Here is a 71,048-nt window from a genome sequence, read left to right on the forward strand (position 1 = left end):
GATCCTTTGTACTATTCCACATGACTTATCGCACCAACATATATTTGTACATAAATCATACAACATACACAATAACATGTCACCATATCTACCCATGCACACATAGGAACCATAACAAATACATATTTCTATCTATGAATTCATGTATTTTACTATCGGAAATAGACTTGTCACAAGTCTTATTTCCATTAAACATCATATATTACAGTAATATGCACTCACCTGGCCTCACTAGTTAATTTGATCTCTTATCTTTCCCTTGATCGTTCTTACTTGCCAAATGTTCCGGAACTTGTTTAGGCTCAATATCTACATAAATATAATTTCCAAGAAGATTATCAGAAGCCTAAACCTTATAATTTGATGCTAATAACTTAAACTAATTTATTGAACTATAATTCACTTCTTTCTTTAGGGGGTATCGATACCTTCCTTAGGGTATCGGTACCCTCATTGCATTCTGTAATTTTTTGTTTGAGAGGGTATCGATACCTGTTGAATGGGTACCGATACCCCTAACCCAAAAATCACATTTTCATTCCGAAAATTACTTCATTTCAGCTCAATTACTGCATATATCATCCCCTTTCTTATTCTTAACTTACAAATACATGCTTAAACTCATTACTACTCATTCAATACCTCTTTAACTTGAAAATCCATTCCACCACATAGCATTCAAGAATCATACCAAATTTTCTATATGTTCTAAATCCAATTCTATCATTCCAAATCTCTTAATTCAACTATTGACAAGTCAAATTTAACTTCAAATTCTACTTATCAACTCTTTTCCAAAATTTCATTCAAAAACTCCAAATCTTTAATCTCTCATAACTCTCTCATTCTTTGTTTAAAAGCTAACTTAAGCCTTCCTTAAACTTTTCTATCATCTAAACATCATAACCAAATCTTAAATTCAGCTAAATATCAACCAACAAGAAATCTTACCTTTGCTCTTAGCTTCCATACGTGAAGAAGAAAGGAGAAGAAGAGAACTCTGGAAATCTCTCTTTATTTCCAGGTGTTATATCCTATATAAAGGAGGAAAAAAAATTCTTTCTTATCAAATTACCATTATACCCATTCAAACTTTCCATAAATACCATCTAATCTAATACTGAAATATTCCTATTTAAGTCATTAAACTTTTAACTTGTTTCAAAATTGAGCACATAATTTTCAAAATTTGCAATTTAGTTACTGACCCTGATTTTGGGACTTTTTCGATCTCGAATTTCCTTTTTCGATCTCGAATTTCCTTTTTCGATTCTCTCTTCTTATTTTTTGCGTAACTTTTCAGTCGGGATACATGGGAAATTCTAATCTAACTTTGAATTATGTAGAGGTGTTGACTTGAATAAGGGTTCATTTAGAGAAGATCCGACCAAGGGACTATCGGGACCATCAACGATTCAAGGTGTTAGATACATGTCATCTCAAGTGAAGCATAGATGTTCGATGAAATGCTTGTGAGAAAAAGAGGGGTTAGAAATACAAAGTTGACAAATACTACTAAGATGAACTAAGTATCATTGTTGAAAGTCACCAACAAAGCTGGAATTATTTTGTATAAATGGCATATAAAATTTTCTTCGTTTAATCCTTATGCTTAAAGATTTTCCAACAGATGATCAAATATAATGAAATCTCAAACAACGCATTCACCTCTCGTTTGGTTTTTGTTCTTCAATTTTCCGCCATGTAAAATTGTAAACCCAAGCAGTGCTCTATCTTTCAGCTTTTTATTTACAAAGAAAAAATGGAGGAAGAATTGTTGGAACACAACATTGTTTGCGTTTATTTCTTAGCCTCTCCCCTCACTTACACGAAGATATTTATTTTCTTTTTTGGGCTATCCGGAAGTGAGCTTTTCCTCTTTCGTACTTTCTCATTTTCAGCTCGCATTGTGTGTTTTTTTGTTGAAATTTTTATGTTTTTGGAACTGTATGTCAATGATCTGGATATTCAGTGTTAGTTTTGAACCAAAACCATCTAATTTTCTTTCTTTCTTCTTAATCAAAAATTTTAGTATTCCTTATAAAAGATATTTAGTCCATCAGAATAGAAGTGAAATAGGGTCCTAGCCTAATTTTTTTTTATCTTCTTGTTTGGTTTTTCTTTAAATCATGGAATTGGTTGTGAGAGTTTTGAACCAAAACCATCTAATTTTCTTTCTTTCTTCTTAATCAAAAATTTTAGTATTCCTTATAAAAGATATTTAGTCCATCAGAATAGAAGTGAAATAGGGTCCTAGCCTAATTTTTTTTTATCTTCTTGTTTGGTTTTTCTTTAAATCATGGAATTGGTTGTGAGTGTCGACATAGTGAAATCGCCAGGCTCAATCCGAGAGACTGCTGGTACTAGTTTACTGGAATTGTATTGATCTGACTTGTGGTTTTCGGCGTCCTGTGAACTCATATTCTTTTTAATAAGTTTATGTTGATTATGAGACTGATATATCGTGAACAAATTAAATTTTTTTACATGTTTTGAAAATTTTACAGTTGAATTGTATTGAATTATAGCTTTAGAAGACAATTCTGTATGCACACAACTCGAAAGGCATTATGACAGGGTAATATATTTGGAGCAGCTACTTGACCCTGTCATGATGCCTTTCGAGTTGTGAAAGAGACTAAGAAGTGAATGTGTTGCTTGGAATTTCATTATATTTGATTATCGGTTGGAAAATCTTTAAGCACAAGGATTAAACGAAAAAATTATTATATGCCATTTATACAAAATAATTCCAGCTTTTTTGGTGACTTTCAACAATGATACTTAGTTCATCTTAATAGTATTTGTCAACTCTGCATTTCTAACCCCATTTTTTTCTCACAAGCATTTCATCGAACATCTATGTTTCACCTGAGATGACATGTATCTAACATTACACCTTGAATCGTTGATGGTCCCGATGGTCTTCTCTCAATAGACACTTATTCAAGTCAACACCTACACATAGTTCAAAGTTAGATTAGAATTTCTCATGCATCCCCGACTAAAAAGTTTTGCTGGAAATGAGAAGAGAGAAGCGAAAAAGTAAATTCGAGATCGAAAAGGAATTTAGGGTTTAAAATGAAATTTAGGATTGTGTTGCAAGTTTTAAAAGTTGGGGGACCTAAATGCAAGCGCCTGAAAAGTTTAGTGACCATATTGCAAACGTACTAACAGCAGTGTAACGGTGTCAAACGGTCGGGGACCATATTGCAAACAGAATAAATGTTGGGAGACCATATTGCAAACGGACTAAATGTTGGGAGACTGTATTGCAAGTTTTAAAAGTTGGGGGATCTAAATGAAAGTTTTAGAAAAGTTCAGTGACCATTACTATATTTTACCCTTTTAGGTAACTAAGTTTTAAGTTTTTTAAGACATCTCTGTATATTTTAATTCTAAAGTTTTTTATACAACTCAATTTGATACAATTATTTTTTACTTAGAAATTTTGTTGGGAAATTTGAAATTTTCCTTTTTCTCTCAAGTTTTTTATTCTAAAGTTTAGATCAAGATTGAATTAATATTTTTAATAAATCTTATTATTTAGTTAAATTCGTCAATTAATTGGTCTAACATGATGAGATGTTAAATCTATTAAATAATATTAAAAATTTAAATCCCAACATTATAAATAAAACATATTAAATTGAGAGAATCATTATAAAAAATTTAAATTGAGAGAAACATCCTGATATCATCAATTAATGAGATACTTACAATATTTGAATTCGGACATGAGCCACATATTAAACCTATTAATCGACTAATCTATATTCAAATATTATATAGACTCATCCTGGAACAGATTTAGTAATGTCGGTAACCAGTTTGACACGACCAAAAAAGCATTTGAATAGAACCCATCAAATAACTTCAATAGTTAACGTAAATGTTGTTCTCCCTAGAGATCTTCGCCTGAGTGGCTATATATGCCGAGTGTATACAAGTTATCAATAGTTAAAAAAGATTCTGAATAAATACACGTTGACCATGCAAACGTTTCATTACAAGATAGACTAATAAAATCCTGAAAGGAATTAATCAAGTGAACGACGGGGACAAGTATATTAAGCAATTGAAAACAGAGAGAGCATTGTAGAAACTAAGAAACAAACCACATGCAATCTCAACATTATTGGTGTCTATGGAACAACACTGCCTTTGCCAACACAATAAAGGCTGATCTTTCATGCACTGCAAACCAGATACTTGGCTGTGGATGCAGTGGAACAAGAAATATGATGAAATCCAGACCTGACTGCAGGACTAAAGCTGAAACATACCAACCTATAAGAGTACAAGACCTAGCTCCGATGGTCTCAAGGCGTTTCGTATCCTATAATTATACAGGTAGTAGTGGAGTTGTCCATCACCTGGTCCGAATTTTAATTCTTTGAGGAAAGACTCGTTATGCATGGCATCCAGTGCATTGAAAACATCGAAATCCTTCTTTTTAGCAACAATAAGTGCATCGTTCATCAGCTGAAGCAGTGGAGTCTTGGTGGGGACATTGTAGTAAGAGTAGGCAGCTTTCAAAATCGAATAGTTCTGGTTGCCAAGAATGGACGAGGGAAGAGTGTAGAAACTGCAGAAGTCGGTTATGTCATGCGTCTTAGGGCTCTCAACCACGTAACTGTCGATGACATCTTCAGTAGGAAGAAGCCAATGCTCCACATCGTTCTCGTCAAAATCCGGACAAACAACAAATTGGCTCAAGTATTGTCTAAGCAATCTAGCGACAGCAGGTACATCACGAAGCTCCATTTTTCTGAATCCAGGGGTGACAGGTTGATCAGGTAACTTGTAGAGTTTAATGGTCCGGCTCATGGTCATCCTAGGCCTAAGTCAAGAAAAGCCAACATCAATAAGCTTCTTGGGGTTCAGCGACCTATGCCACATGCCAGTACTGGCAAGTAGTAATTGGTGTTGGAAGAACAACTCCGGCTGTATAAGCTGCTTGCCAAATGTTCTCCAAATAAACTCTCCTAGTAGCCTCCTTAATCATCACTGGTGCCAACCTCTTTGATCTCAGCTTCTTATGAACACATAAGAAGTTGATCTCCGCCATCTTCACAACTTCATCACGAACCCTTATTCTGGCAGGGACACCAGTAACATAGGCAACAAGCTTCTTCGACATCTTGGCACGGACCCCAATATGCCAGCTCTTGTAATAACCAGGAGGACGCAAAGCCCACCTGAGAAACTCCCTGGAATAGTTGAACCTAAACACATTCTCATCATCCTCGACATAATTGTTCTTCAAAAGATTATAAACCTCATTACAAGTCTCTTCGGAATCCATATCACAGGTCGTCCATTCATATTGACTCGGAAGGTTATAAGGTTCCTGTTTGACTTCAGACAATGGGGTCGGCAGCTCGATCGGGCCTTCAGGTAAACTCGTGTCCCCAACATCCTTAAATTGACCAACAGGTTGGGTTTCCCAAAACTTGTGTCTCTTGGATAAGGACATGGAGTCCTGAAACCTTCGAACTATGTTTTCGAGTGAGCTATCATCTTTAGGCAATGGGTTAGCCTCAGATGTATTATCTGGGTTTACTTTGGGAGACCCGGGTGGTGAATGGTTATCGGTCATTTCAGGGAATTAATTAATTTCAGCAACTTCTAATATACCCAGAAGATGGTTTGAATGTCTCAGTTATTTTCTCAATATATACCTGATTTTATAGAACAAATTTAATAAAGGTCCAAGTTAAAAATAGAGCACAAACAGCACAGCAACTAGTGAAAACATTTAGCTGTAAATCAATTCAGATTTTTACAATCAAATGAATTCATATAGCAAAGACATTCACAAAAGAATTGCTCAATTGCAATACAACGAGAAAATAACATGGTTTTCAGAATCGGACCGGTTAGCGAACCGGTTAGCGAACTGATCATGTTATCGGTTCACTGGTTCAACCGGTCGAACCGGTCCGACCGGTCGGAAGAACCGGACGACGTCATAATTATTTTAAAAATTAAATAAAAATACCAAAAATATTTAATAAAAAATATAATTTTTTATATCACAAGTCATATTCAAAGCAAGTCATAACATATATAAGTTAAAAACCATAAAATCAAGTGAAACAAAATGATTCAAATTAACTACAACATAATATTTAAGGTAAAACATATTAAATAAGAAATATAATTATATAACTATAATTAAAAAATAAATTTGGAGCTAAAAAATCATAACAAAATGATATTGTTTGATTTAATTTTTTTTTTAAAAAACAATCCCACATGGCTAAAAAAACATAGAAGAGCATCCCAAAAGTCTAAAGAGTAAAAATATGAGAACAAAACAATCCCAAATGGCTAAGAAACATAGAAGAGCATCCCAACTAACTTCTATAAATAATAGAGGTAATTTGACATTCAAAATCATAAAGACTTTTGGTGAGCATTGAGTGAACTATTCGTTTACTTCAATTAAGCTTGAATTTTAGGCTTCAATCGAGTTTCTAATTTTTTTTTGAGTTCAAACCTTTTTGAGTTCAAGTTTCAATATTATATTTCGAGTTCGAGTTGAACTTGATAATTTTTAGCTCGTGAGTTTGAGTAGGGCTGTAAATGAGACGAGACAGATCGTGGGCTACTCGAGATCGGCTCGATCAAGGCTCGATAAATACTCGGATCGAATGGACTCGGCTCGAGCTCGACTCGAATTCTTAACGAGCCGAAACGAGCTACTTGATACTCAACTCGAAAAGTTCGTGAGCAGCTCGAAAATATAATATATAAGATTATATTTTTAAAAAAAAATTATAAAAAATATTAATATTTATGTATTGATTTTTTTGAAGAGAATACATTAAGATTTTCATGCATTTAAGGTTCAGGTTCGAGTTCGAGTTTGATACTTCAATCGAGTTAAGTTTAAGAATTTTTTCTTCATTTTGAGCCTTTTCGAGCTGCTCACGAGCTTCAGTTCAAGATTTCGAGTTCGAGTCGAGCTTGAAAATTTTAAGCTCGCGAGTTTTCGAGTCGAGTCGAGCTCAATTTCAGAGTTTTCGAGTCGAATCGAGCTCAGCAATACTCGAGCTCGACTCGGCTCGTTTACACCCCTAAGTTTGAGTCGAGTTGAGCTTACTTTTAAAGTTTTCAAGTTTGAGTCGAGCTCAGCAATACTCGAGTTTGACTTGGCTCGTTTAACAAACGACGTCGTTTGGTTTAATTTTTTTTAAATAAAATAAAATAGGCGTTTTTTCTGGTTTTCAGCCGGTTCGATTCGAACGATTCAGCGGTTCCGGCCAATTCACTAGTAACGATTCAACCAGCATAGATTGAACCAGACTAGACAACGATTTTCGGTTAAATCAATTGAACCGACCTGTTCGATTTTCAAAACACTGAAAAATAGATATGTGAGATAGTTGAAATGATTACGAGAAATACACAACTTACACGGTTTCAAAGGACAAAACTTCAGCTGAATCTGAATCGAGGGAATGTGGGGAGATTTCGAGAAGAGAAAAATATATAAAATCAGATCTGCAAAGCCAAATAATTAGAGAAATTATAATTTTCCTTTATTTTCTCGGATTTATTTAGGCAAAAGGGGAATCTTTAGGGTTTTCTCCAAGACAGCGGCTTTGAAAATGCCGAAACTCTTTGATCTTGGTGAATGGTTACACTCGCGCAGTGACGTTGACGGAAACATTCTATTTTTGTTAGGTAAAATTGTATAAAAAGTCCCTGTACTATGCAATTCTGTCAAATATGATCTTTCTATTTTATTTGATGATTTCTAATTTTAGATTTCAAAAATATTATTTTCAATATTTTATTGTTAGTTACCAAGTGAATTAATTTTTTTTAAAATAGTTGGATATGTATTATTTATCCTTGACATTACAGAAATTGAAACTAGGAATTACAAAAGATCAAATCACAATAAAGAGATTAAATTCCTCAATAACATATAGAGCAGGGACTTTCTACAGAATTTGACCTTTAGATTTATCACTAAAACGACATCGTTTCCTTTGCTTTTAACCACCGAAGGCCCAAAATAATCTTGGGCCCTTAGCCCGTTTAGAGGCTACGACATAAAAGCGACGCCGTTTAAAAGCATCAACTATGACTTTTCCTCCTGCTGTCTCCTTCAGGCTCTGGTATTGTCAGTAAAGTTAACCAAAGGCAGAGCTGCTCGGAGCTCCACAGGCGATCCAAACCCGATAAAGATTCTAATCAAAGGAGAATGTGCGGGGACGCTACAAACTGGGACGAAGAAGCGTACAGGGAGAGCATATTAAGGGAAAGAGAGATCCAAACCCGAACCGTATTCCGAACCGTTTGGGCTCCTTCCTTGAACCCTAACCCGGAATGTGTCGTCGTCGCCTCTAGCGATGGTTCGATAGCTTCTTACTCCATTTCCTCTTGCGTCTCCAAACACGTGAGTCTTCTTTTTTCATTTCATCCAATGAAGAAACGAAAAAAGAATTTAATTGAAAGGTAGAAATGATTCTCAGTTGAATTTCGCCTTTGTTTGCAGCCGATTGGTTTCTGCGGTGCTAGGGCTCAACGGTAAAATGACTGTCTATATCGGTTCAGTGTTAAATTAATTGAGTGATTACTGTTTCCAATTTGAGTGAGAAGTATAAGTGATAATGTATGATAGGTTGTTACCGGCTGAACCGGAAGGATTCCTCGAAGGACATGATGGACCTGCCTATGATGTGAAATTCTACGGCAACGGTGAAGATTCCTTGTTATTAAGGTGTAGTTCAATATTATGCAATTATTTTTTTTCCATTTCTTATTTGCGTTTAATTGTGTACATTAAAAATAGAAAATTGTTTTGTTTAGCATGGTTGAGCTTATGTGAAGCTCAAGCTGAATCTTGACATTGTTCATTAACTTAACTAAGATTGACTTGAACTCGTCACTATTGGCTGGTGAACGCTTGATAAATATGAATTATAGTATGGACCTATTTTTGCAGTTGTGGTGATGACGGTAAAATTAAAGGATGGAGGTGGAAGGAATTTACTGAATCAGAGGTGCCTATTACCTTTCAAGGTACCGGATTTTGAAACTGTATACTTTTTTTTTTAAACAAGATAGTGATTATCTGAGACTAATACATAATGCATGAACTCAATGGGGAAGGGGATGAACTTTGTGTCATTATCTTTCTGTTTTGTACTGGCTTGAATCTTTCTTTGAGTTTTAAATGTTGGCCATCTGTTTTTCTATTCTTCGTCTTTGACACTCAGACAAGCAGAGACCCAATTGGTATTGTCCTGTCATTCAAATGCTCCTCTGGGGTCATAATTTTCCAATTTAGTTTTGATGTTTTGCAGGAAATCATATGAAGCCAGTGCTTGATTTGATCAATCCCCAAGATAGGTGCGTAATCAGAGTTTATAGTAGATGCTCTTGTGTGTTTTAATGCATACCCTTTGACTCCTCCATCAATAGTTAAGCATAGATTCTCATTCCATTTGCTCCTTTAACTCTTGTGTTAATAGGGGCTGCTGCCTCTTGAGTCTAAAAATTATTTTTGATTTGGAAAATAATTAGATCACCGAATAGAAATTTCTTGTTATTGTTTTGTTCTATTCTTTCTAATCAACTTAACTCCCCCTCTCTTGGTGGTAACATTCTAATTGCTGTTCTCAGAGGTCCATGGGGGGCTCTCTCTCCAATTCCTGAGAATAATGCCATTGCTGTTGATCCTCAGGTTTTTAAACACCTTCCCTGCATTTGCTTATATTTATGGAAAATTATGTTTTATGATTTTATTTCTTCTTTGCACTCTCTGCTAAAACAGGGGGGATCCATCTTTTCTGCTGCTGGTGATTCTTGTGCATATTGCTGGGATGTGGTATGTTTTTGTTCAAATGAACCTATTCATGTTTTCTCTGAGAGGTGGTTTTTAATATTTTCCTTTTTCATTATATATATATATATATATATATACACACATTTAAGTTCCATTTCTGTTGGGGATTTTCAGGAGAAAGGTGAAATCAAAATGGTTTTTAAGGGACACAAAGACTATTTGCATTGTGTACTAGTTCGTGCCTCTTCCAGTCAGGTCAACCTCTCTTCATGATTATTTATTTTGGTTGTTAATTTAATTTGGCCTTCAGACAGCGAAGCTAGTTATCCTTAGTGCCACAGCTTAACCCTTTTTAGCTTCAGTTGGGTTTCCTTTTATCATGAAGACTGAACTTTTTGGGTCGACATTTTATTCATTTTACTCATAAAAGGAGCTTCTGTTGTGCTGCTGGTTTATGCTTTATGCTGATTGTTGCATCCATGCATCTAAGGTTGAGAATAGAGACTTTGAGTCACTGAGAAAACTTCTTAATCTATCATCTTTGTTCTTTTTCAGATTATAACTGGATCAGAGGATGGGACTGCGCGAATATGGGGTAACATCGTTGTTCTTATTTTCAAGTGCTATAGAGAGCTAATTTCTTGTTACATTTTTGTTAGCGTACTCTGTCTTATTCTATCCTAGCTTCATCTTAACACAGTGCTGTCACCTATTGTAACCTTACTATTTATTATATGGATTTTACATAGATTGCAAAAGTGGAAAGTGCACTAAAGTAATTGGCCCACTAAAGGACAAAAAGTTGAAGGGGTTATCAACTTGTGTTAGTTGCATTGCTCTCGATGCAAGTGAGAGCTGGTTGGTAAGACCTTGGTGAAAGTTTTTATATTGTTCTTTAGTAAAAAATATCATACTATGATAATGCTAACCCCATTGAAGATATATAGCCTTACATTAAGTTAAGAAAGGCATCTTAACTGCAGGTTTAACCATCTTAGAACTGGGTTACATTATTCTCTTAGATTTCAGCAAATGAAGTCTGCTGCATACATTTTTATTGTGGGGTCTTTGGAGCTCTTAGGCTTTGCTTAGTAGAGAGGAAAGAAAGAAGGATGGACAATTAAAGGGGTAGAAAAATAGAAAGATGAAAAATTATTATTTTTCATTGCATTGGTGTGCTTGGTAGGAAGGATGGAAAATTCATTGCTTGGTAGAGTTGAAAACATGATAGGAAAGAAAATTAAGCTTCGAAAATTAGATATTTTGAACTAACTCACCTCTCTCACATTATCTCTCATCTTTTCCTTCCAAATTGGAGTGGTTTTTTTTCCTGCACATGAGGATGGAAAATGATCACCTTTCTCAATTTTTTTTTCCATCACTTTTCTATCCTACCAAGCACACGCAACAGAATTTTTCTTCCCACTTTTCTACTCTCTCCTTCCATCCATCCTTCCATTTTTCCACTCAACCAAGCAAAGACTTGGTGAAAGATCTTTCAAATTCCTTTCAACTATATTGATTTCTATCTGTGATCCTCAAGTGGACATGTTTTAATCAAGATTTGAACTGCACAGGCCTGTGGTAACGGCCGAAATTTGTCAGTCTGGAACCTCACTGCTGCTGAGTGCATTTCGAGTATATCCAGTGGTGCAACTATACAAGATGCAGTGTTCGATAACCATCAAGTGAGAGGAAGGAAGGAAGTTGGTCCTTCTCAAGCAGGCCAACACACCTAATATTGTTCTTAGACTTGTTCATCTGTTATTTCCACCTAACAATAGTTAATATTGATTATGCTGCTATTTCAGATATTAGCTGTTGGTGCAGACCCTGTACTAAACCGTTTCGATATGAATGGAACTATTCTATCACAGATACAATGTGCTCCTCAATCAGCATTTTCGGTCTCTTTGCACCCATCTGGTGTATGTTCCAGTCTCCTTGTTTTCTGTTTATGTGTTAATGGGTTTTTCACATTGTGATCAACATTTTTTCCTGGTCAGGTTACTGCAATAGGTGGTTATGGGGGTATTGTAGATGTGATATCACAGTTCGGAAGCCATTTGTGCACCTTCCGTAGCCATTGTGTTTGAGAGTCACTGTAATGAAATCGGAGACGTAACCTGTAACGACGCGGTAATAGCTATACTTTGATGCAAGTCTTTCATCATAATGGTTTTTATTTTAACTTTCTTTAATTTAAATGGTTTTCCAACTCGTTTGTATGATAAATTTTCGTGAAATTTGATTATGTGCTTGCAATTCATGTTTTTACCATTCCAGAATTTTTGGCTTATTATTATTATTACTTAATTAAATATTTCATTATTTATTAGTAAATAATATAGTATACAAAGTGATCAAATTGATAAAATTTTAAAATATTAAAAATTTACTGAATTATTTTTGAATTAAGATAATGTATGCAATTTATGGATTAAAATTATTATTATATTATATCAAATCAATATTTTTGTTAAGTCAATAGTTAAATTGGTGGATGATCATGACATTAACGAAGAAGAATTATTAATCAAAATAAAAACACAAGAATAGATGAATAGCTAAAAATATAATTTATCACAAAATATTTGTATTTCAATTTATGGTAACAAGTCTTTAACAATAACGTTATATAGTAATTTGTTGATACTATGATAAGCATATCTCAAATTTACTTTTTGGCACTCACCATTTATAGATTTTCCATTAGTGAAAACAAAAATATTATCTAAACTTTTATCATTTTATACATAGAAAATAAAAATGCTAAATGGAAAATTATATAATTTCTTTTTCATTTTTTGAATACAAAAATTTATAATTTCTCTTTCGCAAAATAAGTTTTGTGACATCCATTCAGTTATAAAAATTGTTAAACATATTTTTTAAAATTCTATAATAATTATAAGTGAATTATTACTAAAGTATAAATTTATATTAAGAGTGAGTGACATCCATTAAATTAAAAATTTATTATAATAATATTTAAAAATATTGTAATAGTTATAGGTTAATGAATATTATTTTTTTAGATAACGTCTCTAATAATGTAATTTCAATTGAATACTTTATTAAAAGTAAGTTTTTAATTTATTATAATGACCGAAAATTATTAAACATAAATAGTCTTCAACACATAACTCATCAGGTGGTAAAAAAAGTCTTGTACATTACCTTTCTTAAAATATTTCAAAAAAAAAAAAAGCTTTTCCATACATTTTAAATAAAATAAATTTATTTTTCAAATGACATTTAATTATCAAATTATAAAATTGAAATATTTTAAAATTTATTAATATTATAAATTTTTATATATAAATATTTAAGTCTTCATAAGGTAAGGAGACAGGATTTGGTAACGACACGCCTCTCTCACTCACCCAAACCTCCCCTTTAAAAATCCCTCTTCTCCCCCTTTTCTCGTATCTAGGGTTTTAGATTCCTCTTTTCTTACTAAAATCAACCTTGTTTCTTTCTCCTTGAATCAATTTCTTCATAATGAGCAACAACGACGGGATTAATTTCAACATGTCCGGTCTCGGTGATGGTAGTATTCCCTTGCTGTTCTTAATCTTTCACCTCCACCGCTTCACTGTTATCGCTTCCCTCACTGTTTTTGTTTCTATTTTTGGTTGCAGCTCTTAACGAGGATGCTCGAGCTGGTCTTGTTAACGCTCTCAAAGTCGGTGGCTTCTGGAATTGTTTTTTGGTTTCTTTGTTTATTTTTCAACCTGTTCTTCTGTTCTTAGTTTTTGATGTTTTAGCTTTGCAGAATAAGCTTCAAAATCTTGCTGGGGACGATATCATGGAGAGCTTGTCACCGATTGTCAGGAAGCGTGTGGATGTTCTTAGAGAGATCCAGGCATGTTCTATCCTGTCAAGCTTTCATGTGCTGTTTTGCTAAGTGTTACTATGATATCACTTATTTTCTTCATATTAATGGAATTTGAGGTTGGATTTACATTTATTGCTAATAAACTTTAGTGTCAATGTGCTGATTTTTTAACATAATCTTATTCAAGTTTTGATTGGATTTACTTTGGTACTGAAGAACGTTCCATTTTCACGCTTTGCAGCTACTTTCCATTCACATCTAGATGGATTATATTTTTGTAATCTAATTTCTATTTTTTTTAGCTGTATATGGTTGGAAGTGGACTGCCATTTTTTTATTTTCCTTGGCCTTTTTTTTACAGAGCCAACACGATGAATTGGAGGCTAAGTTTTTTGAAGAAAGAGCAGCACTTGAAGCAAAATATCAGAAACTATATCAACCCCTATATGCCAAGGTTTGCCTTTTGAAACTTGCTTCCGTTTTGGTTCATTGGGTTACTTTTGTTTTTTGTGACCTATTATCATTCTTTTTGTAGCGATATGATATTGTGAATGGTGTTGCTGAAGTTGAAGGAACAAAAAATGAAGCAGCCATGGAAGACCAAGGAGAGGACAAAGATGCTGAAGGTTTGATCTTATTCATTGCCCCTCCCCTCTTTTTTCCCCTCTCTATAACAGCTTTTTCTTTCCATGTGGATGATATTTAAGAAATTATGCTTCATGCAGAGAAAGGGGTTCCTGACTTTTGGCTTATTGCAATGAAGAACAATGAAGTGCTTGCCGATGAGGTGAGTTGCAGTTATACTTCTTGTCATAGTGACCTTTTTGGGTTGGAAATACCTGCTCATTTTTACATATTGTGCTTGTAATCAGATTACGGAGCGTGACGAGGGAGCTCTCAAATATCTCAAAGATATTAAGTGGTTTAGGGTAGATGAACCTAAAGGATTCAAGCTTGAGTTCTACTTCGATACCAACCCTTATTTCAAGAATTCTGTCTTGACAAAGACGTATCACATGATTGATGAGGATGAACCTATTCTAGAGAAAGCCATTGGGTAAATAACATTACCCCTTTTTTAAAAATCTCTTATTGGATTATTTGGTATCCAAGATTATCAGGTTTCTTATTTTATTTTACTATAACTTTTTTCCCCTAATATGTAGGACGGAAATTGAATGGTATCCTGGAAAATGCTTGACGCAAAAGCTTCTTAAAAAGAAGCCTAAGAAGGGATCAAAGAATGCCAAGCCAATTACCAAAACGGAAGAATGTGAAAGCTTCTTCAACTTCTTCAATCCTCCTCAAGTTCCTGATGATGATGAAGACATTGATGAAGATACAGTATGCCCAACCACGCTGCATCTATATAAACGTTGGTGATTGATTAATAACTTCTGCTATTCTAATGGTTTTTTACTTTCTTGCACAGGCTGAGGAGCTGCAAAATCAAATGGAGCAAGATTATGACATCGGGTGTGTTACCTTTTCAGCTAATTCTAATCATTGGCTTGTTCTCGGTTTGAACTCCCCTTCATGCTTTTAATGAGACGCCGTTAAACAATGTTAATCTGATTCTTTTTGCAGGTCAACTATTCGAGACAAGATTATTCCACACGCTGTGTCCTGGTTTACAGGAGAAGCTATTCAGGGTGATGATCTTGATATAGATGATGATGATGATGATGATAACGAAGACGATGATATTGATGAAGATGATGATGAGATGATGAGGAAGAGGGTGATGAGGAGGAAGATGATGAGGATGAGGATGAAGGAACTAAGACCAAAAGGAAGGTATGAGATGGAAAACTTTCGTGTGTTATACCGTCTGCTGAATTTATCTTTCAAATCAAGCGATGCTAATTTTTCTTGTTTCTTGTTGAACTCCACGAAATATTGCTGTAGTCCTCTTCTCAGAAGGTAACACCCATTTGATATCATTTAGATCTCCTTTTTGGCAAGTATTGAAATCTATACCTGATTATCTTTGTTGTGTACTGCAGAAGGGGGCAAAAACACATGGAGATGGGCAGCAAGGTGAGAGGCCTCCAGAATGCAAGCAGCAGTAGAATATGATGGCTGCTATCCACAGATGAGTGTCGAAGTTCGAAGCGTGTTCTATAAGATGTCACAGTTAGAAGAAAAGGGGCAAGGGAGGGTTTGCAGTTTTGATGGTTATTTATTTTTACATTTTTCATGTTATGCCAGGAACATAGATTGGTTTGAAGAATCCTTCGTTTACCCTTTGTGGTTTGTTTCTAGTAATGGTAAGTCTCAGATGTGTTGGTATTTTTGTTTTTTGAAGAATGTTTCCAGAAACTCTGGATTATATGTCCTGCCTCAGTGTTCTTCTTGTGGTAGACTTTTATCAATTATTTAATGGCCAGTCTGATTACAGTTATTTTTTAATTTCTCTTTGATAGGGGGCTAAATCTAGTTATTTAAAATAAGAAACTATCACTTGCTGTTCATGTAGTTTCATAATGTAATCTGCTTTTTGGTGCTTTCGAGAAGCAACTTTTGAAAACTGAATTATGAAAAAATCACATTTTCATTCATCTATCTTTGTAATGATAAATATATATTTTAAGAAATATACTTCAATTTTATTTCAAAAATTGTAGATGTTTATATTTTGCAATTCTTATTGGGTACGCTATGGCCATTTTTGTCCATAAATGTTTATTTTAATTTTTTTTTCTTTGGTCAACGTGATATCTAATTAGGTTTTGGTTGATGTGGGTTAATTTGTAAATTTATCTTTAAGTTAAAAATAAATTATCAATTTAATTTTTAAATTGGAGTATTAAAATTTGCCGCCGCTCACCAAATAAAAGAGGGCATCGAAACAAGAAATTACCATCTTCTTATAATTTGCTTCTTTCAAACTCAAATTCCAATTTCGAAATGGGTTTCATGGAGTCCACAGTCGTCTAATATGGATCAGGTAATGCCTGCAAGTTACAAAATATAATAGAAATTGTGTTTGGGTATATCCAAATCGGATTCCTGCGATGAGAATATGTCCAAGAAAGATGGATCATATTACAAGTTGTTTTGGAAAAGAATCTATTATGTGGCTTCTTTTGACCTGATAAATGCTGTTGTTAGAATGTGCTTTGTGTTGTTCATGACTCGTGGAATAAGCTTTCTTCTCCTTATCTACATTTCCTCTTATCCCGCTTAGGTGCTTCTTGTTAGAAGTCTGGTGCTTTCTTCAGTTTCAATGGCAAGAAACTCCATGGGAGTGCTCTTGAAGAGACGAGTAAAAGCTACTCGACTGCTTTCCTGACTAGTGAAGAAGGTATAGTATTAAATTACGGTTGCGGGCGTGATTTATTTCTTAAAGGTAACTATACATATAAATTACAGGTCCAATTACGATAATCCTAAAAAAATCTTACGATGCGACGTTACATTGTGTTACGATTGTAATTTAATGCTACGAGAAGTTGTCACGTACCATATGAAATCTTCTGTAACCATAGTTGTTGGTTCTTCTGTTGGATCAGTCATTTTGCTAAGCAAGTTTTTGCAGTTGGTTGAAGGTTTTGAAAATCTTGTGACTCATAGCAACATTTTACTCCTAGTTAAGGTGAAGATTAAAGGTTCAAATCCATAATTTATGTATACTGTTGCGGAATACGACTATCGGATAGAGCAAAATCGAAAATGATAATTTGATAAAATAAAAATGAAGATAAAAAATACAAATTTTACGTAGAAAACCCCTAAATAATATAGGGTAAAAACCACGGGCAACGGTAGAAGAATTTCACTATGAGAAAATAGGAATTACAACTTCTCTCGATCTACCAAGGAGAAAAAATGATAATTCTTTCTTGATAAAAAGGAGAAAACAACTCTCAAGAAACTCTCTAAATTCTCTAGTATTAGGAGAAAGTTAGAATGATTTGGGATGGTTTTGAAGCTAAATGGGATAGGGTATTTATAGTTGAAGCTTAAGGACTAATCTTGTAAATATCTTAAAGTACAATGACTAAAGTTACAATTTTGTCATTGCCCAAAAATCAGTATTTTCAGTTGCTTTGCACCGAAAGCACCGAATTGTCTGAAAGGTTGGCCAAGTGACCAACTTAGCATTTGAATTTTCAACAATCTCCCACTTGAAGATTTGATTGAAACAATCATATCTTCACACCATTCTTTCTACCTTGTACTTTCATGTTGCTTGCGTTTTTGACAGGCCACAAGAGGATCGACACCATGTAAATTTATCAGCATTGATCGCCTTCGTCATGAAATCTGCTATGTTGTCTTTAGTATGGATCTTCTGTATATCTACCGTCACTTCTTCCACCTTTTCACGAATGAAATGGTAATGAACTCGTATGTGTTTTGTTCTTGAATAAAATGTTGGATTCCTTGCTAGATGCAAGGCACTTTGACTATCACAAAACAGAGAGTCATACTCTTGATTGTGCCCAAGCTCCTCCAATATCATCTTCAACTAAATTGCTTCTTTATTGGCTTGTGTAGCTGCTACATATTCTGCTTATGTTGTGGATGTAGCCACAACTAACTGCAATTTTAAAACTCAGCTTACAGCTCCATCATCAATTTTAAACACATATCCTGTAGTAGATTTGTTTTTATCCAAATCCCCTGCAAAGTAAGAATCAACATACCCATTGATAAGTAAATTTGACCCTCCGTAACATAATGCAACATTTGAGGTCCCTTTGATATATCTCAGAATCCTCTTCATTGTATTCCAATGCTCTTTGCCTGGATTCTCCATGTACCGACTAACCACTCCCACTGCTTGTGCAATGTCTGGTCTTGTGCATATCATAGCGAACATTAAACGTCACACTGCTGATGCATACGGTACTTAAGACATCTCCATCATCTCTTCTTCATTGCTAGGACTCATATTGGAGGATAATTTGAAGTTAATATGAATAGGGGTAAAAATTAGCTTACACTCTTACATGTTGAATCATGACAAAATCTTCTTCAAATAATTCTTTTGTGAAAGTCAAATCTTCCTATTACTTCTGTCTCGGTGAATTTGCATCCCTAGAATCTTGTTTGATGATCCCAAGTCCTTTATTTCAAACTCTCTAGCCAGTTGTGCCTTCAATTCTTTAATATGATCTTTGTTGGGTCCTGCAACCAACATGTCATCCACATACAACAGCAACATAACAAAATCGTTATCACCAGACCTTTTGAAATAAGCACAAGGTTCTACATTAAGTCTGTTGTATCCAAGGCACATAATGAAGGAATCAAATCTCTTATATCAACACGTTGGCGCCTGCTTTAGACCGTACAGAGATTTGTTCAACCTGCAAACCAAGTTCTTCTTTTCTTCTTCTTCAAAACCTTAGGCTGGAGCATATAAATCTCTTCTTCAAGATTTCTATGAAGATAAGTTGTTTTAACATCTAGCTGCTCTAGATGTAAGTTCAATGTAGCACACATTGCCAAAACTACTCGAACTGTTGTTAGTCGAACCACATGAGAAAATATTTCATTGAAATCGATACCTTCTTTTTGAGCATATCATTTGACCACCAGTCTTGCACGATACCTCTCAACTTGATCGTCACTATTTCGCTTGATTTTGAAGACCCATTTGTTACCAATAGGCTTCCTTCCTTGTGGTAGTGACACAAGGTCCCATGTATTATTTTTATGAAGGGCTTCAATTTCTTCCTGCATTGCTATCATCCACAGTGAATCATCTGAGCTGTTTATTACCTCCTGATACGTTGATGGCTCACCGTCATCTGTTAAAAGGCAGTATGCAATATTTCCTTCTATAACATAATATGAGTGTCAATTGGGACGTCTTCTCACACGATCTGATTGACGAGTTGTTAGAGCTTCAGAACTCTATGGTTCTTGTTCATCATGTGCTGGTTCTGCTTCAGAAGAATCTCCTTGTTCCAACTCCTTTTCCACATGTATCTGTGTAGTCTCTGACTTTTCAGCGCTATCCTCATCTTCTTTTCTTTGTAGTTTATCTTCTACAAAGAATTTGCATACCCCTTTACTCCATCAACATACCCCAAGAATTTGTATATCCTGGATTTTGGATCTAACTTTGAAATTTCTTGGGAGTTGTACATCACGTACATAATACTTCCAAATACATGGAGGTTTGAATAATCAGCTGGTTTACCAGTCCACATCTCCATTGGTGTCTTAAGCTCTATTACAGTTGATGAAGCTCTATTCACCAAATAACAGGCGGTATTGACTGCTTCTGCCCAAAATAATTTTTCTAGACCTGTAGCCCTTAATATTGTTCTTGTTCTTTCTAACAAGGTTCTGGTCATCCACTTTGCCACTCCATTTTGTTGAGGAGTGTTCGCCACTGTGAACTATCTTTTGATGCCTTCTTTCCTGCAAAAGTCATCAAATTTTTCACTTGTGTATTCTCCTCCATTATTTGTTCTGAAACACTTGATCTTATTTCCAGAATCAAGTTCCACTCGCTCTTTGAAGTTTTTGAAAGTGGAAAACAAATCCAACTTCTTCTTAATAGGGTACACCCAACATCTCCTAGAGTAGTCATCAATAAATGAGACAAAGTACTTTGCTCCGCCTAGGGATGTAACTGGTGCTTGTCATACATCAGAGTGAACCAATTCTAGAACACTTTTGCCTCTAGAATTTGATGTGTTGAATTTCAGCCGGTGCTGCTTACTTGTTATGCAATGCTCACACAAAGTAAGTTATATATTTGTTAAGCCTGAAAGTAGCTTTTGCTCCACAAGGACTTTCATTCCTTGTTTTGACATATGTCCAAGTTTCTGATGCCATAGCATTGCAGAATCTGAACTACATGAGGCAATAAAGGCTTATACTTCTAGTAAAGTCTCTCCCTTCAGCATGTATAAGTTTGCAGCTATCTTTTCGCCTTTCATCACCACAAGCACTCCACGGAACACCTTCATGATTTCTTTCTGTGTTTCAATCTTGCTTAATATTATCCAACAATCCGTAGGATAATAAATTTTTCTTCAGGCCTTTCACGTGCCGCACATCTCGAACAACTTTAATTGTTCCATCACACATCTTCAATTTGATGGTTCCAACGCCAACGATCTCTAAGACATGATCATTACAACTATACACAGATCCTCCTGAGACAGGTTCATAATGATGGAACCATTCTCTTCTTGAGGTCATGTGATATGTTGCTCCTGAATCAATGAGCCATATATCGACAAATCTCTTTCTACCTTCCACGGTGGTTGACGCTTCACAACATAGAGCATCTCCATCATCTGAAGTGTTTGCGATATTGCCTTGTGGATTGGAGTTTTTATTTAGACTCCAACATCCTTCTTCAAGTGACCATTCTTTCCACAGTTATAACACTTTAAATTCTTCTTGCTCCTCGACTTTGATCTATCATGTTTGTGACTGCTACTTTGGCCACGTTCTGTTGATCTCTCTCTCATCGTTGTCAATGCTTCTGCTTGTTGCAGATTTACTTGTTTGTCTTCCTTGTTCTTGCACCAATTTTCTTCTTGTAGAACAAAAACTGCAACACCGTCGAAGACTAGACTAGTGACATTATTGTTTGTCAAGTTGATGATGAGTTGATCATACGAATCAGGTAGACTTTGAAGTAGAAGTTCAGCATGTTCTTGTTCTCCTATTGTACATCTTAAGAATGTAAGCTGAGAAAATAAAATGTTCAGCGTGTTTAAGTGCTCCGTCACTGAAGTAGATTCTGACATCCGGAGAGTGTACAATTTCCTCTTAATGAAAATTTTATTGTGCAACGATATGCCCTCGTACAATTTGGTGAGATGATCCCATATCTCCTTAGCTGTCTTCTTCTCCTCGATGCTTGATAATACTTCATCTGCTAATGCTAAATGAAAGTTTGTCATAGTATTCCCGTCCATTTCAATCCATTTGTTGTCATCTGTGAAATCTACCAGTCTTTCACTGATAGCTGGTAGACAACCGTTTTTCCTCAAGATGGCCTTCATCTTCAATTTCTACAATGAGAAATTTCTTCCATTGAACTTTTCAATATCAATTTTCGTTGTCATATCTTCTATTATGGATATCTCCAACTATTTCACTATCGTGAATAGTTCTATGGAACTTTCAAAGAATGGGTAATATCTTCTTACTTTCTTATGTCGGAGGATCCACCTTTTGGTCGCAACCACAAAAACAATAAATAGATATTACATAGTCAAATCTAGCTCTGATGCCAATTGTTGCGGAATACGGCTACCGAATAGAGCAAAATCGCAACTGATAATTTGAGAAAATAAAAATAAAGATAAAAAAGACATAAATTTTACGTGAAAACCTCTAAATAATATATGGTAAAAACTACGAGTAATGATAGAAGAATTTCACTATGAGAAAATAGGAATTACAACTTCTCTCGATCTACTAAGGAGAAAACAATGATAATTCTCTCTTGATAAAAAGGAGAAAATAACTCTCAAGAAACTCTCTAAATTCTCTAGTATTGAGAGAAAGCTAGAATGATTTGAGATGATTTTGAAGTTAAATGTGATAGAATATTTATAGTTAAAGCTTAAAGACTAATCATATAAATATCTTAAAGTATTAAAGTTATAATTTTACCATTACCCAAAAATAAACATTTTCGGTTGCTTTGCACCGAAAGCACCGAATTGTTTGAAAGGTTGGCCAAGTGGGCAACTTGGCATTTGAATTTTCAACATATACTGCCGGGATAAAATGATTCATTTTGTTACTGTAAAAGGGAAAAGTACAGTAGAAATGGGATCCACTGAGTGGTAAAAAAACACAAGTCAGCTGGATGAAGTAAGGGCACAGCTGAATTTTCTTTGTAAACAAAATTTTAGTCAAAAGCGCCGTCTCTCTCTCTCTCTCTCTCTCTACAAACCCTTTTCAATTAAGGAATGGTTGGTGGTAATTGATTTAGTGGTATTCAATAGCTAATTGATTTGCTAATATATATAATTCATATTTCCCTGTCAAAATAATAATTATCTTTTATAAAAGAATAATATATATGAATTTATCTAGTGACCTAAATATTATCTTAAATTATTTTTAAAAAAAATAATAATTATTGAAAATCACTGTGCCATGTCAGCAAGTACTCTTCTCACTGCTTCCTCGAAGGAGCTTCCATCCCACTCATCGCCCTACAAATGAAAAAGAATTCATATTTTTAATAATTATCATACATCAAACTTTAGTTGTCAATATTTTTTTCATCCTAGTATTTTCCATCATGAAAAATATTATAATATTAATTTTTTTGAATTACTTATATCAAAATCATTAAAATCTTAATATTAACATAAGTATTATGCCCCCAAAAATTAAAATAAAATAGTTTCGGCTCTTATTATTTTTTCATAAATATTTCTAATAAAATTATTTTTTTAAATAATTTTTATATAATATCTCAAAGTTATTTTCACTATATAAAATAGAAAATACCGGACTTTATGTTATAAAAATAAAAATTACATATAAATTAAATAAAAAATAGAATTCTATACAGTTTTTAAATTTATAAACTATAAATGGTCCAAATATTAGGGTTGGGTTTTTTATTTTCTCCATTTGGTTACTGGTTATACCATCTATTTCATCACTCAAATACAAATTTTTCTCAAGCAGATAAATCATTGAAAAGTCTTGATTTGCATACCTCAATTCTCAGTCTCAAGTTGACATGATTAACCGAGCCTAGTTCTGATATCTGGGTGTTGGCTTCAATGGACACCAAGCTCACATTCGTATCCTTCAAGAATTCTAGCAGCCGCATTAAGATATTCTCTATCGGCCACTCTCCCCTAATACCGATTCTCATGTCGACGATCCGTTGCTCGGACGTCGACTCGGGAACAGGTATAAGTTGAACATTTAACCTCTCCTTCGATTCGGATACGGGTATACGTCGAACAGTTGACATCTCATTCGACAAACCACTACCTTCTGTAGCAGCAGGCAAGAGCCGAGCTTGTAATAGCTGGTTTTGCCTACTAAGCTCAGCAATTTTAGCTTTCAATGAAGTCAAGTACGCCTTAGAGCTAGTGAGCACCGATGCTTTGTCTGTCTACATGTCATGAAGCATAATATTAATTCATTATTGATACTCAATTAAGTAAATTTTGGAACAATGAAATATATATATATATATATATTTATATGGTACCTTGGTGCCAAGAGGAAGAAGAGAATGTAATGCATTGATATGTTCATTGAGCCTCTCTCGCCTTCTCCGTTCCGACATCATACGGTGCAATTGGTTTCCGATGGGACGTCTTCGCATCGGTTGTCCACCGCTTCTCACAAAAGTGAACATCCTATAAAACAAAATGACTCGTTTTAATAAACTTTGGGCACGTGAACTCGCCCTCGCCGGTGTTGTCGTCGGGACATAACGTTCGAACGCGGTGGCTTTGGGGTTTAGTTGGATGTTGTACGTTGAGTTTTGAGTTTCTTGGGGAGGATCAGTGGATGTTGAAGAGGTTAGAACAGCGAGTATTGCTCTGGTTATGACCGCATTTTCTCTTTCTAGCATGGTAAACTGAATGTTGCTTTGTATTTGAGTTAACGCCTGCATCGTTTGTTGGCTTGGATACTCGATTAATGGTGAAGAAGACATTGGTTGCAATGAAGACATAGATGTTTCGATTGGTGTCGGACTACCGGTGGATAGTGACCTTAATGAAGACGAAGATGATGAGGGTCGGTTTGGGTTCGGGTCAGTAGGAAATGAATTCCCTACATGAGAAAATTGCCTCGAAAAATCTTCTGGGAAAAACCTTCCCAGCTCCATCTGCATGTTTTGCTATTATGAACATGTAATAAAGTTCAGTGACAAATAATACATACATACACACACATATATATACAACGATTAACTTTCTTACTTGAACAACAATGGAGGAGCCTAACTCAATCTCCCCAGCCCTGCATCCCATGAACGCAGCCCTCTGCAACATGCCAAAATAACATGACAGACAAAAAGAAACCCTTCTCAGATTTGAGTTTCGACAAACAAAGCGAACAACAAACCTTAATTCCTGCTTCCTGCAATAAAGAAAGATATTAGGTTAGTAGTTCTAGTTCAGAAAAGAAACAAAAATGTAGTAACATCAATGTTTTCCATTGATGAATGTTTTACCTGATAGAACAATTGCTGTGTCTGGTCGGATGCTTGATTTTGAAGATGGGATTCCCCTAGTTCAATGTAGGGCAAATTGTTCATGAAGGCAAAACCTGGAACAAGGCTACCGTAATGCAAACAACACATACGTTAAGTAGAACAAATATGTTAAAAGAGAAAGAGAGAATTTCAGCCATACCGATCATTTTCAAGAGGGAATACTGATTGCCAATACTGAATGAAGAGACCCAAAGCAGCTGGCTGAGTGTTTTCTTGAGCATAACATCCATCAAAACCGACTAAACAGCTGCTAAAACAAACACATAAGAGACCCCAAATCATAAAAACTAAAGAAATAAACGCAAAGTGTAGGGTAAACGAACGTACTTTGCTTGATCCGAGTAAGACCAAAGGCAAATGTATGTGCAGCCAGTTGACTGCATGAGTAACTGCAGATACTCAGTTCTTGAAACATCATCGAGCTGGAACACAGCGTCCATAGCTAACAATCAATCCCTTTTGGATCCTCTTTCATATCGATATCTGTTGAATGAAGTCGTCATTTAAGGCAATGGGAAAATAGTCAAAATTAAGCTAAATTAAGAGCACTAGGGTTTGAAAAGTAGCAGACAATTAATAAAAATGAAGAAAGAAAGTGTATGAACTCTCGGAGGGAAGATGCTTTAAAAAAATGGTGTGTTGTGTTGTCCTGATAGTGAAAGAGAGAGAGGGAAGAATTGTCTGGTTGATGAGAGGTTGGAAAAGTATGCAGGAGGGGCCATTTCCTTTGGAAAATGAAGAGATTGGTACATACAAAATGAAAGGAAAAGACATAAAGAGAAATGCGGGGGGAAACGCAGCCAAGGGAAGATTCAGAAAAGTAATCGGTCGACTTTCAAAATTCAGAAAATTCAGAAAAGGTTCAGAAATTTGTTTGAAAAAGAGTCGAGAGAGGGGATGCAATGCATGTTTCGGAAAATGAAGAGATGGTACATACAAAATGAAAGGAAAAGACATAAAGAGAAATGCGGGGGGAAACGCAGCCAAGGGAAGATTCAGAAAAGTAATCGGTCGACTTTCAAAATTCAGAAAATTCAGAAAAGGTTCAGAAATTTGTTTGAAAAGAGTCGAGAGAGGGGATGCAATGCATGTTTCCTTCTTGCCTCACATTTTCTTTTCTTTCTAATTTCTTTATTTTATATGCATACTCTAGTTGACTAAATTAATATATAAATTAAAAAATATTTAAATTGAAATACTCTATTGTAGTATTCCATTAAATTAATATATAGATTAATTTGATATCAATTTAATTAATAAAATTATTTAAGTATTGTATTTTATTAGAAATTGATGAATTAATTAAAAGTAATTACACATTTACAATATACTTTATATTTTTAAATTCAACTTATTTTTTAATAAAAAAGTAATTACTCACTTTACTTTTTTTTTTAAATATTTCTCCCATATTAGATATATACCAGGAAAACTTAACTAAATTTGATTATTCAAATCGATTTATTTGATATGAACTCGAACATGATGATATAAACTTGACCCAAAATTTGAAATAAAATTGTACCTAAATCGACCCGAATTTTGGCTGGATAAATTTAGACCCAAATCGAAAGTAATCCAAACTAAATCAACTTGAACCGAAAGCAACTTGAAAAAAAATAACTCAAACTAAAAGTAACTCACATCTGATCCAAACCAAATATCTACTTGATTTTAACATGACATTCAAGTCACAAAATCTAATGTCTTATAAGGTCATATTTTAGTTAAATTGTAATCCCTAAACGATGGTTGAATTCGAAATATTGAATGGTTGAGAGTTAAACTTGAGTCTAAATGATAAGATTAACAAACAAACAAAAATACACTTTTATCATAATATATCGATAATTTTATATATATATTTGATTACACTTATATTCAATCTAATCCGAATTGATATTAAATGATAAGTTATTTCGTTGCTTACCGTGTAAAGATCATTTTTTTTTTCTATTTTACTTCAGAAACATTTTTCGTTGTCCAAAATTAGTACTTTATCGTGAATAAAATTTGACTCGATTAAAAAAATTTAAAATTTTCGATTCAACACTAAAAAGCTCTAGTTGATTAGTAATCTTATAAACTTGATTCGACTCGAAAATGTTTAAATCAAATTTGAATTATAAAATAGAACTCTTTATCTCAACTAACTTAATTTTTCTTAATTCGACTCAATTAAATACTTAATACTACGTATAAATCTTAAATTCCACCTCCAACACTTTCTTATCCGACACCAATTAATTTGTTATCGAGATCTTAGATTTGGTAAACCCGATAGTCTAGCTAAGAATTTCAACAACTAAATTTGTCAACTCTAAGGATCATCAATTTATTAAAATGGAAAGGAAGGGTTTAGCTATTGACCCATGCATGCTTAGATCCTTAATTTAATATGATTTTAATTCATTAACGATTAAAATACTTTTATTTGAATAAAAATTAATATTAACACAATACTTTTCTTAATTAATCACTTGTACATGATTTATTGGCCGATTAATTTAAATCGAATTTTGCAAATACATATTACGGAAGCGACACTTCTAATCCAATTTTCTCAATTCGCAAACATCAAAATTCAAACTCTTAATCTTATTTAAGAAATCTAGTATCTCACCTTAATAGATCACCTGATTGTTTGGAATGTATTTTTAATTTTTACAGTTATATGTAATTTTTATATAAAATAACAAATAATCAAATGCGAGACCAATAATCATATCCATACAAACATTTTACTACTTCGTCTATAAGTTATTTGATTTAATTATAATTTAATATGACTATATATTTAATAATAGGAAAAAACACTATACACAATGCATGTCAATGCGTTGATTTTCCCTGTAGCGGTCTTCTAAGGACGCCAATAGTAGTTTTCTCCATTTCTCATTTTTGAGAATCTCTTTTTTCCTATTATTATCATTAATAATAGGGTAAATTACCTATTTGGTACCGTACTTATTTTTATGTTTTTAATTTCGTCATCCAACTATATTTTAAAAAACAATATCTAATGCTATATTTTGTTTCTTTTTGATATCTCGTCGTTAATTTTAACTATTTACTGTATAGAAATGATGATGTAATATAATATAATAATAATTTTTGTCTCGAGGACTAATACATTCTATCAAATTAGTCATAATTTAACTATTTTTGTTAAGTCAACGATCAAACTTAATGATAGAATATCAAAATAGAGATAATACATAACATTAAGAATGATTTTGAAGAAACTAATACTTAAATGACCCAAAAAGGAACACAAGAATATTTGGGTACCAAATAGTAATTTACCATTACTATTATTTTTTTGTCATCGTTTAAGACATGCACATGGAAACACATAGCATAAGATTGAAAATTGAAAATGATTTTGAACTTTTAGTCTCTCTTATCTCCCAACTTTAGATTTTGATTATGTCTCTAATTGCTCCCTTAACTAAAACATGTCCTGAAACAATGTTTCTTAACAAATATTTTCAATATCTATATATGATTCATGCATTTCCAGAGAGGCAATTAGGTTAATTTTATATTATGTATAATGACAATTTAATCCTTAAAATTTATATTTTTTGTCAGTTTGATCTTTACATATTTTTAAATTAAATTTGACCCTTAATCTTTTAAAGAGAATCAAATCAATTTTTAACAGAAATACTTAAACATTAACTTTTTTTTTCTTTTTTGATAATATTGATAGATAGTCTAAGTAACCGTCCACGTTTTTAATGGAAATGCTTAAAACATTGAATTCTATACTAATAGTAAGGGGTGATTAATGAGTTTAACAACTCGTGAACAGTTCGAATTTGACTTGGTTAAAGTTCGATAAAGACGTTATTTGAGTTGATTCGATTCGAATTTGAGCTCGAATCGAGACCTTAACGAGTTTAGTCGAGCAAAGTCCAACTCGACTCGATAAGTTCGCGAGTAGTTCGTTAATTTTTTATATAATTTTTTAGTAGTTATCTTAAAAGATTATTTCAATAAAAAAATTACTAATTTACTAATAGACAATAAAAAAGATGATAAATTGCTAATCTATTAATTTTCTAATAAACAACAAAAAAAAGACTAAATTATTAATTGATATTTTACTACACTCAAAAATCAAATCCTATTATTATTTCAATGTATTTGTGGATGGTTACTTTGGATTTTAAACTTTGAAAGTGCTTTATATACTCTTTTGATAATTTTTTTGATTAACTTTATTAATTCATGTTTATATTAAACTTTGAATAGTATTAGTAGATTTTACCTATAGTTAAGAAAATAAGGTAAAAATTTCAGTGAACTTAACCAGCAACGAGTATCGAACTTAACAAACAATGAGTCGAACAATAAAATTATTTCAAAGAGTAAGTAATTATTGCACACATAACAATTATCTGAGTAATGGTTATATCTATTCAGGCAATCATCATGATTTTAAATCTACAATATTAACTAAGTAAGTAATTATTGTCACCGAATTAAGTTTTTATATTTACCTATATATAATATATAGTTAATATAAACGTATAGAATTAAAAAGAGTTGATTTTAAATGGCTATTATCCCTTCCAGAAAAAAGAGAGGAACACGTGGCACTATTCCTTCCAAGGGGCACTGCAGGGGACTTGGATTCCAGTAGAGGAAAGAGTAGAGGGAATAATAAACGGCTATTACTACTCTTCAAGTTTATCAACGTATCCCAATCATATCTCCAAAGCAAATTTCACATCCTTGGCGATGGCCGACTCTCATCCTGCACAAAACCCAGGTTTAATTCTTTGAACTTCTACGATTCCATTTTCTCCTCAATGCAAAGAGCTTTGAAAGAGAAACAAAAATGACATTTTTTTTAAATTTTAGTGACTGAGCAGAGGAGAGTGATAATTACGAACAAGCATGGAGAAAAACTGGTGGGATTATTGCATGAAGCCGGATCTAAAGAGATTGTAGTCTTATGCCATGGTGCCGCATCCAACAAGGTTGGTATTTCTTCTTCTTTGTATCTCTGTTATCTTGCTTTAAGTAGCGAATGTATTGACTGGAAATAGAGAAAGCTCACTTGAGTTAATTCCACTTCAGGATGACAGTCTTTTGGTGAACCTTGCTGTTGCATTCGAGAAAGAAGGAATCAGTGCATTTCGTTTCGATTTTTCCGCTAACGGGTGAGTAGAATTGACATCTAATGTTACTCAGAGTCTCAGACCCGACTCCGGTGCGACGGACAGGTATCGGTTATGTGTACGAGTACTTGAAAGAAAATGAAGAGTCGAAGTAACAAAGTTAAAATCTGTAGAGATTTTCTGAGTTGGCTTTTGTTGAATAGGCAATGTGTGTAATTTAACTAGTTTCCCAATACTTTTTCTCAGAGAAAGTGAAGGTTCATTTCGTTTTAATGACTTTTACCGACAAGCCGATGATATACTTTCTGTAGTTCAACACTTTTCCGGGGAGAATCGCTTCGTAAGCACGATTCTCGGTCATAGTAAAGGTGAATATCCCCCCAAGTATTTCCTACATGAAATTTTATGAAAGGCTGAAAAATTTTCGAACGAATACTACCCTGTAAGTATTAGACCACTGAGATAATGAAATGCAGGGGGAGATGTGGTGCTTCTTTATGCTTCCAAGTATCGAGATATCCATATCGTCGTAAACGTTTCCGGCCGCTACGACTTGAAGAGAGGCTTAACAGAAATCTTCGGAGAAGACTATATGGAAAAATTTGAGGATGGATACATCAATTTAAAGAGAGGTAATTTGTTTATTTAGCTTCCTAGTTTGTTTTCTTCTGTTATAACATGTTGAGGTTGCTCCACTCTTGTTTCGATCTAGGAGGTGTTGAATACCGTGTGCCCGAGGAAGATTTGATGGATTACTTGAGAATAGACATCCGTGAAGCTTGTCTTAAGATCGATAAAGAATGTCGGTAAGACTCGAATCTACAGTCCGTTTGAGATCATTGTTTCTTCTCTAATTCATTGAACTACCTTTAGATGTATCCGTTATTTATGTTATTATTCGTCGTTCTTGCATACAGAGTTTTGACGGTCCATGGCTCTCATGATAAAATAAATCCCCTTAAAGATGCATTGGAGTTCGCCAAGATCATACCTAATCACCAATTGCACATTATAGAAGGAGCCGATCATGTATACACCTCACATCTGACCGAGTTGGCATCCGTTGTTATTAGATTTATAAAGTCGGCTTTAGACAACAAATCCGACACCGGGGACGGCGGAAATAGTCCGGCAACATAAGCCCCTGCTGCTGTGGGTGATAAGAAGGCTATCATGTTGCTTCAAACCAACCAAGATTGAAGGCATTGAAACTTCTGCTGGTCCCTGGATCATATACTTATAAAAGAAGGGTAAATTATAAATTTGGTAACTGAACTTTACTCTCTCTCCTATTTCACTCACTGGATTTTAAAATCTTTTCAATTTCCTCATTGAACTTAATACATTGAGTTTTTTTGTCACTCAGTTGTTTTTTCACTAACGGTGTTATAAATGGGTTATTATATAGATGCAAAACGGTGTCGTTTTGGTAAAAAATTTGTTTTTTAAAATAGCATTGTTCTAACGCCGTTAACTATTTAATGGAAGAGTGACAAAAAAACCCTAACGTATTAAGTGAGGATATTGAAAACTTTAAAGGTTCAGCGAATAAAATAGGAGAGAGAATAAAGTTTAGTGATAAAATTTGTAATTTACTCATAAAAGAATGATCATTGGGTAAACCACTATATTAACCCTAATAATTTATTTATTAATAAATTGATATTTAAATTATAATTACGATCGATAATTTAATTACTTTTCATGAATTATTATACTTATAATATTCAGTTTGTGGAGTTTTAATCAATATTAGGTGAATGAAGGCATATGAAAATTGTATTAGGTAATTATAGTGATTGTGCATGAACCAAATTACTAAAGTTGTTAAAAGGATAATTATTAAAGATTTTAGATTTAAGCATCAAAGATTATATAAATGTTTGAGTTTTCAATAGCTGAAAATGTTATTGTTTTATAATCACCTAAGAGTAATCAAAATAAAAAATTATAGTGATTATAATATGAAGTTAAAGCTTCATGGCTTTTATGGTGCTTTGAATAAGTATTCATGGATCAAGGCACTGCCCGAATGGGACAGTTCGCGAGGAATGTAACAGTGATGAGACTGCTTCTTGTACGGGTGTGATTCAAGATTAGGATGGGCATGAGATTTGAATTCGACGGTTTTGAGTCGATTTGATCTGATTGAGTCGGTTTTTTTAAAATTCGGGTTCGGGTCGAGTCGAATTTAGGGTAAAAATATCCGACTTGACCCGATCCGAAAAAAATAATTTTACCTTATATATTTATGAATAATTATAATAATACTCTCTATATATTATTTTTTCAATTAAATCACTGTTTTTATTGAATAAAAATAATATTTTTTATTATTTCGAGTCAGGTCGGATCGGGTTCAGATTTTATTTCAAAAAGTCGGGTCGGGTGGAGGGTATATATTATGCGGGTCAAGTCAGATTTCGGGTGGAGGAGTCATTGTTCTCGGGTCAGGCCGGTTGGACCAAAAATCCGACTCAACCCGACCCATGCACATCCCTATTCAGGATGTTATCAATTTTTGGATATTTAATTTTTTTATATAGTATGAAATTATGCTCGATATTAATGACGAAACTATAGGCGGTTTATGATATTCTATAACATGTATAGAAATTAAATTATAAGAAAATCGAGTTGGAAATTGATAATATATATCTCTATATTATTTTCATTTACAAAGGTACTCCATGGAAATATTATAGTAAAGTTTTATTTATGAATTTCTCTAGCATTATTGAAAGATGAGATCACAGTATGTGAGATGAAATCAGAATAAGGTAGTGAGCACACTAATGATTGATAAATGTGATAATTCTATTCACGAAATTATATTTGATATCCTTCCAATTTTTGTGAGGATGTTGCCTCGGATAAACCTACAAGACAATTATATTAATAAAATAAAATTTAATAAAAATATTTTTAAAATATAATTAAGGGTAAAGTATAGTAATGGTCACTGAACTTTTCTAAAGCTTTCATTTAGGTCCCCTAACTTTTAAAACTTGTAATACAGTCCCCCAACATTTAGTCCGTTTGCATTATGGTTGTTGAGTTAATCGATCGATGGAATCGGCCAAGAGGGGGGTGAATTGGCAATTAAAAATTTGGTGGAAGCTTTTGCAGAAAATTGAAAAGATTTACACAGCGATTTAGAGTGGTTCGACTTTCTCAACCAAAGTCTACGTCCACTACCTTAGCTATCCACACTAAGGATTTTCCAACAAATTTACTAATTTGTTCTTTCTTTTGAGGCCAAAGAGATAATCTTACAAACTCCCTCAAGAATATACCCCAATTCTTGAGAACACTCTTTCTCAAAGAGAAGATTACAAATTCGCAAACTTACAAGGAAAACCTCACAAGGCAATATGTTTGCACAATTCTAGAACAAAGAAAAGAACACTAAAAATGAATACAATTGAGTACAATAAGTGTTCTTGAAAGCAAAATGAATATTGAATGAAAAATAGGCTTGAATTGCTCAAACAATGAGTTTGATGCTTTCTCTTTGATTCTCTCTTGATTCTAGTTGCTTGTTGTTTATTGTTTTTGATCAATGGCTTCTAATCTTGTTTAAATACACCTTCAAATGATTCTGAACGTTGGGGATGCTTAGTGGAGTCAATAGAGCCGTTTAAGTGTGAAAACAATTAATTAAAGCAGTTGGGAGCGTCAGTGCATCGATGCATACCCATGGTGCATCGGTGCGTCAGTGTAAAATTCAAATATTTTGACCGTTGGACCCTTAGTGCATCAGTGCACTAAGAGTGCATCGATGCATAAAATGCATTCGATGTTTCAAAATAGCCAGAGTGCATCGATGCATGGTTTGTGCATCGATGCATCAAATGCACTGAGTGCATCGATGTATGGTATGTGCATCAATGCATAAAATGAATTCGATGTTCAATTTAATTCATGGTGCATCGATGCATGGATTGGTGCATCGGTGCATCAGTTTGAAAAATTGATTTTTAGGCTTGATTTTGGTTCAAATTACTTTGTGAAAATTGTTTTAAAAATAGTTTAAGTATAAAACACAATTTTACACATTTAGTAAGGTTTGAAATTGATCTTGAAAGATTTGGAGTAATAATTTGATATTCGATTAATTAAATCGAATATACTAAGAAAATCGTTCGTAAAATCTTAAAATTCATTTAAACTTAATTTGTTATATCGAAACATCAAAATGTTTTCAACAATCTCCCCCTTTTTGATATAACAAAACATTTGTGTTATTTTAAGATTTGAAATCAATTTTGAAAAATTACTCCCCCTTACTATAACACTTCTCCCTTTAACACTTAATATTTCTCCCCCTTTTTGTTAAATCAAAAAGATTTTAAAATGTTTTAAACAAGGTTTTGAAAAACATAGTCAATTGATTTGAAATATATATATATATATAGCTTAAGCTGCTAAGATCATAATCAAAAGAGAGATTAGCCATTAGTTCCATAATCAATATTCATAATCAAATGTGAAATGACATAATTGGTCATATATAAAATGATGCAAAAATAAAATTAATAAACATTAAGCTCATAATTCAAACCAAACTAAATACATATAGAGTTCAAAATCCAAGCATCCAAATTATAACAAATTCAGGCATCTAACAATCCAAAACAAACAATCCAGAAACAACAAAACAATCCAAGTTTGAAATAACAAAGAAAGCATGGAGAAAATGTCTAATCCATTGGAGGATCGAGAGGAGGAGGATAATGAGCTCGAACTTCAAGAGTGAGCGCGTCCATACGTTCATGTATCTCCTGCTGAAACTCAGTAATCTGAGACTCCATGGAGGCAAACCTCAGATCAAATGACTCCAAGAAAGATTGAAAATAAGGTGGCATTTGATCTTCTTGCCGTGCCGGTTCCGGTGCAGGCTCATCGTCTGGTACGTGATCGTCGATATCTTGTATAAGTTGTTGAAACTCAGGATCATCATCAGCAGCCGGTGCCGGAGGAGGAGGAGGAGCACGAGAAGAGCTAGGAGTAGCTCGTGAAGAACTAGCTCCCGGGTTTTGCTTACCGGGTCGAAAGACCCAAAGGCCGGTATCCTCGTCTTGTTTCCAATCCGCTTTCTTCAAGGATGTAAGATTGATTTGATTTTAGAGTAGGATAGGATTGTCGAGAGAGACGTTTAGACCGAGTTTGATAAACAAGTTACTAAGAAGACATCCATAAATCAATGTTTCGACATATTTTGAAGGATCAATGTTTATGATGTCTACTAGTTAACTGAAAATAATGTGGGGCATGTTTATTTTGATCTTATTTTTAATACAGTACATCCACCATAAATCCCTAGCACGAAGAGTTGAGTGCCTACCTCCGGATGGTCTAAACCACCAATAGATCATCAAATGAAGAAAACGATCGTGATGAGATCGTAGAGTACTAACACTAGAGTTTGGAACATAGGGATATTCCACATTTTCATTCTCATTATATATCCCATCATCATCTAACCCAAAACGGAAAGTTATAGTCTCGGGGTCAATATTAATATATTGGCATAAGAGATATGATCTAATGGCTATAGTCCCACATTGAGTTTCGTTTTGAATACATACCGCATTGGAATAGAAAATGCGGACTAATTGTTGGTAGACGATAGGTTTGAGCTGAAACATTTTATCAAACTTCCAAACTTTAAGAATCAGAAGGTATTCAAAGTCAATATCTATCATAGCTTGAAGAGAATGAATACGCTCTTCACGGATTGTAACATCCTCAATATCGGGTTAGTGACTAGTTTGAAAAATTTTAGAAATTAGTGATTAAAGTAGGATAATTGAATAGTTCAATGATTTATTGGAAATATATGATGAAGGTTATTTAGTAATTATGGAGTGAATAAAAGGGTAAAATAGTCAATTGACAAGTAAGATTTTTATTCTTCCTTTATAAGAAAAGGGAACCACGTGGAAAGGGAGAGATTTCTACAGAGTTCTCTTCTTCTCCTTTCTTCTTCTTCACGTGGAAGCCAAGAGCAAAGGTAAGTTTGATTTAGCTGTTGATTTCTTGAATTTTTAAGTTGGATTTGAGTCTTTGGGGGTTATATAAGCTTAAGGAAAGCTTATATAAGTTTAAAACACCAAGAAGAGAGAATTAGAAAGGAATTTTTATTAAGAGTTTATAAATGAACTTTTATTATAAAAGGTTTTTGAAGTTCTAAGGATGAATTTGACTTGTCAAGGGTCTAATTAAGAAGTTAGAAGCAATAGAATTGAATTTGGAACATGTTGAAAATTTAGTGTAATTCTTGAATTACATATGAAGAATAGGATTTTGATGTTAAAGAGGTGATTAATGAATAGAAATGAGTTTGAATATGAGTATGTAAGTTAAGAATAAGAAAGGGGATGATATATGAAGTAATTAAGCTGAAAAGAGTGGATTTTTGGGCATAAATTGGAATTTTAGGCTAGTGTGCATCGGTACACATTCATCATGTACCGATGCATCAAGGATAAGTTTCCAGAAATTGTTCAGTGTGTATAGATGCACAGGAAGTGCATCGATGCACCCATTTAAAATGGAAACATCGAATGCAATTAGTGAATCGATGCATAAGGAGTGCATCGATGCGCCCCCTTAAAATGAAAACATCGAAGGTGATTTGTGTATCGATGCATGGGTAGTGCATCGATGCACATGTTAAAGAATGCATCGATACACTGTAGAATGCATCGATGCACTTCAAGGGGAAATAGAAATAAACCTTTCTTTTGGTCTAAGAAATTTTAGATTAGAGTATATTAATTGGATACTAATATGTATCAATGTATGATTATGTAGATATCGAACACGAACAAGTTCCGGTATGATCATCAAGTTAAGATTTGATCGAAATAAAGGAAATCATAAAAGGGGATTGAAATTTAGTGAGGCCAAGGTGAGTGCATCTTATGTTATAGAATGATATGGAAATTGGACTTGTGATAAGTCTATTTCCGATAGTTAAAGTGCATGAAGTCTTGATTATAAGTAGGTGAATGACATGAAATGCATGTATGTTTGATTATATGAGTGGATATGTTTTTGTATGTGCTATGTGGATTATGTGAACATATGGTTATGAGATAAAATAGGTAATCATAGGAGAATATGATGAAAGTGAATACATGAGAAGACATAGCCATGTGACATGTGAATATACTTGAATAATACATGTTATGTGATATGAGATTATGTGACAATAAGTTATATGATGTGAATAATATAATAAGAAGATAAGTGATAAAAATTGTGAGCCTATATGAATATGTGTTATGAATGTGATATACTTGATGTATGAGAATCATATGAGAATAAGAGATGACAATGAGTTACATGCCATATAAACACACGAGAAGTGTTATAAGCTAAGTGACATGATTATGAAATCATATGAAAAGTGAAATGTACATGTGAATATGTGAAGTGATATGAATATAATGCCCATGTTATATGATACGAGAGCTATAGGTATAGTTGGCATGCCAAGAGTCGAGGGTCTACGCGGTTCTTCGGGACATACAGTGATCCTTCGGGATATTTCATAGTGGTCCTTCGGGACAAAATTTCATAGCCCCTAGTGGGACCCCCTACGAGCTGTGGTGACAGCATAGTGCACAACCTCAATAGACTCACATATCTACAGTTCTCACAGGTGTACATGGGATAATAAGAGATAACATTGAATATAATGTATATGATGTATATATGTGTTTTGTGATATGAATTATATGATATGATATATGTGTGTTAGTGATTATTGTATATGTTATAAGATATATGATATGAACATAATGGATCATATAAACAAGAGAATAGAAATATGAATGGTGATAATATGATAATGATAGGAAAAAAGATAATTATATGCATGTGTGGATTTGATATATATATATATATATGAATGGGTATGATGTGATAGCATTAATTGTTTCTCCTTGATTACAAGTTAGAGTTTGCATTATATGTTTATTGCCTCACTAAGTCATAGACTTAGCGTGTGATTGTTTCACACGTAGGTTACAGAAGCGAGAAGAGAAGAGAAGAAGAGCAAGACAGGTCAGCATCTCCCTTACAAAATTTCAGATCAGAAAATAGATGATTTAAATGTGTTTGGTTAATTTGAATATAATTGGCATGTACTAATTGATTGATTTGAATATGCTCTGATCGGTTTTGGTTATTTTGGTCAATTATGTAAATAAACCGCTTTTATTTTAATGAAAGTTTTAAATTTTCTTTGAATTTTGTCAAGATTCAAAGTTTGAAAAGTCAATGTGACACCTCGGACTCGTATTCGGGTTGGGTACGGGTTGGGGGTGTTACATTTAATAGTATCAGAGCTAAGGTTTAGTCGATTCTAGGCTTAAACTGAAGTCAAATGAGGTTTAAAATATGTACATTCCAACTCAAAGTGAAAATTTATGATCTGATAGTGTAAGGAGTATGTTATCTTGCTAATAGAATAAGATTTGTATGATATAGTAGAAATTGATTATATAAATGGTTGAAGTGAATCGATAGCTGACAAATCTAATGGTGATAGCAATTCACCTGCCTTGGCTAGGGAGGATGAAGAGCGGAAACCTCAGAAAGTGTCTTATAAGATTAAAGGTTGATATCAGAAAGTTGAAATCATATCTGAATAATGATATAAATTTTTTCACTGTTTTGAATCGGAAAAGTGATATGGAGTAGTTTTATTATTTTGTGGATAAGATAGAATATGGTGAACAAGTGTCACCATAAGAGCGTTAAAAGATCAAATGATACAGTGAGAGTTGGTAGAAGAGTTCAAGAATAAGTGTATCAGTGACAAGCGTATAAAATGTATAAAGTCAGAGTTTATGAGTTCGAAACGAAGAGATAACATTGTGTATAAGCAAGAGTGTTTATATGATAAGGGTTTATAGTTAAGACAGAAAGAGTTAGCTTTGGCTAACCAGAGTACATGATAAAATGTACTAGAATTATAAGATTATAAGATATTATCAGGATATGATAACCAAATATGAAATGGATATGGATACAGTTGTATATTTGGATCATAGTAATATGGTATAGTAAAGGAAAAGGGAAGTAAGGATTTGTATATTTGAGTAAAGCTGAGGATGGATGATAAGAGTTTAAGAATAAGTATATCGATGATCAGATTATAAGACAAAAGAAGTCAGAATGTTGAGTTTGAGCAACAGAAATTACAGGATGTATGAGAATAGAGGTGAAATTGATAAGTTAAATAAACTAATTTTGAGATAATTTCGATTGAAAAGAATGTATATGATTGGTTGAGTATGGCTTGTGCCCTAAATTGAACAGATGTTATTGAATAGTTGTCAGAGTAAAGGTGATAGAGTTATAAGATTGGAGGAAAAGATAAAGTTGAGTTAATTGATTATGATGTGAATCTGAATATAGTTGTGTATTCTGATCAGATTGCTATGATGTAGAAAATGAGATAAGTATTTGCATGGAACCTTAAGGAAGGAAAATACAAGTATAGGAAATGATAAAGAATGAAGTTCTATATAAGTAAATGGGTTATCAAAGTTATGAGGATACAATGAAGATTGGTAGATAGAGATGAGTATAGGTGATAAAACAAGAGTATGTGAACATGAAAGGAAAGATATGATTTGGGTATAAGGAATAAAGAAATGAAAGGGATGAGTTAAAGGATCATATACGATAAAGGTTATATGGAAGTCTAGATGACAATTTTGATATAGAAGTAAGAAAAGTGTGCAAGGTGATGTGAAAAGATTCTTTAAAGTGTATGTTAATTATATTTAAAGAAGATCTAATGTTGTGTTCTCGGTCAAATGATGTTGGAAAACGAGTTGGTTATTGTTATAAGATAATTAAAGATGGATTTATGAGGTTAAGTGGTGAAAATGGATGTTATTGTCTACGTGATTAGTGACATTATATGAAATTTCAAAAATGGTCAAAAGAAAATGCATAATGGAATGAGAGAAAAGACAGAAATGGATTAAAGTTACTAGTTACTGTTTATATGATAAGTGACAGTAGATGAATATATAAGGGAAAAAGGTAGTTGAAGAACTAAAGGAATGAAAGATTAAGTAAAGGAGGTAACATGAGAACATTAGAAGATATGTTCTTATTAATATGTTCAGTGAAAATTCGAGGACGAATTTTCTTAAAAGGAGGGGAGATTTGTAACATCCTCAATATCGGGTTAGTGACTAGATTGAAAAATTTTAGAAATTGGTGATTAAAGTAGGATAATTGAATAGTTCAATGATTTATTGGAAATATATGATGAAGGTTATTTAGTAATTATGGAGTGAATAAAAGGGTAAAATAGTTAATTGACAAGTAATATTTTTATTCTTCCTTTATAAGAAAAGGGAACCACGTGGAAAGTGAGAGATTTCTTCAGAGTTCTTTTCTTCTCCTTTCTTCTTCTTCATGTGGAAGCCAAGAGCAAAGGTAAGTTTGATTTAGCTGTTGATTTCTTAAATTTTTAAGTTGAATTTGAGTTTTTGGGGGTTATATAAGCTTAAGGAAAGCTTATATAAGTTTAAAACACCAAGAAGAGAGAATTAGAAAGGAATTTTTATTAATAGTTTATAAATGAACTTTTATTATAAAAAGGTTTTTGAAGTTCTAAGGATGAATTTGACTTGTCAATGGTCTAATTAAGAAGTTAGAAGCAATAGAATTGAATTTGGAACATGTTGAAAATTTAGTGTAATTCTTGAATTACATATGGAGAATAGGATTTTGATGTTAAAGAGGTGATTAATGAATAGAAATGAGTTTGAATATGAGCATGTAAGTTAAGAATAAGAAAGGGGATGATATATGAAGTAATTAAGCTGAAAAGAGTGGATTTTTGGGCATAAATTGGAATTTTGGGCTAGTGTGCATCGGTACACATTCATCATGTACCGATGCATCAAGGGTAAGTTTCCAGAAATTGTTCAGTGTGTATAGATGCACAGGAAGTGCATCGATGCACCCATTTAAAATGGAAACATCGAATGCAATTAGTGAATCGATGCTTAAGGAGTCCATCGATGCGCCCCCTTAAAATGAAAACATCGAAGGTGATTTGTGTATCGATGCATGGGTAGTGCATCGATGCACATGTTAAAGAATGCATCGATACACTGTAGAATGCATCGATGCACTTCAAGGGGAAATAGAAATAAACCTTTCTTTTGGTCTAAGAAATGATAAATTAGAGTATATTAATTGATACTAATATGTATCAATGTATGATTATGTAGATATCGAACACGAACAAGTTCCGGTATGATCATCAAGTTAAGATTCGATCGAAAGAAAGGAAATCATAAAAGGAGATTGAAACTTAGTAAGGCCAAGGTGAGTGCATTTTATGTTATAGAATGATATGGAAATTGGACTTGTGATAAGTCTATTTCCGATAGTTAAAGTGCATGAAGTCTTGATTATAAGTAGGTGAATGACATGAAATGTATGTATGTTTGATTATATGGGTGGATATGTTTTTGTATGTGCTATGTGGCTTATGTGAACATATGGTTATGAGATAAAATAGGTAATCATAGGAGAATATGATGAAAGTGAATACATGAGAAGACATAGCCATGTGACATGTGAATATACTTGAATAATACATGTTATGTGATATGAGATTATGTGACAATAAGTTATATGATGTGAATAATATAATAAGAAAATAAGTGATAAAAACTGTGAGCCTATTTGAATATGTGATATGAATGTGATATACTTGATGTATGAGAATTATATGAGAATAAGAGATGACAATGAGTTACATGTCATATGAACACAAAAGAAATGTTATAAGCTAAGTGACATGATTATGAAATCATATGAAAAGTGAAATGTACATGTGAATATGTGAAGTGATATGAATATAATGCCCATGTTATATGATACGAGAGCTATAGGTATAGTTGGCATGCCAAGAGTCGAGGGTCTACGCGGTCCTTCGGGACATACAGTGATCCTTCGGGATATTTCATAGTGGTCATTCGGGACAAAATTTCATATCCCCTAGTGGGACCCCCTACGAGTTGTGGTGACAGCATAGTGCACAACCTCAATAGACTCACATATCTACAGTTCTCACAGGTGTATATGGGATAATAAGAGATAACATTGAATATAATGTATGTGATGTATATATGCGTTTTGTGATATGAATTATATGATATGATATATGTGTGTTAGTGATTATTGTATATGTTATAAGATATATGATATGAACATAATGGATCATATAAATAAGTGAATAGAAATATGAATGGTGATAATATGATAATGATAGGAAAGAAGATAATTATATGCATGTGTGGATTTGATATATATATATGAATGGGTATGATGTGATAGCAGTAATTGTTTCTCCATGATTACAAGTTAGAGTTTGCATTATATGTTTATTGCCTCACTAAGTCATAGACTTAGCGTGTGATTGTTTCACACGTAGGTTACAGAAGCGAAAAGAGAAGTGAAGAAGAGCAAGACAGGTCAGCATCTCCCTTACAAAATTTCAGATCAGAAAATAGATGATTTAAATGTGTTTGGTTAATTTGAATATAATTGGCATGTATTAATTGATTGAGTTGAATATGCTCTGATCGATTTTGGTTATTTTGGTCAATTATGTAAATAAACTGCTTTTATTTTATTGAAAATTTTAAATTTTCTTTGAATTTTGTCAAGAGTCAAAGTTTGAAAAGTCAATGTGACACCTCGGACTCGTATTCGGGTTGGGTACGGGTTGGGGGTGTTACACGGATTCTATAAGATTGGAAAGAATTTCTGTACCTAGAGTATAACTCGTCTCTACGACGCTCAGGCATGTTAAAACAAGATCCTAATAAGGATGTAAGAGGAGGATGAACGGGATTAGGAGGTTGGTTTGAACGAGAACGACTCGATGAAGTTCTAGGGCGTTTGGGATTAGACATGGTTTAGGAATCGGAAAAAAGAATATAACCTGCAAATTGAAACATATGTATACAATATAATCAATCCCAAAACTCAATTGAGTCCACAATAATTCAAGGTTCTCTAACCGGAATCCTAATGGGCATGGTTTTGAAAACTATTTGAAAACAATTTTTGTAAAATCATAATATGTATAGTTTTTATGAAAACAACATAATTAAAACAAAAACATCAAATTTAAAAATTAAATTCAAATTTTTGATTTTTTTTAATTTCAAAAATTCAAAAATTTCTTTGAAAATTTCTGAGTTTTTGATGAAATTAGTTGTAAAATCTAGTTTCTAATCATCAAACAATCAATGCCCGATATAATGTTCATCCTAGAACTAATTAAAACTAGACCTAAGATCAAAAATCAATAAAATAGAGTTTTTGAAATATTACCTTGAAAATTTCAGATTTGATGAGAATTAGATGTTGTTTTGTGTGAATTGATGATAAGAGCAGGATAAGAAGTTGAAAAGCTCGAAGATTCCGACAATATTTCGTTGTTTTTTTAGCAAAAGGAGATTTTTGAGTGAGAGAGAGACGAACAGCGGGGTGTTTTGAGGTTTAGACATTTGAAAGAATGAGAAAATATGGTTTTAATACCTAAAACCCGATGGATGTATCGATGCATGGCCTTGTGCATCGATGCACATTCAAGGCGTGCATCAGTGCACCTTCATGGTGTATCGATGCACATTCAAGGATGCATCGATGCACTGTTAGGTGTATCGATGCATTAAGCACAAAAATGTCAAAAATCCGTTTTAAATACTCAAAATATTAAATTAATTGGCTCTAGTGGTATTAACAACTCATATATTGAAAATTAATCATGTTCAATCAATCAAATTAATCATTAAACTACATTTGAACATAAAATTAATTTTCATCAAGCAACATAAACTCCCCCTAACTAATAGCAAAAAATGCAATAAAAAATTATTATTATAAGCAATTTTCATTTATTCTTTAAAAGTACTAAAAAAATTAAACACTGAGTGAAGATAGGTCAGTTAAACCTAATTCTCTCCTAAGTGTCCAAAATCTTTCCTTGTCTAAAGGTTTTGTAAAGATATCCGCTAATTGATGCAAAGTATCAACAAATTCTAGAACTACATCTTTCTTAGCAACATGGTCTCTAATGAAGTGATGTCTAATTTCAATATGCTTAGTTCTAGAGTGTTGGATGGGATTTTTAGTGAGACAAATAGCACTAGTATTGTCACACTTGATAGGAATGGTACCTACTTTAATTCCATAATAAAAAATTTGTTGTTTCATCCATAAAACTTGTGCACAACAACTACCGGCTGAAATGTATTCTGCTTCAGTGGTAGATAATGCAACACAATTTTGTTTCTTTGAAAACCAAGAAATCAGCATATTTCCAAGGAATTGGCAAGTACCAGAGGTGTTTTTCCTATCTAATTTGCATCCTCCATAATCCGCATCAGAGAAGGCATGCAAGCTAAAACTAGAGTCTCTAGGATATCAAAGTCCTATACTAGGAGTGTCCTTAAGGTATCTAAAGATCCTCTTAACAGCTAGTAAATGTGATTCCTTAGGGTTTGATTGAAATCTAGCACATAACCAAACACTAAACATAATGTCTGGTATACTTGCAGTTAGATAAAGCAAAGAACCAATCATTGACCTATATAATTTAACATCCACACATTTACCTTCTTCATCTATGTCAAGCTTTGTCGATGAGCTAATTGGAGTGTTATGTTGCTTCCCATTTTCTAGTCCAAACTTATTGAGCATATCTTTGACGTACTTAGCTTGATTGATGAAGATGCCATCTTTTCTTTGCTTGATTTGGAGTCCCAAGAAAAATGAGAGCTCCTTTATCATGCTCATCTCGAATTCACTTTGCATTAGCTTAGAAAATTCCCTTTGGATGGATCACCTATGATTTCACCATCCTTGACATAGTTGTACTCTCTTGGGTAAGATACTTCCCTTTTTTCAATGGTTGGATTCTCGAGAGGATCTTGAGTTTCCTCATCTTTCATTTCTTCCTTTGATGATGGTTCTCCAACGTCATGTTCAACATCATTTATATTTATAATACCTACATCATCATTCAAACAAGAATCCTTCCTCAGAAGGGGATTATCATCGAAAACAACATGTATAGACTCTTCTACAACTAAAGTTATTTTATTAAATACTCGATAAGCTTTAGAACTTAAGGAATAACCCAGAAAAATTCCTTCATCACTTTTAGCAACAAATTCGCCAATATTATCTTTACCATTTTTTAAAACAAAACATTTACATCCAAAAGGATGAAAATAGCTAATGTTAGGCTTTTTATTTTTAAAAAGTTCATATGAAGTTTTCTTCAAAATAGGCCTAATCATTACTCGATTAATAACATAACAAGCAGTATTTGTGGCTTCCACCCAAAAATATTTTGGCAAATTGTTTTCACAAAGCATGATTCTGGCCATTTCTTCTAAAGTTCGATTTTTCCTCTCAACAACTCCATTTTGTTGAGTTGTTGAGAGGTTCTAGGTGCTGAAAAATTATGGCTAATACCATTAGAATTACAAAAATCAATAAATCCAAGATTTTCAAATTCAGTTCCATGATCACTCCTAACACTAGTTATAGAGTAACCTTTTTTCGTTTTGGATTACTTTTGAAAACGTGATGAATTTTTCTAATGCTTCATCTTTAGTACTTAAGAATAGAACCCAAGTATATCTAGAATAGTCATCTATTAAGACAAATGCATATTGTTTTCCACCCAAGCTAGTAGTCCTAGTTGGCCCAAAAAGATCTATATGGATCAATTGTAATATTCTACTAGTTGATACATCATTAATGGATTTAAAAGAAATTCGCTTTTGTTTTCCTTTAGCACAAGCATCACAGATTTTATCATTATCAAATTTAAGCTTAGGCAACCCTCGAACTAAATTTCCTTGAATTAGCCGTTGCAAAACACTCATACTAGCATGTCCTAGTCTCCTATGACATAACCAACTATCATGCTCATCCTTAGCAACTAGGCATAAATTAGTCATATCAATAGAGTCTAAATGCACCATGTATATGTTTCCTATTCTATGACCAACAAGCATAATCCGATTAGATGCAATGGCAATAACTTTACAACCATTAGATTCAAACATGACATTGAATCCTTTATCACATAATTGACTAATACTTAAGAGATTATACTTTAATCCATTCACATATAAAACATTTTTAATTTGTATGGAAGAGGTATTACCTATGGTACCTATACCTTCGATGTGACCTTTTGAATTATCACCAAAAGACACTTCTCCTCTATTTTTGGCGTTAAGCTCTATGAACCGACTTTTGTCTCCGGTCATGTGTCTTGAGCATCCACTATCAAGGTACCATGAGTTTGAATTTGTTTCCCGTGCCTTGTAGCAATGTTTCTTTTCCTACAAACATAGATTAATTTCTAACTTTTGGTACCCAAATTCTTTTGGGTCCATATTCATTAGTTTCCAAAATCCTAGTCCCCTTAGGTATCCATTTCTGTAGGATATCTTTATCTTTAGTAGTAATGAGTCCTTTAGGAACTCATATACTTCTAACGATTTTTCTATTAGAGGTTCTTCGGGGACCTCTATGATTGTAGTTTTTAAAACTTTTTCTAACAAAGTTGGATTTTGAATTTTCTCCATTTTCAAAATGTTTTGTTCCAACTTTATCAAAAGAAGCTTTAAGATCATCAATTTTCTTTTGATGATCATCATTGACCTTTGAAAGTAAATTTTGCAAATCTAAATTTTTCTTTTCAAACTCTTCTAGTTTGATTTGCAAATTACTAATTTTACTTTCAAAAACATTGTTGGTCTTGGATATGAGCTTATTTTCATTTTTCAATTTTGAAACATCATTTTTATATTTTAAAAATAATTTCTCATAATCCGAAGTTAACTTATTATATTCCTCTAATAACTCATCATAAGATAAATCATCTAATTTAAATGAGTTAGAGGTTACCTTAGAATCTTTCTCGAATGCCATCAAGCACAAGTTTGTTACTTCTTGTTCCTCTTCATCGGAACCTTCTTCATCGCTCCATGTAGCAACATGAGACTTGTGCTTATTCTTTGATTGACCCTTTCTCTTCAATTGTGGGCAATCATATTTGACATGCCCCAGCTTTTTGCATTCATAGCAAATGATAGGGTCCTTCTCTTTTGGTTCATTTTTGAGACCTTCATTTCGTTTGAATTTTCTTACTCTGTAAGGTCTCATCATTTTTCTGAACCGTTTGGCAAACAATACCATTTCCTCGTCATAGTCATCTTCATCCGAATCACTCTCATCTTTTGTGGATTTGAAAGCAACTCCAATGTTTTTCTTTTCTCATTCTCCTTTGGTGTCTCATCAATCTTATCGAGGTCCACCTCATCTTCAAGCATTATTTCATGAGTGAGGAGGGAACCGATTAGCTCTTCAAGAGTTAAGGACTTTAGGTTCTTAGCCTTGATGATTGTTGTCTTCTTGGATTGCCATGATTTTGGAAGTGAGTAAACTAACTTCCTCACAAGCTTTTTGTTTGGAATGATCTCTCCATATGATTTGAGACCATTTACAATCATTGAGAATCTATCCGTCATAGCTTTGATATCTTCATTTGGTTTCATCCTGAAATTTTCATAGCTATGTGTTAGAAGACTAATTTTAGATTCTTTTACCTCTTCGGTGCCTTCATGAGTGACTTGTAGTTTATCCCATATTTCTTTGGCGGTTGTACAAGATGAAACTCTTCCATATTCATCTGGTCCAAGAGCACAAAATATGATATGGATTGCTTTGGAGCTGAGCTGGAACATTCTTGTCTCTCATTCACTCCACAATCTTGGATGAGTAAGAGGCTTGATATATCTATCTTCTACAACATTCCATGCTCTCATGTCACTTGCTTGAACGAAATACATCATCCTATTATTTCAATAGGCATAGTTAGCTCCATTGAAGAAAGGAGACTTGTTGACGGGCATCGAATCGAGACCGGAGTCGACATTTGAAGTTGAGGCCATTGATGACTTGATAATCGATATAACTCTTCCCGAATCTACTCAAGAGGCGATTAAACCTTCAAATGAGTGAGGCTCTGATACCAATTGTTGAGTTAATCGATCGATGGAATCGGCCAAGAGGGGGTGAATTGGCAATTAAAAATTTGGTGGAAGCTTTTGCAGAAAATTGAAAATATTTGCACAACGATTTAGAGTGGTTCGACTTTCTCAACCAAAGTCTACGTCCACTACCTTAGCTATACACACTAAGGATTTTCCAACAAATTTACTAATTTGTTCTTTCTTTTGAGGCCAAAGAAATAACCTTACAAACTCCCTCAAGAATATACCCCAATTCTTGAGAACACTCTTTCTCAACAAAATGCATTCGATGTTTAATTTAATTCATGGTGCATCGATGCATGGATTGGTGCATCGGTGCACCACTTTGAAAAATTGATTTTTAGGCTTGATTTTGGTTCAAAATACTTTGTGAAAATTGTTCTAAAAATAGTTTAAGTATAAAACACAATTTTACACATTTAGTAAGGTTTGAAATTGATCTTGAAAGATTTGGAGTAATAATTTGATATTCGATTAATTAAATCGAATATACTAAGAAAATCGTTTGTAAAATCTTAAAATTCATTTAAACTTAATTTTTTATATCGAAACATCAAAATGTTTTCAACAATGGTCCCCGATGTAACCAACTGTTTGACGCCATTACATTGACGTTAGTACATTTGTAATATGGTCACTGAACTTTTCAGGCACTTACATTTAGGTCCCCTAACTTTTAAAACTTACAGCACAATCCTCAATTTTATTCTAAACCCCAAATTCCTTTTCGATCTCAAAACCATCAACGATTCAAGGTGTAATGTTAGATACATGTCATCTCAGGTGAAGCATAGATATTCGAAGAAATGCTTGTGAAAAAAAAATATTTGACAAACACTACTAAGATGAACTAAATATCATTGTTGAAAGTCACCAACAAAGCTGGAATTATTTTGTATAAATGACATATAATAATTTCTTCGTTTAATCCTTGTGGTTAAAGATTTTCGAACAGATGATCAAATATAATGAAATTCCAAACAACGCATTCACCTCTCCGTCTCTGTCGCAACTCGAAAGGCATCATGACAGGGCCAAGTAGCTGCTCCAAATATACTACCTTGTCATGATGCCTTCCGAGTTGCGTGCATGCAAAATTTTCTTCTAAAACTATAATTCAATACAATTCAACTGTAAAATTTCAAAAACATATAAAAAATCAAATTCGTTCACGATATATCAGTCCCATAATCAACATGAACTTATTAAAAATAATACGAGCTCACAGGACGCCGAAAATCACAGGTCGGATCAATACAATTCCCAATAAACTAGTACCAGCAGTCTCTCGAATTGAGCCTGACGATTTCACTATGTCGATACTCACAACCAATTCCTTAATTTAAAGAAAAACCAAACAAGAAGATCAAAAAAATTTAGCATAGGACTCTATTTCACTTCTATTCTGATGGACTGAATACCTTTCATAAGGAGTACCAAAAGTTTTTGATTAAGAAGAAAGAAAGAAAATTAGATGGTTTTGGTTCAAAACTAACACTAAATATCTAGATCATTGAAATGCAGTTCCAGAAACATAAAAATTTCAACAAAAAAACACATAATGCGAGCTGAAAATAGGAACGTGCGAAAGAGGAAAATAAATACATTTTTGCAAGTGAGGGGAGAGGCTAAGAAATAAACACAATCGGTGTTGCGTTCCAGCAATTCTTTCTCCATTTTTTCTTTGTAAATAAAAAGCTGAAAGACAGAGCACTGCTTGGGTTTACAATTTTACATGGCGGAAAATTGAAGAACAAAAACCAAACGATAGTGCATGTGAGCGAAAGAGACTGAGAGGTGAATGTGTTGTTTGGGATTTCATTATATTTGATCATCTGTTGGAAAATCTTTAACCACAAGGATTAAACGAAGAAATTATTATATGTCATTTATACAAAATAATTTCAGCTTTATTGGTGACTTTCAACAATGATACTTAGTTCATATTAGTAGTATTTGTCAGCTCTGAATTTCTAACTCCATTTTTTCTCACAAGCATTTCATCGAATATCTATGCTTCACCTGAGATGACATGTATGTAACATTACACCTTGAATCGTTGATGGTCCCGATAGTCCCTTGGTCGGGTCTTCTCTCAATGGGCCCTTATTCAAGTCAACATCTCCACATAATTCAAAGTTAGATTAGAATTTTTCATGCATCCCCGACTGAAAAGTTACGCTGGAAATGAGAAGAGATAAGCAAAAAAAGGAAATTCGAGATCGAAAAGGAAATTCGAGATTGAAAAGGAATTTAGGGTTTAGAATAAAATTGAGAATTATGTTGTAAGTTTTAAAAGTTGGGGACCTAAATGCAAGCGTCTGAAAAGTTCAGTGATCATATTGCAAACGTACTAACGGCAGTGTAACGACGTCAAACGCTCGGTTACGTCGGGGATCATATTGCAAACGGACTAAATGTTGGGGGACCATATTGCAAATGAACTAAATGTTGGGGGACTGTATTGCAAGTTTTAAAAGTTGGGGACCTAAATGAAAGCTTTAGAAAAGTTCAGTGACCATTACTATACTTTCCCTATAATTAAATAGATTTAATTTTTAAACTTAAATGCTTAATATATCTTTACTTTTGAAATTAAATAAATTGACATAATTTAATATTCAATCATAATTCGATTTTTGTATTGATTAACTAAATCAAATTTATAAAAATATAATATATTTACTACATTTTATTATGTTTCACTAACCTTTTACGTAAAACTATAATCATCTTAAGTTAAATCATAATTTGGCTAATTGACCTTACCTACAGTTGACTCACTGCTCTTCAAATATATCCACTGATCCTAAGCCTCCTTCTCCACAACTTCGAATTCTGTTCATCTCAGACGCCGATCGACGCATCTCCAAAGCAAAGTCCACAACCTCGAGGATGGCTCACTCTCATTCTGCACAAATCCCAGGTCCCAAATTAATAGTTTTATTTTCTATTTTTAACTTTATTTTGATTCCACTTTATTTTTTAATGTAAAGAACATCGAAAGAAGAGAAAAATGACTTTTTTCCCCTTCAATTTTTTAGTGATCGAGCAGCAGAGAGTGATAATTCCGAACAAACATGGAGAAAGACTGGTGGGGTTATTGCATGAAACCGAGTCTAAAGAGATCGTAGTCTTGTGTCATGTTTCAGATCCTGCAAGGTTGGTTCTTGAAAAAGGCTATGATGCGGTCGTTACGTTGCTCATAATTTTGTATTATGTTATTTAGTTGGGTCATTTGATCTCTTTTAGCATGCTTTCAGTAGCGAATGCATTGACTGCAAATGTCATTGAAACTCACTTGGGTTAATTCCACTTCAGGATTACAGGATTATGGTGAACCTTGCTGCTGCTTTAGAGAAAGAAGGAATCAGCGTCTTTCGTTTCGATTTTTCCGGAAACGGGTGAGTTGAATTAAAACTAATGTTACTCGGACTTTGATGCGAGTGTCGGATATGAAAATCTATCCGTATTCCATACCCCAAGCATCAGACACTGTGCTTCAAAGAAAATGAAGAGTTTCCTAATTCAATGATAGAAATCAATGTGCATTATATGGTGTAGTTCTTACCTTATTTGCTTGGTTTTTGTTCACTTTGTTTCATAGTTAGAATTTAACTTGTTTCACAATACTTTTTCAGAGAAAGTGAAGGTTCATTCGAATATGGTACCTATTACCGAGAAGCGGATGATTTACATGTCGTTGTTCGACACTTTTCCGGGGAAAATCGCGTGGTAAGCGCAATTCTTGGACATAGCAAAGGTGAGTATCCTAAGTATTTGCTTGAAGTAACCAAGTTTATGAAGATTATGTCTTCAATTACATTCTAAACAGAGTAATTTTTAGGTCATTTTTAGTTAGATCTTAGCAGTAACTTTACCTGATAATGTTTCAATCATTGATGCACGGAAAGCATAACCGAGCTAACATCACGGTGCAAGTTAAGACTGTCAATCTTTAGGCTCAACCATTATGTCACTGAAACAATGTAGTGCAGGGGGAGATGTGGTGCTTCTTTATGCTTCAAAGTATCGAGATATCAATATAGTTGTAAACGTTGCCGGACGCTGCGACATGAAGAGAGGCCTCGCAGAACGCTTCGGAGAAGACTTCATGGAAAAGATCAAGAAGGATGGATACATTGATGTTAAGCAAGGTAATTTGTTTATTCAGCTTCCTTAGAGCATATGACTGTGGATGTGTCCACAGAGGGTCTGTTTGTTGCTTGTTAAGCTAAGCTAATCACTAGTTCATCTCTAGGAGGTTTTGAATTCCGTGTGACTGAGGAAGCTTTGATGGATCACATAACAATGGACATGCGTGAACCTTGCCGTAAGATCGATCAAGAATGTCGGTAAGACTCGAATCTAGATTGTTCGCTTGAGATCATTGTTTCTTCAGCGACACATTAAACTCGCTTTAGATGTCGTTGTCGATGAACGTTAATACTAATATCTGTTGTTTATGTAAAGGGTCTTGACTGTCCATGGATCGGCGGATGATATGGTTCCTCTTGAAGATGCATTGGAGTTTGGCGAGATTATACCGAATCATCAATTACAGATCATAGAAGGAGGCGATCATGGATTCACCTCGCATCAAACCGAGTTGGCATCGGTGATCGTTAAATTTATAAAGTCGGCCTTGGAGGAAGACAAGGTTGCTCCGAAGTGTAGTTAGTTTATGAGCTCGAACTTGATGTTAGGCACCAGGAACAGATGATACAGGTGACTTCAGAAAATATCCAGAATATTGTTAGTCCCTGCTGCTGTAATCGATCTCAATAATTTTCAAGCCCATGCCAAAGGTGTATCTTTGATCACTCTTACAACAACCGTATATGAATCTCTCCCTATACTATACTATACTATACTGTATTATATTATTTTGCAGGATAAATTATACTGGTGATCATTTTTTTCAATTTATTTTATTTTAATCATCGATTTTAAAAAATTACGTTTAGTTTGTTTTATTTTGATGATGTATCCTTAATTATTGTAAGTTTGTTAACGTAGCGTGTTAGTAGAAGTGATTAAATTTTAATTTAACCACTGAGTTTTAGACATACAATATAACCTCTATAAATTATGTGGTCTCGACATTATTAAGTTATAAAGGTTTTACTGTAATAATAATTTGATACTAAATTTTATATAAAATATTAATTCAACCCCTAAATTTTAGTAAAATATTAATTTAACATCTGATTATTAAATAAATTTTTTATTTTAATCATGAATCAAGTCAAAATACCCGCCACTAATCATTACTCATCATCATTGTCGGTCATCGTCAATTTTTACCATCGATTACTGTCGACCATCGTCGTCGACGATCATTAGTCTCAAAATTTTTAACTCACTCCTTTTTAATGTCCTAAACGTAAGTTTAATGTTCGTTTCACAAAAAATAATCTCAGACTTCACAAATCTAATCTATATAATTCTTCTATTTTTTTTAATTTTTTGATGAAAATATTTTTTTCATGATAATTTAATCAATTATCTTTTAATTTTTTTACTAAAGAACTTTTAAGGCTTTTTTTATTAAGCCCAGTGGAAGAAAGAGGCCAGCAAGAGTCGCTAAGAAATGGCATCTGTTCCACATAACTTTGATTCATTACTCTCAAATTTATTAACTTATCCTAAGCCTCCTTCTCGACAGGTTCGAATCCGATCCATATCATCCGCTAATCGACGTATCTCCAAATCAAACTCCACAACCTTGAGGATGGCTCACGCTCATTCTGCCCAAAACCCAGGTCCCAAATTAATAATATTATGGTTACATTTTCTTCTGTATTGTAAAGAATTTTGAAAAGAAATTGACCCTTGTTTGAAATTCTAGTGATCGAGCAGCGGAGAGTGATAATTCCAAACAAGCATGGAGAAAAACTGGTGGGGTTATTGCATGAAGCTAAATCTAAAGAGATTGTGGTCTTATGTCATGGTTTTAGATCCCGAAAGGTTGGTACTCGGTTTTCCTAAACTTGAATCATTTCATCTCTTTAATCTTGTTTTCCAGTAGCGAATGTATTGACCGGAAATGTCTGTTTATGGTGGAATAGTAATAATTTATGGAGAAGACTCACTTGGGTTGATAATACTTCAGGACTACAATACTATGACGAACCTTGCTGCCGCTTTAGAGAAAGAAGGAATCAGTGTCTTTCGTTTCGATTTTGCTGGAAACGGGTGAGTTGAATTAAAACCCAATGTTACTCGGACTCGAATTCGGATATCTATCCATATTTATCTCCATAACCAAGTGTCGGAGTAACAAAGTTAAAATCCATAGGGATTTTTTTAGTTATATGATCTTACTTTATAAGTTGATTTTTGGAGTTGTGGTTTCTGTTCACTTTGTTTCATAGCTGTAACTTCACCTGTTTCACAATACTTTTCCAGAGAAAGTGAGGGTTCGTTTCAGTATGGTAACTATTACCGGGAAGCTGATGATTTGCATGCTGTAATTCAACATTTTTCTGGGGAAAATCGTGTGGTAAGTGCAATTCTTGGGCATAGCAAAGGTGAGTATCCCTAGTGTTTCCTACTTGATATTTTATGAACTAGTTAAGATAGATAATGGTCTTGCACTAAACTTTAGAATTTGTAAGCTTTATAGAAGAAATCAAGTTTATGAAGATTGTTTTGATCTTTTCCTTGTACTATTTTGATCATTAATGCACAGAATATATAGCCAAGCTAATGTAATGCAGGGGGAAATGTGGTGCTTCTTTATGCTTCGAAGTACCAAGATATTCGTACAGTTATAAATGTTTCTGGCCGCTATGACTTGAAGAGAGGCATTGCGGAACGCTTGGGAGAAGACTTTATGGAAATAATTAAGGATGGACACATTGATGTTAAGAATGATACGGGTTAGTTTTCTTCACATCTGTATGTGTCCATCAAGGCTATATTTGTTGTTCGTTAAGCAAATCAGTAGTCCTTCTTGTTGGATTTTCCGTTCGGTTCAAGTGTTACTTAAACGTATACAAATAAAATTGTAGGTACATAATCAGTGATAAAAACAACTGCTTCAGTGCTCTACTAGCTTTGGAAGTTGAATTCAGAAAGAGAAATTATGCATTAGAGATGCTCTATTGTAACAGTTACTCTCGGTTTCATCTTGTATATATGCTTGATTGGGAACATTTCAAGTTTAATTACATTTATATATCTAGGAGGTGTGTTCTGTTGCTCCGTTTCTGGTCATTACGGTTGTGTAGGTCGTTTGAGGTGGTTGGGGCTGCTGCTGTAGGAACGTTTATGAGTATTGCGTATCTGTTTCGTATGTTTCACATCGATTGTTGTTAGATTGAGTGAATGATGCTGCTCGTTCCTATACTATTCACGCCAAATCGCACTCTTTTTCCTCTAAATAGGTTTATGGAGGCTTTTTAATGAGGCATTTGGTTGTGACGTACTTTGTTTTTTGAATTCTCAATACAAAGTATATCTTCTTTCAAAAAAAAATATATCTAGGAGGTGTTGAATACTGTGTGATAGCTTTGGTAGTTGAAATCAGAAAGAGAAATTGTGCATTAGAGATGCTCTATTGTAACAGTTACTCTCAGTTTCATCTTGTATATATGCTTGATTGGGAACATTTCAAGTTTAATTACATTTATATATCTAGGAGGTGTTGAATACCGTGTGACTGAGAAAGCTTTGATGGATCGTTTGGAAACGGACATGCGGAAAGCTTGCCTTAAGATTGATAAATTAATTCGGTAAGACTTAATTGTTTTTTTGAAATCGTTGTTTCTTCTCTAATTCATTGACCTTGCTTTAGATGTCATTGTCAAATTAATGTTAATACTAGTATTTGTTATTTCTGCTATTATTCACCACTGTTACATGCAGGGTCTGGACGGTCCATGGATCTGCAGATGAGGTAATTCCTCTTGAAGACGCATTGGAGTTTGCCAAGATTATACCTAATCACCAGATACACATTATAGAAGGAGCCAATCATGGGTACACCTCGCATCAAACCGAGTTGGCATCAGCCGTTGTGAAGTTTATAAAGTCGGCCTTACAGCAAGACGAGATTGCTCCGAAGTAGGTAGTTTTCATACAAATAAATACTGTTATTTTCTTTTCAATCCCCTCAAATTCTCTGCTAGAATAAATGGAATTTTAGAACATTGAAATCTATTATTATGTTTGTTCTTTTAGACACCAATTTGCATGGGTGAATAGCAGAATATCTTATCACTTCAAAACGGCCAACATTGAGCTTCTGTTGGTTCAGTGTATTCAATCCCCTCAAAGAAAGATTATATCATACAATTCGAATGAAACTTCTAATGATCTTCATTGCTATATATGATCTTTCCCTGGCTACCTGGCTGGAATGTTAATGCATTTGCCTTTATCTGAGGTAGCTGGTACTCCATGCTCCGATAAGGTCAAGCAGCTACTAAAATGGTCTATATGGAATAGGCTCATTTTGCTCATGATGTCGTCTTTGTTACTGTTGTATGATTCTATATATTCCTCCTCCCAGTCTTCCTGGTTCAAATACAAACATGGTTACTATCAGAATAACATACAGTAATCTTCGAGAGTAATATTTGAATACCAGTTCTGAATTTTTTTCGGCCCATCTTCCAATAGTATTGATTTTTATGAATCTAGCTTGTGGGACTGGCTTTACTACATGTTTAGAGTTTTATGAATCTTCAAAATGTAAATTAATTATTGTTATTATCTGATTTTTGTAATCCAAATTTCGTTTGATCAAACTCAAAACATTCGCAACATAATCCATGCATGAATCCACATATAAATATACCGATATTTTTATGCAATGATTAAGAGTAATAAAATGGTGCATAGTTATAATTCTCTTGTATTTTTATTCTTCCGATAAAATTTATTCGGGATACAGAGGGTTTGGTGCTAGGATAGTGTGCAGTAAGAAATTGGCAAACATGTTTCCAGGTTCTGAGACAACATTCTCAAACCTTTTAGCATTATTAATTTTATTTTCCGAAAATTACAAAAAATAATTTTAGCTATTGAAAATACTCTGTCCAGGAGATAACAAGAATTTTGGGTCAAACTGTTGTTTCTTCTGCTGAAAAGCGTTCCATTTTGGGCCAAAATGACGACTCCAATCGTCTTTAGTTGTATAATCAGGAAGATACTGCTTAACCTCAATTCCAGCATTTTGACAAAACTGCAGAACTGCCATGTTTTGATCATCATAAGTTTGCCAATTATCGAATCCACTTGCAAGCAAAAACCCTACTGTGTAGAAAATCTCTTCATCTGGTATAGAAGCTGACATTCTATCATCCCACCTGAATTTCAAAGCATATATATAAGCAGCCGACAGACGAATGTGTATAATCAGATTTTGGTTTTAAAAAGTTACTTATTTCTGTTCATGGGGTAGACAAGGAGAGGGCCGGTGGTGAGATTTCTTTGAAGGACGATGTCTTTAAAAACCCCATCGTTGAAGTCTGCCATCCGAGATTTGGGTATAAAAAGATTCAACCATGGATGTGGAACCTCCCATAATCCTTTTGATCTAAGAACCAGCTCTTCACTTCGTACCCTATTCAAGAACTCTATGTATTCGACATCTTTTTCGAACAGAAATCCAGGGAAGTAACTCAAGCCTTTAAGAAGCTGCTGCAAATCCTATGAAAAAGCAAAAAGCATAGTCAGACAGATTGATTATTATTACACCACTGATCAATGTAAGAAAGATGAATGTGGTTTTACCTTCTCCACCGTGGCATTTGTTTGATCATCGTAATGCTTGACGATTTCAAGACTGTAAATAATGCCGAATTCGGATATAAAGGTGATTATTTTGGGTTGATCTTGGGGTGGGAAAAATCCATCTAAAGAACCTTGATTCAACAGAAGGGAGCCTTCTACATAATTCAGTGCATTATTGTCATCCCTTTCGTTTTTGGAGATCAAAAGCTCTTGGTCTTTACTAAAAGCTGTGAAATTACTGTACAACATTCGTATCCACTTAACCTGCAACCCCATTTCACCATAACATATGAGATTGGAGTCATAGATGAACAAAATGAAATGCGCATGTATATACCCGTTTTGGTGCTGGTTCAAGTGGGATTCTTGCTCTTGTTATTATTCCAAACTGGCCCAAACCTCCAAGAGCAGCATAGAAGAGATCGGAGTTGCTGTTTGGAGAGCAAGTCACAAGATCACCTTTCCCTGAATAGAAGAGACAAAAAATACCTAGTTTGTAAGCTAACCCTCCAAAACGATTGCATGCATGCAAGCAAAGCAACATATATACATATAACTATCCAAAAGATCTAGTATATTTGAATCACCCGAAACCCCTATAAACCCTAAATCTTAAGCACTGGAATATATAACCTTAAAACCAAAATAAGACATATAACATCCATACAATCTATATGTGGATGTGATAATCTAACGTGTTAAAGCAACTATAATATTGTGTGAAGATGAGAGAGACGTGAAAGATAAAAGATAAGCTATTTGGACTTTTGATTACCTGTTATAACGTCCATTTCAAAAACGTTACTGATCTGAGGACCATAACGAAAAGTTTGCCCACTGATTCCAGAATTGGACAAAGTTCCGCCTACAGTTAGATACAGATAATCGGTCCAAGAAACAGGTGACAATCCACTCCTCAGTGTCACGTCCAACACATCGATCCAAAGCTGTTCGCCGCCAATGTCCGCGTACTTCCGGTCGGGGGAGATAACGATTCGGTTCGGATTCTCGTTCATCGACGTCATGTTAACGACGATCCCGTTTCTCGCCATCGCTTGGCCACGGATGGAATGGGAATTCCCTCTGGCTGCTATGGTGGAGGGAGCCGGACTATTGTAGTTGGATTGGATGAAAGAAGCAATGTCTTGCGGCGAGGAAGGGAAGAGAACCGCCTGGGGAACGGATTTCACAATGAGACCAAAATCTTGAGAGGCGGATGCAATGGCGGATGGATCATGGGAGGGTTCTGGTGCAGTATCAAGGGCTTGGAGATTTGATGAAAAAACATCATGGCTCTTAGATATTCCTATGCGAGCCATCAAACAGCTTAGAAGCATTATGACTATGAGATATGATGGAGAAGCAGCAGCCATTTTTGCTTTTTGATGAATCAAAAAGCAGTGAAAAAAAAAACAAAGAACGGCCGAGAATCTATATATGGGCGTAAGGAGTTTGTGTGTGTATATATAGAGGGGGAAAGTGTTGCATGAAAACGATGGTTGGTATTTATACTTAATTTTGGATTCAGTCCCCATACGCTTTGGTATTTTGCAATTAAATCTATCTTCTTATAGTTCAAGGAATCCAGTCCTCATATTTGTTTATCTAAAAATCAAAGTACAATTCATAAGTGTTAATACAATTCCATTAAATTTAAATTTAAATAGAGATTAAATTCTAAAAACTAAAGAGTAGAGGGAGTGAAACCTAAACTTATTGAAAAGGTTTTTGGGAGCCGTTTCAGAAAATAAATAATCCAGCTAACAATACATTAATGTTTAATAATATATCAAATAAATTTTATAACCTAAATTCAACTCTTACCTTTTCGGTTAACCCCAAATCATGTTATATTAATTAAAAAAAACTATTGAATTAATTTTTTTTATATTTTGAAAAGAAATGATTAAGTAACCCTAAATCATGTTATATTAATTACAAAAATCTTGTGAATTAATGCTCTTCCCTATTTTGGTGTTTATAATTTTTTAATATATTAGATCAACTTTTTTCTCTTTGATTTTGTTTAGTCGGTGACGGTACTGATTTTGATGTTGTTCTCTTCTCTCTTTGTTTTTTTTTAATTAATAAGAATAATTTTGCCTTTGTGGTGCCTTTTTTCTACCTTTATAACATGTTTTTCTCTACCTTTGTGGTACATTTTTCGTCTTCTTTCTCAGTCGTTTGGTCATTTCTTTTATTTTATGTTTTCTTAGTGTTGGATTTGAAAATGCCACGATTGATTAAGATGACACTTATTTGTAATCTTGTAGATATTTCCTGCTATGGACTTTCGGATTGAATTTGTATACATGACCTTGCATTCGTGGATAGTTTCTCACGACGCTCGACTTTGATTTGCAATTCTCGATGACCTTTTAATAGCTTAATCCCCTTTTGTGGTTCATTTGTCAATGCATTCATATTTATTTGTATATATTTTTTGTTCGAGTCTTTTGGTTGGGTTTTTAACCTTTTCCATGTATGGTCCTTATATGATCTAAATTGACTAGTTTCAATGTTATAAAAAAATGTTCAAATTATATATTTAGTTTACGATGGTTGTAAACCCTTATTATAATTTTGGATACTTTTACTAGTGGCTTCTATTAAATAAATATCTCTTGAATTAACGTTCTTCCATATTTCGAAAAGAAATTGTTAAGTAACCCTAAATCATGCTATATTACTTACAAAAATCTCTTGAATTAATGTTCTTCCATATTTTGAAAAGAAATAATTTAATCCATTGATTATATTGTGTATATGTATATAGTGATATTTAAAGCAAATTAATCACATGCCTTGCAAAGATAATAAATATAGTAATATAAATATTTAGTAAATTTGCACGAACTAAGCGATCTTGATGGTAAAAAGAATTGTTGTTATTCCTTAGGGTGCGTTTGGTTCACGGAATGTAAGATTACCGGTGGGAATATAAGATTACCAGGGAATAGGATTACTGAGAATGTTGTATTTTGTGTTTGGTTGGTTTAACATGAATGTAAGATTACCGTGTTTGGTTAAAGGAATAAAAGATTATTAGAATGTATATTTGACCAAATTGTCCTTATTATATATTTTTTTTAACAAGTAGAAAAATATTTATATATTTTCTTTAAAAAATTTAAATTCATAAAAGTTATATAATTTTTTTTACACAATTGAAAATATAAAAAGGTTTAATGAGAGGGTAAAATTTTATTTTAACCCCTGAACTTCATATAAAATTTTAATTATTGACTTTTTTTGTAAATCTAAAATAGTTTAAGGATAAATTTGTAATTTAACATTCGTAAAATTTTTTATTATTAAATGACAAAAGAATGATATTTTTGAAGAAGAAAAATTTAAGGGTATTTTAGTCCAAAATGCCGGTAATCCAACAATACCTAAGGAAAGGGAGGTAATGATATTCCCGGTAATATACCTCAAAAATTTCACTATTAGTAATCTTACATAACCGGGAATGAGATTACCGGCTAACCAAACGGGGGAATGTGGATTCCATTCCCATGGGAATCCCACATTCCCCCAACCAAATGCCCCTTAAGATCTCAAGTTTGAGCACAATGAATGTCAGGGATGTGAGCTTTTGATCTCAAATGTTTGAGAGTTATTCTTAAACAAATACTACCATATATTTATCCCATATTCATAAAAAAAAAATTTAGTGAATTTTTACGTGAATAAAATAGAAAAATTATAACAAACAATAGATTAGTTTAATACTATAAGTTATTAGATTCATTAAGGTTAAAAGTTTAAATCATGACATTTTAAAGCGAGTAAATTAGGTTGGGAGGATTAAGAGTGGAGACGAAAATGGGTTGGGTCAAGTTTTCAACCTAATATGTATTTCGACTTAAATTTTGAGATAAAAACATACATACGACCTATCCCAATTTGATACAAATATTTTATTCGATAAAATAAAGTACTAATTAAAATTTTTATAGATAATGAGGTATTATAGGAATTATCTATAATTATATAAGAAAATTATATTATGATTACAGATTAGGTTGGATAAGAAACTTTTTATCTTAAATATGATCTGATATGATTTGATGCGATCGACTTCACCGGCCTTTACAACACCTGACTTAAATTAGATTTATTTTTTTAAAATTATAAAATAAAATAAAAAAACTTACAAGATCGGACCCGTCGTAAGATGAAAATCACCGTATGCGGATTTGTACAAAAATATGTTCCTTACTTTACATAATTTACAAATGAAGCGAGTCACTAATCATTCTATATGCCCCGGGAGTAACGCTCCTGTGGAGACTACTACGTATATGGTTAAGGAGTGTCCCTTTGCTTTGGATATTTAGTCTTCAACTGGAATCTCCTGGCCAGTGGATTATAACGACTCTAGCTTGTGAGACTGGCCTGTTTGAGCTTTATGAAATCTGCAAAATGCAAATTAATTATTATAATTACTGTTTTAAGGTTACGAGACAACAATATCAAACGTTTTAGTATTATTTTTAATAAAAAATAGTTTTATTAGTTTTATTTTCCAAAAATTACAGAAAAAAATAAAGTTAGCACCTAGCTATTGTTATTGAAAATACTCTGTCCAGGAGATAACAAAAATTTTGGATCGAACTGCTGTTTTCTCTGTTGAAAAGTATTCCATTTCGAGCCAAAATGACTAATCCAATCTTCTTTAGTTGTATAATGAGGAAGATACTGCTTAACCTCAATACCAGCCTTTTCACAATACTCCAAAACTGACTTGTTTTGATCATCAACAGCTTGCCAATTATCGAATCCGCTTGCGAGCAAAAACCCTACTGTGTAGAAAATTTCTTCTTCTGGTATAGAAGCTGACGTCCTATCATCCCACCTGAAATATGCAAACACGGATCGGATCAGATGGTTGAGCACACATTAGCACTCGATGTAAGCATAAAACGAGCATCAACACGGCGGAAAGATCGAAACCACACCCGACAGATGAATGTGTATCATCAGGTTTTGGTTTAAAACACTTACTTATTTCTGTTCATAGGGTAAAGAAGGAGAGGGCCAGTGGTGATCTTTCTTTGAAGGACAATGCCTTTAAAAACACCATCGTTGAAGTCTGACATCCGAGATTTGGGTATAAAAAGATTCAACCATGGATGTGGAACGTCCCATATTCCTTTTGATCTAAGTTTCAGCTCTTCACTTCGTACCCTATTCAAGAACTCTACGTATCCGACATCTTTTTCGAACAGAAATCCAGGCAGGTAGCTCAAACCTTTCAAAAGCTGATGTAGATCCTATGAAGAAAAACAAAAACATAGATAGATTGATCATCATTATTCCACAGTGTAATCTTTATTGTAAGAAAGATGAATGTGCTTTTACCTTGTCCACGGTGGCAGTGGTTTGATCATCATAATACTTGACGATTTCAAGACTGTAAACGATGCCGTATTTGGTTATCAAGGAGATTATTTTGGGTTGTTCTTGGGCTGGGAAAAAAGTGGATCTGAAGTTATCTAAAGAACCTTGATTTAACAGAAGCGAGCCTTCAACATAATTCAGTGCTGTTTGGTCTGCCCTTTCGTTTTTGGAGATCAAATGCTCTTGGTCCCTACTAAAAGCTGAGAAATCACTGTACAACATCCGTATCCACTTAACCTGCAAACCCCATTTCACCAAAATCAAATGAGAATGAAGTAATGCATGGATGAACACAATGGCATGCATGTATATGTATGAGCATTTACCCGTTTTGGTGCTGGTTCAAGTGGGATTCTTGCTCTTGTTATTATTCCAAACTGACCCAAACCTCCAAGAGCAGCATAGAAGAGATCGGAATAGTTGTTTGGAGAGCAAGTCACAAAATCACCTTTCCCTGAATTGAAGAGACAAAAAAACCTAGTTCGTAAGTTAACCCTCTAAATGATTGAATGCATGCAAGCAAAACAACATATACGTATAATCATCCAAAAAAATCTAATATAGTTGAATCACCCCAAACCTTAAACACTAAAATAAATAACCTTTAAACTGAAATAAGACTAATGATATCAATACAATCTGCTTGTGGAATATTATTTTCTTTCACCGTCAACGTATGTGATAATCAAACATATTAGAGCAGCCTGCAACTATATTATTGTGCGAAAATGAGAGGGACGTAAAAGGAAAAAGAAAGGTATTTGGGATTTTGGTTACCTGTTATAACGTCCATTTCATAAACGTTACTAATCTGAGGACCATAACGAAAAGTTTGCCCACTGATTCCAGCATTGGACAGCGTTCCGCCTACGGTTAGATACAAATAGTCTGTCCAAGAAACAGGCGACAATCCACTCCTCAGTGTCACGTTCAACACATCGATCCAAAGCTGTTCGCCGCCGACGTCCACGTACTTCTCGTCGTCGGAGACACGGATTCCGGTTTGGTTCGAATTCTTGTTCAACCACGTCATGTCAACGACGACGCCGTTCTTCGCCATGGCTTGTCCCCGGATGGAGTGGGAATTCCCTCTGGCGGCTATGGTGAAGGGAGCCGAACTATCGTAGTTGGATTTGATGAGAGAAGCAATGTCTTGCGGCGAGGAAGGGAAGAGAACTGTCCGGGGAACGGATTTCACAATGAGACCATAATCTTGAGAGGCGGATGCAATGGCGGACGGATCACGGGAGAGTTTTGGTGCAATATCAAGGGCTTGGAGATTCGATGAAAGAACGTAGTTGTTCTTTGATATTCCTATGAAAACCATCAAACGGCTTAGAAGCATTATGACTGTGAAATATGATGGAGAAGCAGCAATCATTTTTTCTTTTTGGTGAATCAAAAAGCAGCGAAAAGAAAAACAAAGACCGGCATAGAATCTATAGGAGAGAGTGATTGTGTGTATATATAGAATTGGGGGGAGGGGGTGGGGGAGTGTTGCATGAAAACGATGAAGGTTGGTGAAGATGTAAACGGCATCATATCTCTGGTGGCTATAGCCTATAGACAAGTTAAATTTATGGTTTAATTTTGGATTCAGTCCCTGTACGCTTTGGTCTTTTGAAATTTAATCTCTCTTCTTTAAGGAATACAATCTTCATATTTGTCTATTTAAAAATCCAAATCCAATTTATAACATTGTTAATATAATTTAATTATCAACAAACCTTTTTCTCTATCCCCGTGAACTAAACCTAAAGATTAAATTTAAAAAATATAAAGAGTAAAGGGAGTGAAACCTAAATTTATTGAAAACGTCATGGGGAACAGTTTCAATAAATAATCCAGCTAATAGTACATTAACGTTTACTTGGTCATTAATGGATTTGAGCAAGGGATAATCATCAAAGCCATCATAGGCGCCACCCACAGATATTTTTCTAATCATTCTCTGTGGTGGCTAGGCTGTTTAATGGGGGCGTGGGGCCCAAATCATCTATTTTCAACCCTCCGATCATGATCGTATGGTACATGTTAGTCAACCATGGGTCAACTCTTTCCTTCTTTAGGATGCAAAGCAGGGTTGGTCAAAGTTTGGTAATCATCAAAACGATTTGTTTTAGATTTATGGATCAAAGGGGCATTTTCCATGAGAAAACCAGAATTTTCTATACTAATTACAAATATCTCTTGAATTAATGTTATTCCATAAAAATAAATAATTAAGTAACCCTCTATATCAATTACAATTATCTCTTGAGTTGGTGTTCTTCACATTTTTGAAAGAAATAATTAAGTGTATTGATTATATTTGTGTATATATATGTTTATAAAAATTTTGGCAACACGAGCCCAACAGTCTTAGTAATTAATAAATTATTGTTATTTCTTAAGGTCTTAGATTCGAGCACCACGTATGTAGGTGTGTATAAACATTCAATATAAAATGATCGAGAGTATTTGAACATATATTATATTATATTATATCTATCCCATATTAATAAAAAAATTAAAGCAAATCACGTGCCTTAAAAAATTTAATGAATTTTTATAAGAAAAAAAGAAAAAAATTAAAATCAATAATTGATTGCTATAATGATAACATGATATGAGGTATTAGATCTCTTGAGTAACATTAAGGGATTGAGTCTTGATGTTGTGAATGAAATAAATTGGGTTGGGTCGAATTTTTCATCAAAACAACTTGAAAACCTATTCAAATTTTATGATAAAAACTCACATTCGATCATATCCAATCTTATACAAATATTTTTTTTTCTTATTTTTATTTGATGAAATAGGATCTTAATTAAAAAAATTATAGAGAAATGAGTATTATAGCGATTGCCTCTAATTATATAGAAAAAAATTATATCATTATAGCGAGTTGTGTTGAATCAGAAACATTTTATCCTAAATTTGATTCGGCCTTATTCTTTACAACATCCAACCTGATCCGAATTCAGATTGTTTCTTAAAAAACTATATAATTAATCATATAAAATTAAAATAATGTCAAAAGTTGTCAAATACAAATTGAATTATCATCTTTAATCAAAATAACCACCCTATAATATAACTCTATAATATCTTATCCATGGTAATTAATCAAAAATGGGACAAACAATATGCATATACGTAAATAAAATATTAAATGCCTGCAATAAATGGGAAAATAATTAAATAATTAGGTCATAGATTCGGTTGGAATTGAAGAATCACTACTTAACAAAAGCATGCATAGATTCAAAGGGTAATCTTTGACCTAAAGATCGTACCAGTACACGACCTAGCCAAAATCATCCCCGAATAGTCAACATTCAAATATGAATTCTATTAATATTTTATTATTACGAAGGGGTCTAATTCTAATTTTAATCCAGCGGTTATACGATAATCGAGATTTAACCAATTTATTTTGATTTGACATAACTTAGTCCTTTTATTTTTATAGTGATGATACAATATCTTGTTATTGTAGCAATAGTTTTATCAATGGTAATAATAGTAATTTTGTAACGTACAAAAGTTTTATCAATAATAATATTATTATAAAAGTGAGGAATCAAATCATTTCAAATTAAAAGGATTAAATCTTGAATTTCGATATAGTATAGGGACAAAAAAAAACGAAACCATGCCTCAAGGATGTGATGTTTTAATTTTAACACTCATGTGCAACATGGAATCGTGTAAAATATCAAATGCCTTAGCTAATAGAAACAAAATGACAATCTAAATGCAAGAATCATGAAAACAGCCAAGCATGCCATCACCACATGGGCAATACACAGTGGAGTTAGGTTTTTATACCTAACAGAACAAGACAGTGAAGCAAGTGCTTGAAATTTTGGAATAATAACTAATCCACAAATAAGCAAATGTAATAACATCAAAATTAACGGGACTTAAAAATATTTAAACAAATTAAAAGGACGAACATTATTTATATATTTTGATTTTAAATACATTTTAAGCCCTATAAGTTTTGAAGCTAGTTAAATTAAGTTTTACCTCAAAACTTATAGGGACTTAAAAAAAAATTTAAACTCATAAATTTGATGGCTAAGAATGCTCCCATGTACACCGTGTAGTTACGTTTATGTTACCTAATACCAATAATGTATATATATTTTTTATATGCCAAAATATTGTATTTAACTGATGAAATTGGTAAATTGGAATTTTCCCTATAGTACTGTCAATATTTGATCTATTAATCAATTAATGTAAGTTAGATCTCAAAAGAATTTGTGGGATAATTTTATTAACCAAGTTTTCTTTATTCACAATTTTATGTCTTTGCTTAAATGATTTAATATCTTATCCAATTAGACCAATTAGTAGTTAATAAAGGAAAGATTTTTTGATGTTATAATTATACAAAAGTTGAGCGGTAAAAACTTGTCAAAAGCGAGGAAAGAATTCAAAAATTTTAATTTTAAGCTAATTTAATATTATTGGATGAGTGTAAATTGATAATTAATGTTAAAAATTAAAAATGAAGCGATTTTTACAAGAAGAAAGAATTGAATAGTCTCTATCATCAATTTATATTAATCCAATAATCTGAAATCAAAATAAAACTCACTGATTTTTGTATTCTCTAAGCGAATCCTCTTTTTATATTGTCGTGGAAACACACGCAATGAGTTTCAAATGTCAATATGCTTCTCCATGATGAACATACCAGTCCACACAGTGAAAATCAATGTGGGTTACTTTCAAGAGTCTAGGTGACAAGGACCAACATGGAGCACGGCTCATGAAGCACGTGGGTGTCTGTGCGTTTCCAAACCCTAAAAGTCTCCGCGCAGAAAAAACATGGGGGAGGGACCGAACTCGATCGAGGGGGGTTGAAGTTGAAACTTAGCGTGACTTTTGTGAAGATACTCAAAATCTTCATAGGGATCAAAGCCAGCCTAAAAGATCTCACGTGATCCAAACCACAATTTAACCGCCGAAAACCTGTCCCTGGGCTGGCTCTGTGATTGCTCTCTTACCTTACCTCACACCAAATCGTATCTACTTCATACGTGCATGAAAAAATGTCCAGAAATAATATTAATAAATCCACCCTTCGTTGTTATGTCGTGTCTTAATTTCGATGCGTGGATTGTTGTCGTTTTGATTCGTACACTGTTGATCCTCCATCAGAAAACATGAAAAGTCATGGAGAAGAAGAAGGTATGATAATGATGGCTAAAACAAGTCCTTTCTGATTGATGACAGTGGGAAGGAGGGTTGGCTTTGGAACTTAGGGTTTTGTCTTTTAGGTTTTAATTTCTAATCTAACTTTCGCTATTCTCATCTTCGCTTCGGAGAAATCCATTCCTTTTACAATTTATATACAAATATTTCTTTTAATAATCAGTTATTTTTCTAAATATTACAATGACGTCTTGTCCACATCAGGATCATATAGGCCATAGATATAGGAATAGGAGAGGGATTTCTATTAATTCTTAGACTCTACCAATGAAACTAAAGCCCCAATTCCTAAACTAGAGAAGGTGCGATTTGGTCCCAGATTTTGCAACTTATTCTGGAACTCACCATTGAGCTGTATCAGGTCTTAATCACAATTAAAGCTATCCATATGCGTGGAACAAGTAAAAGGAAAAAAACACCACCTCAAGCTCAAGGTTATATTATTATAGTTTTCGTCTTTCTATTTTACTCCAATTAATGTTTCTATCCACAGTCATCCTATGTATTTTTTTAGTGGTGCAACACAATTATTCGAACTTAATATCTTTAGGAAGAATAACACTTTTATCGTTAAGATAAATATAAATTATAATTTTTGGGCTCAAGAGGTAACTTCTTGATTCTTCTCCTCCAGCATAAAGAGAATTTTCTTCCATTTACAAGGGACAAGGATGCTTCCCACCGTATGCTCTCTCTCTATCACTAGAACACTCGATTGTGCTCTCAAATATCTATCATATTCAAGATTCACGATCATCATAATTGTAACCCCCACAGACCGATAAGGGTAACCAGATCCGATCCGGGGTGTCACATTTGGGCCACCGAAGCGACCCACTGTAAAAATAGTGGAAAATTTAAAACTTTTTAAATTACATGTAAACTAATAAAATCAGTTGTCACTATTAAAAAAAATAAAACAGATTTCCAGACTCGTATATAAATCAAAATACAATTACATGCCCCCTAATCACATGTACCATACTCTGCAACAACGCCGGAAAAACTCCCTTACTGAAGTAGATAGATGCACTGGTACAATTCTTTTAACCTGAAAAGGTGAGTAATAGAGTGAACTTTGAAAAGCTCAGTAACACAGAACTATCAGATAATGCTGAAGAACGTGCAGATACAGATAAACATACATATCCTTATTATTTCCGAACGTTTATAGATTTTTATGCTGAGCAGAGATTCTACTGATATTTCAGATGGTAACGGACAATGAGCTTTCAGTTCAGACAAAATTTTCGGATGACTGAGTTCAGGAGATCAGAATAGTTTATCTAGTGTGTTCCCATAAAACCAGTAAAAAGATATATATATATATATATACACCCCAATCCTTTCACAATCTGTTTGTGTAGGTTCCCCGGAACCATACACCCCGCACAACCAGTAACAGTAAGGCCCTGAGCACACAGCCGAAGAGCCTGCAGTAATCTTCCTCCAACAATAAACACCCCAGATAAAACATTTCTCCGTCGGTAAACGGAGATATCAGAAATCAAAACAGAATTCATATCAGATATCAGAACAGAATCCAGATCAGAATCAGAACAGAATTCAGGTAACGTATCAGAACAGAATTCAATTCGAAAATCATATAAAATATTTATATAATTAGGGAACACACCAGAGTTTACATGTATTATTTAGAGGTATTGTATCAGGCAGAGAAACAGAGTTATTCAGTATGCCGATAGAATATCGGAATTCAGAATCACTATTGGAAGAGTTCAATAACTGGCAAAATCATCAATTATTCAGAATATGACTTGAGCTGTAAGGAAGAAATGAAGATTCAGGACATTTACAATCTATGTCGATTGATCGGATTATCAAACAACTCTTAAATGAATAACTTCCAAAATTAATGCTTGTCGATTGATCAATTCATTGTTCTTCCAGGGTATTTACTCTTTAATACCACAAACTCTTGTCCATAGATCATTTTCGGAATCATCACTGAATATATCTTCCAATGTCTTTATTTTAATTTTACGCTTCCAATATATCATGAAATACTAACGTGCTTGATTTGTAGTTCATGATCCAGAAGAACAGTACATTGTGTATATTCATTAATGTTTCCAGACTCATTCACATCACTTACTTAATCCTTAGTGCTTGAGGTTGCTTAGTTCATTTAGCATTCAAGTCTATTCCAGTTACTTCGGGATTTTCCAGAGTAATTCCGTACGTTTCTGAATTTTAGATACATATTGTACTTCCGTTCAGTTCAGCTTGGTATTCGTGGTTGATTTGTCGAACAAATATCCAATTCTTAGTACCGAATGAAATCTAGAGTTGAGCTGATTAATTCCAAAATTATCATTGAGCTAAACTTGAGTAGACGAACATGCATTCAAGTAATATCTATATCGTTCAGGTACTGACATATTATTAAGGTTGATCGGCTCACTTAAGTTATGTTCCATAACTTTTAAAGGTAGCCCGATACCTATGCTTATTTGGATTCCTTAATTAATCCAAGGTATTTACTTAGTTTAGGCCATAAGGTTATTTTGATAATTTTGGTGTTCAGTTTTATTCCATTTATTTCAGAGCT

The 71,048-nt window shown here is 33.6% G+C and overlaps 7 protein-coding genes and 1 pseudogene across 10 annotated transcripts; 4 read left to right on the forward strand and 4 right to left on the reverse strand.

Annotated features, from left to right (window-relative positions):
* Window positions 1-4,131: 4,131 nt before the first annotated feature.
* On the reverse strand, window positions 4,132-7,694 carry LOC120192324 (annotated as a pseudogene).
* A 435-nt stretch (window positions 7,695-8,129) lies between these two features.
* On the forward strand, window positions 8,130-12,051 carry LOC120192326 (THO complex subunit 6-like). Its single transcript, XM_039195113.1, has 14 exons — window positions 8,130-8,416; window positions 8,516-8,547; window positions 8,642-8,740; window positions 8,966-9,042; window positions 9,327-9,372; window positions 9,646-9,706; window positions 9,797-9,850; window positions 9,983-10,063; window positions 10,364-10,403; window positions 10,558-10,670; window positions 11,386-11,496; window positions 11,620-11,736; window positions 11,815-11,959; window positions 12,031-12,051. The coding sequence occupies exons 1-13, from the start codon at window positions 8,222-8,224 to the stop codon at window positions 11,902-11,904; spliced, it is 1,116 nt and encodes a 371-aa protein (XP_039051044.1). The 5' UTR covers window positions 8,130-8,221; the 3' UTR covers window positions 11,905-11,959; window positions 12,031-12,051.
* Window positions 12,052-13,164: 1,113 nt separating this feature from the next.
* Window positions 13,165-16,061, forward strand: LOC120192325 (nucleosome assembly protein 1;2-like). The gene is given in 13 exon segments (XM_039195112.1): window positions 13,165-13,361; window positions 13,453-13,496; window positions 13,587-13,676; window positions 14,011-14,103; window positions 14,185-14,275; window positions 14,375-14,436; window positions 14,522-14,706; window positions 14,816-14,993; window positions 15,082-15,125; window positions 15,237-15,375; window positions 15,378-15,446; window positions 15,558-15,572; window positions 15,656-16,061. Coding segments are annotated over 13 exon segments (1,125 nt in total). The 5' UTR covers window positions 13,165-13,312; the 3' UTR covers window positions 15,722-16,061.
* Window positions 16,062-22,732: 6,671 nt separating this feature from the next.
* On the reverse strand, window positions 22,733-25,280 carry LOC120192323 (putative transcription factor bHLH041). The gene is made up of 8 exons (XM_039195111.1): window positions 25,168-25,280; window positions 24,980-25,087; window positions 24,799-24,904; window positions 24,690-24,704; window positions 24,545-24,607; window positions 23,824-24,462; window positions 23,317-23,724; window positions 22,733-22,801 (listed from the first exon to the last, which is right to left on the reverse strand). The coding sequence occupies exons 1-8, from the start codon at window positions 25,278-25,280 to the stop codon at window positions 22,733-22,735; spliced, it is 1,521 nt and encodes a 506-aa protein (XP_039051042.1).
* Window positions 25,281-29,542: 4,262 nt separating this feature from the next.
* LOC120192329 lies at window positions 29,543-52,875 on the forward strand. Of its 2 annotated transcripts, none has more exons than XM_039195117.1 (7): window positions 29,543-29,620; window positions 29,713-29,831; window positions 51,437-51,519; window positions 51,757-51,878; window positions 52,114-52,272; window positions 52,377-52,470; window positions 52,589-52,875. In XM_039195117.1, the coding sequence occupies exons 1-7, from the start codon at window positions 29,590-29,592 to the stop codon at window positions 52,794-52,796; spliced, it is 816 nt and encodes a 271-aa protein (XP_039051048.1). In that variant the 5' UTR covers window positions 29,543-29,589; the 3' UTR covers window positions 52,797-52,875. The 2 variants fall into 2 exon arrangements, with proteins under 2 accessions (XP_039051048.1, XP_039051050.1); XM_039195119.1 differs by lacking the exons at window positions 29,543-29,620; window positions 29,713-29,831 and adding exons at window positions 50,980-51,041; window positions 51,160-51,277 and having other exon boundaries at window positions 52,589-52,864.
* On the forward strand, window positions 50,986-56,244 carry LOC120192328. 3 transcript variants are annotated; one of them, XM_039195115.1, is made up of 7 exons: window positions 50,986-51,041; window positions 53,967-54,085; window positions 54,231-54,313; window positions 54,527-54,648; window positions 54,838-54,999; window positions 55,761-55,854; window positions 55,988-56,244. In XM_039195115.1, the coding sequence occupies exons 1-7, from the start codon at window positions 51,011-51,013 to the stop codon at window positions 56,187-56,189; spliced, it is 813 nt and encodes a 270-aa protein (XP_039051046.1). In that variant the 5' UTR covers window positions 50,986-51,010; the 3' UTR covers window positions 56,190-56,244. The 3 variants fall into 3 exon arrangements, with proteins under 3 accessions (XP_039051046.1, XP_039051045.1, XP_039051047.1); XM_039195114.1 differs by lacking the exon at window positions 50,986-51,041 and adding an exon at window positions 53,676-53,880 and having other exon boundaries at window positions 55,988-56,239; XM_039195116.1 differs by lacking the exons at window positions 50,986-51,041; window positions 55,988-56,244 and adding an exon at window positions 53,676-53,880 and having other exon boundaries at window positions 55,747-55,854.
* Window positions 56,245-57,140: 896 nt separating this feature from the next.
* LOC120192322 (cytokinin dehydrogenase 3-like) lies at window positions 57,141-59,261 on the reverse strand. Its single transcript, XM_039195110.1, has 5 exons — window positions 58,635-59,261; window positions 58,197-58,324; window positions 57,860-58,123; window positions 57,507-57,775; window positions 57,141-57,432 (listed from the first exon to the last, which is right to left on the reverse strand). Exons 1-5 carry the CDS (start codon window positions 59,230-59,232, stop codon window positions 57,141-57,143), a joined length of 1,551 nt encoding a protein of 516 aa, XP_039051041.1. The 5' UTR covers window positions 59,233-59,261.
* Window positions 59,262-62,422: 3,161 nt separating this feature from the next.
* LOC120192282 (cytokinin dehydrogenase 3-like) lies at window positions 62,423-64,646 on the reverse strand. The gene is made up of 5 exons (XM_039195074.1): window positions 64,043-64,646; window positions 63,592-63,719; window positions 63,227-63,502; window positions 62,870-63,138; window positions 62,423-62,720 (listed from the first exon to the last, which is right to left on the reverse strand). The coding sequence occupies exons 1-5, from the start codon at window positions 64,644-64,646 to the stop codon at window positions 62,423-62,425; spliced, it is 1,575 nt and encodes a 524-aa protein (XP_039051005.1).
* Window positions 64,647-71,048: the final 6,402 nt, after the last annotated feature.

This window comes from Hibiscus syriacus, unplaced genomic scaffold (assembly GCF_006381635.1).
Source record: "Hibiscus syriacus cultivar Baekdansim isolate YM2019G1 unplaced genomic scaffold, ASM638163v2 tig00116974_pilon, whole genome shotgun sequence".
Lineage (NCBI taxonomy): Eukaryota > Viridiplantae > Streptophyta > Magnoliopsida > Malvales > Malvaceae > Hibiscus > Hibiscus syriacus.

Bases quoted from the DNA above. Each gene is read 5' to 3' on its own strand.
- LOC120192326 (XM_039195113.1), top strand. From the start codon at position 8,222: ATGTGCGGGGACGCTACAAACTGGGACGAAGAAGCGTACAGGGAGAGC. The intron at 8,741-8,965 runs GTGTAGTTCAAT...CTATTTTTGCAG, and splicing joins GAAGATTCCTTGTTATTAAG to TTGTGGTGATGACGGTAAAA. The intron at 11,737-11,814 runs GTATGTTCCAGT...TTTCCTGGTCAG, and splicing joins TCTCTTTGCACCCATCTGGT to GTTACTGCAATAGGTGGTTA.
- LOC120192323 (XM_039195111.1), bottom strand. From the start codon at position 25,280: ATGGACGCTGTGTTCCAGCTCGATGATGTTTCAAGAACTGAGTATCTG. The intron at 25,088-25,167 runs GTACGTTCGTTT...TTGTTTTAGCAG, and splicing joins TCTTACTCGGATCAAGCAAA to CTGTTTAGTCGGTTTTGATG. The intron at 24,463-24,544 runs GTAAGAAAGTTA...TGTTCATAATAG, and splicing joins GCTCCTCCATTGTTGTTCAA to CAAAACATGCAGATGGAGCT.
- LOC120192329 (XM_039195117.1), top strand. From the start codon at position 29,590: ATGGCCGACTCTCATCCTGCACAAAACCCAG. The intron at 29,621-29,712 runs GTTTAATTCTTT...TTTAAATTTTAG, and splicing joins TCATCCTGCACAAAACCCAG to TGACTGAGCAGAGGAGAGTG. The intron at 52,471-52,588 runs GTAAGACTCGAA...GTTTATGTAAAG, and splicing joins AAGATCGATCAAGAATGTCG to GGTCTTGACTGTCCATGGAT.
- LOC120192328 (XM_039195114.1), top strand. From the start codon at position 53,709: ATGGCATCTGTTCCACATAACTTTGATTCATTACTCTCAAATTTATTA. The intron at 54,649-54,837 runs GTGAGTATCCCT...AATGTAATGCAG, and splicing joins AATTCTTGGGCATAGCAAAG to GGGGAAATGTGGTGCTTCTT. The intron at 55,000-55,760 runs GTTAGTTTTCTT...TTATATATCTAG, and splicing joins TGATGTTAAGAATGATACGG to GAGGTGTTGAATACCGTGTG.
- LOC120192322 (XM_039195110.1), bottom strand. From the start codon at position 59,232: ATGGCTGCTGCTTCTCCATCATATCTCATAGTCATAATGCTTCTAAGC. The intron at 58,124-58,196 runs GTATATACATGC...ATGGGGTTGCAG, and splicing joins TTGAACCAGCACCAAAACGG to GTTAAGTGGATACGAATGTT. The intron at 57,433-57,506 runs GTAACTTTTTAA...TTTGAAATTCAG, and splicing joins TACCCCATGAACAGAAATAA to GTGGGATGATAGAATGTCAG.
- LOC120192282 (XM_039195074.1), bottom strand. From the start codon at position 64,646: ATGATTGCTGCTTCTCCATCATATTTCACAGTCATAATGCTTCTAAGC. The intron at 63,139-63,226 runs GTAAAAGCACAT...TTTTCTTCATAG, and splicing joins CCACTGCCACCGTGGACAAG to GATCTACATCAGCTTTTGAA. The intron at 62,721-62,869 runs GTAAGTGTTTTA...TGCATATTTCAG, and splicing joins TACCCTATGAACAGAAATAA to GTGGGATGATAGGACGTCAG.